Source organism: Mesoplodon bidens (genome assembly GCF_964165515.1).
Source record: "Mesoplodon bidens genome assembly, chromosome: 12".
Lineage (NCBI taxonomy): Eukaryota > Metazoa > Chordata > Mammalia > Artiodactyla > Ziphiidae > Mesoplodon > Mesoplodon bidens.
The window spans coordinates 70,882,438-70,954,526 of NC_138168.1; positions in this window are offsets into that span (position 1 = coordinate 70,882,438).

Genomic DNA, 72,089 nt, shown 5'->3' on the forward strand with positions numbered 1-72,089 from the left:
TCTGTTGCACTATTTTGGCTAAAGCAGACACAAGCCCTGTCAGACTCAAGGGAATGTAAAGTAGATCTCACCTCTTAGAGGAGGACTGTCAAAGAATGTTTAGTCACTTTTATAAACTTCCACAATCAACCCCCTTGCAACAAATTACACTTGACCCTTCAACAATGGGGGGTTAGGAGTGCTGACTCTCCATGCAGTCAAAAATACACATATCATTTATATGTGGTGCTTCGGTACCCACAGATCCTCGGTATCTAGTTCCAGATCTGCAGATTCAACCCACCTTGCATTGTGTGGTACTGTAGTATTTACAGTTGAAAAAAAAATCCATGTTTAAGTGGACCTGTGCAGTTCAAAAACCTGTGTAGTTCAAGGGTCAACTGTATTTTGATTTCTTCCAAATGTAAAATACACTCACCCCTTTTTAAAATTCCCCCAAATTCTCATCTTATTTAGGCTTCAGGCTCAGGCTGAAGGTCCTGAATATTGTCAGTTCATCAGGTCTATGTGCAGATGAGGCTCATACAGTGCAGTTTAGGGTGCAAATCTTTATCTAAAAATTTATGCACAAAAGAGACAAGTTGTCTGCCCCAAAACCCCAGTATACTATGGCAGGACAGGAAAAGGATGACTGAAGGTGAGTAACCTATTCAAATGTGGGAAGGAAAGGAAGCACAGAGCAGTCAGTACTCCATAGCAATTTTGAAATTAGGCACTTGCAGCCCGTTCCTTAGTTAGGGATCATTCCTGTTCTCTAGGACTGATTCCTTAGGGCTCTTTGTTCGGCTCTTCCACCTCTTGGTTATCCTATTTTAGTCATCTTTCCATTTCTATATAGTTGCCTATAGTTCCATGGAATTTTGGGATTTAAAGGCCTATATTAATTTTGTATGATCTCTATCCCTTTTAGCCCAAACAGGTAGAGTTCCTTTAAAATCCTTCTGACTTTCTAATAATTTATAATCCATTCTATTAGACAGAAACCACATGAACTAACTTCTTTAAGATGAGCTCTTGTCTATTTTGGACTCACTAAAGTTGCTGAGTGGCAAGTTCTTAATATTCTCAGGAGCTCTTTTTTTTCAATGGGTGCTAAATAGGCATGCCATTTATATTATTTGTAGTCCTTTTTTCTAACTAGCATAAAGTTTGAGATACTTAGATTTTTCTGTGGTTCTTACAGTTTCATCCTATATTTTATATTTTACTCAAATCCGTCTCTTAATTTGACATTCTTTTGCTGACTGGAGGAGCTGGGGATTTATATTCTTTCTTAATGTTGTTTAAAAACCGAATAGTTATTTTTAAGCTTGTTATTCTACCTGCATCTTATCATTTGAAACTAAAGGAATCCATTAGCACTGTCAACATTTTGTCTGGAAATCTCCTTAAACAAATTCATATGTTTATTACTATATTTTCTATTTTCCACATGAATGCAGGCAAGAGTTTTGCTAAACTTTCTGCCATGACATAACAGAAGCCTCCTTTCCTCCAGCTTTTAATAGCATTTTCTTCATTTTAAGCCCTTATTAACACTTTCTTCCAGGCTTTAACTATCGATCACCTCTTGATGTGTTCAGCTCCTGTGCATATTTAGTCCCCAAAATAATTCCATATATTTTAGGTACCAAATTCTATTCAGTAACTATTCCTGAATAATTATACAAAAACTTAGTTGCATAAACCACTATTTTTTAAAATCTATTTACTTATTTACCTACTTACTTATTTAGGCCATGCTGCACAGCATGTGGGATCTTAGTTCCCCAACCAGGGATCAAACCTGTGTCCCCTGCATTGGAAGCATGGAGTCTTAACCACTGGACAACCAGGGAAGTCCCAAAACCACTATTTAATACACAGGCTCATAGATTCTGTTGGCCAGGAATTGTCTCAGATAGAGAAGGGACATCTTGTTGATGCTACAGTTGTCTGAAGACTTGGATGAGTGACTCAAGGGCTAGACACTATAATAATCTGGAGGCATCTTCATGTACATGTCTAGTTCCTATGTAGGGATGACTCAAAAATTTGTCTCAGGTGGGACTGAAAATGGAGTTCTTACATATAGCCACTCCATGTGGCCTGGCCTTCTGACAGCATGGTGGACTCAGAGAAGGCAGACTTCTTAAATGATGACCCAATGCTCCAAAATGAGTATTCCAGAAGATAAGACAGAAGCCACACAGCATCAATTCTGCTGACTCTGTTGGATAAAGTAATCACAATCCCACCAAGATTCAAAGAGAGGGACATAGTCCCCACCTTCAATAAGAAGGGCATCCAGCTATTGTAGGTTTTTTTAGCTCTACACCATATAAAAAAGGCCCTTATCTCCTTTACATGACAGAAAAAAGCTGGAAACAAAGGCCAAGACTTACTCTTAAAAGTATATATGCTACAGAGGGTAAATTCTCAAGTTAGGCAGATCAGTTCTGCCAAGTCAGGACCCTGAAAGGGAAAGAATGGAACCCTAAGATGTGGGCTGAAGACCCAAGTGTAAAGGCTTGATTCACCCAAAAATATTGAATAATTCAAATCTGAATTCTCTGAGCCTACAGAAGTGGTCCACTCCACCCTCTTAAAGAACAGTGCTCATTACTTCTCACCTACAAGACAATGCATGCCCAACCTCCCAGGATCTACCCCACCTTCCTCCATGGTCATGATGCCAATAACTATTACAAAGTCAAAATGTAACCTGGCCAGAGAAATTCTGAGTTTTTTAAGGAAATAAAGACACTATTCACAGAAGAAACTATAGAAACTAGTCATAGTGGGACCAGCAGAAGATGGGAAATTAAATATGGAGCTAGATTCTAGGAGTGCTGAATCAAGGGAAACCAAATATAAAGCTAGAGGAGGAAACATTTATTGACATGGGAGAAATTGCCCAGGTTACATCAATTAACAACCTGACAAAGATGTTGGGAGACACACCCAACATTCTTCTAGGACAGTTCTTAGAAAAATAAAGAAAGCTAGAGCACATTCTATGTGAACTTAGAAATGTCAGAAATGTTGTGGCAGAGAGTAGAAGGAGAGATCAAAAGGCTGAGGGAAATGGTCATGATAACTGTGGATATGTTATGTAAATCCAGAAAATACAACGGATGAATTTGCTTCATAGGTAACCCCTGGTATACACTCTTTTTAAAATTAATAATGAATACACTGATGAGAAGGGCACCAACATGATGGAGAATTTCAGCAACACTCCTCTTCTATAGGTTAAGGACTGATACAAGGCAATTACAGAACTTGACTCTTTGATACCAATAAATATGACAGGATCCTAAAATAAGACAGGGTTGGGGAGAGGTAGAAGAGGGCCTTTTTTCATTAGGTACAAAATATTACTATATTTCTCACAGCTTTGGAGGCTGAGAGGCTGAGACCAGGATGCAAGCATGGTTAGTTGAGGGTCCTCTTCCAAGTTACAGATGTCTCATTGTATCCTCACCTGTATTCCACATGGTAGAGGGTGACAGGAGCTCTGTGGAGTCACTTTTATAAGGGGACTAATCTCATTCATGAAGGCTCCACACCCTCATGACCTAATCACCTCTCAAAGGCCCCACCTACTAATGCCATCACCTTTGGGGTTAGGATTTCAACGTATGAATTTGGGGGGAATACACACGTTCAGACCAAAGTAAAAGTCTTGAGTAGATGATATGCAGTTACCGATCTTCCAAATGAATTGGGATCAAAATGAGCTGGTCTTCACTTGAAACAGACAAGAGTATACATTAGAGTCCTGCACCAGAGACATGTTAAATTTTCCACCCCCTGTCATAATATAGTCCTCAGAGGTCTGGACATCCTGCAGAATATAACTGTACTGAACTCTATCAACAAATACGTATGCAAAGGACTGCTTGGGCAAGAAGTGAAAGATACATTGGAGGCACTGGTAGAACATATGCACTCCAGAGTGTGGGAAACAAACCCCCAAAACATACAGGAACCTATAAGTATTCAATAAGTATTAAGGTGGCCAATTACCTGAGTCACACTCGGATATTTTCTCCACTGTAATGAAGAAATTATTTAATCTTGTACCTCCAACCATAAATAGAAAACACACCTAATAAGATTCTTCAGACAGGATATTTCACACTTATGAATATTGCTCTGATGCACATACCAGGTGACATCAATGGCTGTCAGTGTCGACTGTGCAGAAAGATAGAAAAGGACATAACAGCCAGTTCAGTCTATGCTGTTGAGTAGCTCTGATGCTTGGACCATATGATCTGGCAAGCCTAATGTTGTTAGATATATAGCTAGGAATAAAATATGCTTTGTGGAGTTCCCAGTAAGGCCCAATGGAAGAATAACAAGGCAGACCTCCAGTTCCTGAGCAAGACTGACATGTGCAGTGGAGAATTTTGAGAAGCACAGATGGCATGTATATACATGATATACCCTTAAGTTTATGTTCATTATGATATTACAAGAAATTATCAGTCCCTATTGGAATTTGATAGTGATGGAACTCATTACTCTGAAAATATAGGAAAAAAGTAAAGAATTTATCTTGACTTTTCTAATCAAATTTGATTCCAAAAAAGTCAAATCGATAAGGAAGTTTTATTTTTAACATAAGTAGTCTAGCTAATAAATGGAGAAGGAATAATCAAGATAGAAATATGCCATTTGGCAGTACCTAATAAAATAATGAAAACAAAGGATATAGGGGAAAAGTACAAATGAATGCTAAAACCATTACACAAAACGTTGATGGAGAAATTTATGATGATGATATCTGTTTAACAACCTACTAAAAGTAGGACAAATTTTATGATTCATGTGATTTGATAGAGATCTGATAAGAAACACACAGCATCACCTAGAAAACATCATTGACTCCCAAAGTTAAACAAGATCCTGAATCAAATCAAACATCTAGTTTATAGCAAACACAGGGTTGGAAGAATAAGTTTAATACACCATGCCAAAGCAACCAGGCATATACAGAATCTGGGATATTCTACAGTATAAATGACATGGTTTCTAAAATTATGTGTACATGTCAGTATACAAATATACACACAGCCTTCTCCAGAATACAAAAGAGACAGACTTTGAAATAATAACAAATGCAGTATAGCAATGTAGAATTTGTATGATGTGTGCTATGTAAGCAACTGTAAAATTCATACTTGAGACAGGACATTTTTAATATGGACTAGATATTTGATAATTACTATCTACTTATTTTGGTATGATAATGGTAAGTTTTTGTCTAGAAATAGTCATTATCATTAGGATATATATATATGAAGGATTATGAATGATATGACTTGACTTGTTTTGACATACTTCCAACAAAAAAGGTGCATCTGAAAGATAAAGTTTGAAGAAGGTGAAGAACTGCTAAATCTGTGAGAATGGCACATGGGCCTTCAGTATACTTTCCTATTTCTCGTGTACATATCTAACACTTTCTCAAATAAAGAAAAATAAAGCTTTTGTTGATTTGAAAGACCAATATATAAAGAAAAAATGAATTTATAAATAAAAAACTTTAAGTATGTAATAGGCATATCTTCCCTAACATTTACAGGAAATTAAAAATTAACAATAGGAATCTATGACATGAATATCAAACTCACAGATAAATGGAGAAACACACAGATATATTTGCTTTAAAAATGTGTATTTTCTTATAGTGTGTCTTCTACAGGCAAAGAATCTGCATGGTCAAGTGTAAAATCCTCTAATGTGGACCAGTCAAAGACTTAGTTTTGAAACTGCATGAGCCTTCACATCTTCTATCTTCTACAACCCTAGTTCAATGTTTCCTTTCACTTTAAAGTTTGGGTTCTCACTGAAATTAACTAGATAGTGTATCTGCCTTGTTATCCACTCTCCTAACTCCCACCAGTGAGTTTTCACATCCTCATGTCTGCTTATCTACCATCAGCAAATCCTGTAAATAAGTGTCAGCAGAAACTGCAGGAGTGAGTTCTCAACATCCCTGCTGATTAGACAGAAATCAGCCTGACTCTTAAATGGCCTTTATCGAAATGAGAAAGGTCATGCAAAACACATTTTGCTTGAAAGTCTTGAGTCAGAAACTGGAAATGTAGGTCACATGCTGGAAAATGTGTAAAGTGGTTTCCAATAGATGTGTAGATTTAAATTGTGTTGACTCTAAATCTGACAAACTACTGAATGGTATTTAAAAAAATTCTGTTCACCTCCTGAATGGCCCTGGTGGTAGAGCTCCTGATCGCCAAAGGCTAACAGTATACCTTCACACAGACATCCTTTTCAGCCTTTGAACTGGGCACACAGGAGATCAACTATCCAAGTTCCCCTCTCTGCTTCTCTTCAGTCAATGAATTTACGCAGATCTGAGCCCAGCACTCCTTCAAGATGTCTTCAGCTGTACTGTGCCTGTCAGTCTTTTGCCTACTCAAATGCATTCCCTTTTACCAAGAAAATGAGTTGTAATATATACACTACAGGTTTGAGCCTATGACCTGCCCCCTTATCATTTCAATGCCTCTTTCACCTCAATATATCTCATAATAGAAAAATGCACGCATCTAGACAAATACATAAATAGAGCAGTACTGATCATTTTGTTTAGGGTGTGGTAATTATTTTAATACATGACTGTTTTGTAGTCTTTGGGTTAACGTGGCTGCCTTAAATTCTGGTGCAAAGTGTGGTTTGAATGAAGTGGATCTTTTCATGGCTACAGAGTGCTCAATAAAAAGAAAAATTTATGTAGGGGCTTCAGTTAATGAAAACAGATCTACAAAATGTTCATAGTAAATTAATTTGTGAGGAGCAGCAGTTCTTTATCTTATTCTAGTCTTTAAATTTCAATAACTTGAGACAAGAAGGCAAGAGCGAGAAAGCACATGACAACATTACCTTCTGAATGATACTGTGTGCTCCCATGTGTTCAAGTATCTTCATTTCTCTTTGTAATGCCAAGCTGATTCTCCTTAAGAGAATCCCAGCTTGGAACCATATAATTAAATCAGAAAAGAACAACTGCAAGTTAACAACAAATACTGTGTGATAATACAGACAGCAAAATGGTAAAGTTAAATGTATAATCCTTCAGAATTCCTATGGATTAAATAGCAAATAGGTAGACATGGGTGGTGTGTGGAATTATATAAATAAGGATATAATTGTAGTGACATAAGAACAATAACTGGAGAGAAAAGTGCTAAAATGCCCCAGTAATTTAGTAATATATGAGGGAGAATTTGTCTGAGCTATTAAGTGCCAATACCAGTAAATTCCAAGGACAGTGAATCTTCAATTAATTTTCCTCATAAAGCCTTTGAAGGGCCTCCGGGCTTATTCAGATCATTATAATTGCTTTACAGGCCCTAAACAAGAACCCTATTTGCCGTTAATTAAAGAGAAAGTTTGCAGCTGGGAGCCTATAATGACTACATTCCCTTAAATATTCAGAGGAATTATTTTTTTCCTTCAAATTAGTAAATGTCTCAAAATTTTAAACATTAAAGAAAACATGGTACAGATATTTGACCATTTTTCTTCAAACAAGTCAACAAAATCCACTATTTAATTCAAAATGCCATGTTTTTTGCTTTTGTTTGCTTTCACTCAGCAGGGTGGCCTGGAGTAAGTCATAAATGATTACAGCAGATGAGTTTTTTAAGGACAACTGTTATAATTTTTCAAAAAGTTGGCATCCAAGCTTCCACAAAATAATATTGAATGGATCTCCCCTCACATCCCTTCTCTTTACCACAGTGACTCTATATGCTTCCTCCTTTCATCTCTGAAGTGAAGCTCCTTTGCCAAGGGCTCAAGGCCTCTTTATAAGAACAAAAGTTCTTATTCTGATGTGCCTCCTTCTGTTTTTTTTTTTTTTTTGAGATATTATCAATTTCATTTTAGTTTGAAAACACTTCTTTCTACTGAATACCTCCATTCTTCCTAAAAATATTCTTAGGTCTCACCTCCAAAAAGTACCCTTCCTTTATCTTTACAAAGCCATTGATCTATTCATCCTACTCTCATCCTTCCTCTGTCAAAGCCACAGACCAAGAGCACTAGACTTGTCTCCTCTAACTCAATACTTTGTTATACTTATCCCTCAACCTTTTGAAATCTGGCTCATATAAACCCTCCTAGTTCATCTCCCTTCATATAAATGATAGCTGGGATTATCCTACTGAGGTATTCATAAACATTTCTCTTGGGCTTACATTAAATAAAAATGGTAAATTGTGTTAGAGCATTAAATTTATGTAAAGGTGTTTTTCTGCAGAAAAGTTATTTTAATTAAGCAGTTGTAGTGGGTTTAATAAATAATCCCCTAAAATCCATGTCTACCTTATTTGGGATTTATGGCTTTTTAGATATAATTAGGTTAAGATGAGACACGACTAGATTAGGGTAGATTGTAAATATACCAAGACCTAATAACCAGGGAGACACAGATAAAAAGGCAATGTGAAGATGGAAACAGATTGGAGTGACACATCTATAAGCCAAGGACTGCCAGCAACAACCAGAAGCTGGGAGAAAGGCATGGGATGGTTTCTCTCCCAGAGCCTTCAGAAGGAACCATTCCTGCCAACACCTTGATTTCCAACTGCTTACCACCAGACATGTGAGAGAATATATTTCTGTTAAGTCACCCAGTTTGTGGTAATTTGTTATGGATATCCTAGGAAACAAATACAGTAGGTAAAAATATTATTTTCACATAAAATAAAATATATATTTCCAAATAAAAAAATGTGAAATATTTTTACAAAATTAATAATAGAATAAGATGGAGTATATCATAATATCACCACTTTTTACCCCTACCTCCATGCCCAAATAGCTTTGTTTTCCTTTGTTATTGGGGTATTTTGGTAGGAAGATTGAGAAATACTATTCTTTGAAAATAGTATTTCAGAGAAATACTATTCTTTGAAAATTCATTGTTAAATGTTACATTCAAAATCCTCTTGGTCTTTGATATTCTCAAAATTTTAGCAACATTTAAACCATAGACCAATATATTTTAAAAATAAACGAAACTTTCCTTTTTTGTCTTCTGACATGGAACCACCAACCTTCACTTTCCTACCTTCCCACCCTGTCTGCACATTGGGCTCTTAATTTCCCTCTAACCACTCCAAACATGGCATTACTTTCTCAGTTCTTCTTGGTTTCCTTTTACTATGCACAGTCTATCATCTATTATTACTTTGAGTTAATCCAAAATATAAATTTCAAATCACTTCTTCAGCCTGTATTTCCAACAGCCTATCAGACCTTTTCAGCTATATGTTACATCAACTTCTTGTCTATTAAATTTGTCATCATGTCCCACACTGAACTCATTATCCAAACTTTCTTATATTTCTGACAACTTAGGTATTGAACTTCTTATGGTCATGGCATGAGAATTCTAAAGTAAACCAAGCCCAACCCTTTGTTACTCTTCTCAGTCCTTCTCTCCCTCATATAACAGATAAAACAAATATAACATTTATTGATTGCTTTTTTCTTTTCATGGTAGAAACTTAGCTAGGTGCTATTTGATTAGTCATGGTCCCAGCAAGAAACACAGGGTACACTCAAAAAGATAAATTAAAATGAATAAAACAGAGGGACATAGCAGGGTTAAAGAATCAACAAGGAGCATCTGGACATAGGAATATGCAGCTGGCTCTTATCACTCCAAGACCTGAGGGGGTAAGGGAAAAGGGTGTTATCAGAAGCTGGAAAGGAGAATGTGTAATGAAATTGTGAGAGAGGGGTTATAAAACAGGAATGTCACCTTTTATAAAAGGTTCTGCAGGAGGAAACTCAAAGGAAGAAATACCTCAGCTTTACTTTCCTCACCTCCACTTCAATTCTTATCTCTTACCTCCTGTTGGCTGAACTCAACCAAGAACAAAAATGCAAAGGGACTTGAAGCATCCCAAAGAAGTCAACTCCTTGGTGCACAGAATCAGATGGAAGAAGGTAGAGAATCAATCTTAGGACAATACATTTTATTGTTGAATACCTCTAACATATTTTTAAAAATATGTTCATAGTTTTTACTGTCTTGAAGTAGATGTATCATACACTCTACTCCTTTTCTAATCTACCCCTTTTCCTTTCCACTGTAATCAGTCTTGAATAGCTCCTGTCTAGGTTTTCTCTGTCATCTTTTTTGTTTTCTTGGTTTGCTGCTTCTCTCTATTTCAGTCCATTTTTAGATGGTGGTTAGTTTAATAATTGTAAATAATAGCAATGACAAAATCTTTCCCTCAATCAAATATACGGAGGGTTTCAACTCCAGCTGTAAAGAACTTGGTAGTCATCACTCTTATCCCTGTGACAAGAAAAAGCTGAAGAAATGGAAAAAAAAATAACTTGCTTGGACCCATTGCTGAACTAAATTTGCAGTGCACACTACCACCATCTATCTGGACAGACATGTATTAGTTATAAGTAGTTTTGGTGGCATTCACATACTTAAATTTCTCCAAAATATTCATTTTGATATTTAAAGTAGACAATTCCTTACATACTTACATCCATAATAAACTCAGTAATAAATGTAGTGCCCCATCTTCTTTGCTAATGTTTCATATGGAATTAGAATGGAAGACAGTTTCTAAAATCCTATTACTTTGAACTAAATCCAAATATTTCTTTAAGGTCAAGATTTACTATGAGATAATTATTGTTTTGAAAGAAAAGGCTACTTAATTTACAATGTGATTTTAGCAGCTGATATTTAAGATAATAGACTTGTACTATAAATATCAAGAGGCTACAAAAATAGAGTGCTGAAGTAAATGACAAAGTCTCCATTAAGTGGCCACATTAAAGTCTTAAATATTATCACTGGTATGTCTTAGCAATATAAATGGAGATCAATTTTAATTTGATATGGTTATTTATATTTAAGGTTATACACATACATTTTCTGTTGTGTCACAAATATCAAGGGAGAAGCACCATGTCCAATTAAAAATCATAATTATGATCGGAAGGCATGATAACATCTCATTAATTATATCTTTTAGGCCAAGCCAAGAATCTGTTAAATACTGACTATATAAATACAGATTTTAGATGATGCAAGAGAAATGTAAAAAAAGTAATTTAGAAAAATAAGCTATTAGAAAGACAGCTCACTTGGAGAAAAATAAGATAGTTAATGAACACATAATGACAATGATTGTTTTGTAATGTAAAATGAAAGGTATTCCTGTATTTTATGCATTTGTAAAACTTGTAACATAGAAGACAGTGTTAAAAGATATTTTAAATACTTAAGTCTACAAGACTTGGTTATAAATTGAAAACTGGGTCAAGGAAGAAGAAGAAGTCAGAGCTGATTCTCAAGTTTCAGACTTGGGCAACTAGAAAGATGCTGTTGTTTTCATCTGAGATGGGGAATACTAAAAGAGCAATGAGTGAAGGGAGGGGTGTTTAGGAGATTGATCTTGAACACGATAACTGTGAGATGTCTGTAAAACACCCACGTGGGGATGTCAACAAGATAGTTCATTTACATAAGGAATGCAGGCAAGTCCTGAGATCTGGTAATTAAAGATGAGAAAGTTCCAGAGTGGTACTTCTAATTTCATTGAGAAGAAAAGAATTTGCCTTTGGTATGTAAGACATAGGATGAAGGAGAAATTGGAGGGGAGAAAAGCGCTGAAGTATTTTGAAGCTTACACTCTTCCAAAGAGTGAGAAATAAAGTTTTTGAGGAAACAAAAATATCAACAGATTTGAGACTTTGAAGTTGGAGATCACGAATTTATAGTCATCTAGATCTGCCACTTAGCAAGTTTCATCCATGTTTGGCAGTTCAAAGGCAAGAGCCCAGGAAACAGAGATTAGGGTTCTTGCCAGTGGGTGCATAAAGGGAAAATAAAACATTAATAAGAGTGTTATTGATATCTTGAATAATCAAATACAAGCTGTATAAAGAAGGGAGTGAATACATGTGAAGGGTAACAACAAAACAGATGCATCATTAGGAGGATAGTTCTTCTAAATTGAAGAACAGCCCTGGTGCAGTGGTTGAAAAGGGGATTGGAAGAAGAGGAGATTGTGGTAAGAGATTTATATACTTGAATTAGTAATTTTGGAAACAAACAAGAGGGAATCAGGAAATTCTCCAGGGAAGGAGAGATCTGCTATGTGCATAGGAATGTGAAGTGCTGTTTTGATTGAAAAGGATAAGAACCTTAGAATGGTGGGAGGGAAAGTTGGGTAAGTAGAATCAGCAGAGTTTATTTTTGATCCAAGAGACAAAAAGGCATTTTAGTTTCTTAAGCATACATATGGCTCAAACTCTTTTTAAAATATAGGCTTGTAAAAACAAAGTTAAAAATCTAACAGTATTACAATTTACCTTGCTACTCACAATTGAAGACAAGAATGCATGTAGTCATTCAAAATAAATGGCACAATATAAGGATAAATAATGTCTAACATCAAAAGAATGAAAAAATTAGAATCACTTCCCATACATGTTTATTTGAAGTAAAATAGGACTGTAAATGTTAAAAATTGTCAAATTGTTGACATAGCAATTCAAAAAGAATAGTTGTAAGAATTAACCTGAATACCTATGATATAATGCAAATATGTTAGCTTTATGAAAGTTTTACTTCTCCCTCCTTGGTAAACTCATACTTCAGATCCATATATAAGTTTAACAAACTCAGAAAAGAAAAAATAAATAAAGTCTTCTCAGGTACATGGAGGATTTTCAGCAAGGGGAGAACAAGATTATAGAAATTTGGGCTAAATGAATGTGAGTCTAAAAGTTAAAAGAAATAAAACGCAAAGGAAATGAAACTAAATAATTGGGATGAAAAGATGTCATGAATTGTAAATGAGATTTGCTCTGAGAGGCTGACTCACACATGCAAAACTTTCTGTGAAAACTTGGAGTAAAATAGACCATAATTTTACTCAGGAAGAAAAAGTCTTATTTTTTTCTAATGCCATTTAGATAATTATGAAAAGGACAGAGTAATTACCACATACTTGTTTGAATGGTAAGACTTTGATACTAGAACAAAAATTTGGTTTAGGAAGCAATCAGGAATTTTCACTTTTCCCTCTTTTATAGTAAAGGTAAAGACAATGGACTAAGGAGAATATCAGATAGAAAGAAGTTGATTTATAAACTACATCTATATAGAGAAGTAAGCTCTCATTTTCATCAAATAAAAATATTTCATTCCTAGCAGTTTTATTATTTATTCTAGAAAAGAAGAGATATCAAATTTAACAGATTCTCCAGACACCAGAAAGAATCCTAATCACAGAAAGTAGAAACAATCTTCTCTCTTCACCCCAATGTCATTCCCCCAATACTGTATAGAAACACCTATTCATGCCTATGTTGACCATATACACACAGGTAAATGTACATGCACAGACTCATAAGAGACAAGACCAGAAAAGCAACTAGGGAAAATAATGACTCCTAATTTAAAGTGTAGGTTAAATGCCAACCTTGCTATTAGATGAATATGCTATGACTAATGAAATCCTTGGCTAGGTGACCTGCCACCTCTTCAAATATTAGCCCTCAAGTATATATAATGTGCACACATTCATTTACCACCATTTACCCATCACCTTATTTAGAAAACACTTTCTTTCCTAATGAAATTTCAACTATATCCCAATTGGTGTGTGTACACATGCATCAGGGGATTGTGTGTTTGCTATCAGATTAATACACTGTCTTTCTACTCTCTTGAACGACTGTTATTGAGATTTATAAAAAAATGTATATGGATAGAGACATTGGCGAACTTCCAAATAAGAAACAAAATGAGCTAGATATACTGCAGTTCTTGATGTTCCTGAAGGAGCTAACATTTTATAAAATAATTTTTAAATAAACACTTTAAAAAAAGTCCTATCAGAAATATGTCTGGGGAGCTGGGGGAAGATGGCAGAAGAGTAAGACACGTACATCTCCTTCCTCCACACAGATACATCAGAAATTCAACTACACGTGGAACAACTCCTACACAACACCTACTGAATGATGGGAGAAGACCTCAGACCCACCAAAAGGCAAGAAACTCCCCACGTACCTGGGTAGGGTAAAAGAAAAAAGAATAGAGACAAAAGGATAGGGATGGGACCTGCACCAGTGGGAGGGAGCCATGAAGGAGGAAAGGTTTCCACACACTAGGAGCCCCTTCGCAGGCGGAGACTGTGGGTGGCGGAGGGGGAAAGTTTCAGAGCCGCGTAGGAGAGCGCAGCCACAGGGGTGAGGAGGGCAAAGCGGAGAGATTCCTGCACAGAGGATAGGTGCTGACCGGCACTCACCAGCCTCAGAGGCTTGTCTGCATGGCCACCGGGGTGGGCGGGGCTGGGAGCTGAGGCTCGGGTTTCGGGTTTCAGTCGGAGCGCAGGGAGAGGACTGGGGCTGGCGGCGGGAAGAGAGCCTGAAGGGGTTAGTGCACCACGGCTGGCCGGGAGGGAGTCCGGGAAAAAGTCTGGAGCTGCCTAAGAGGCAAGAGACCTTTTCTTCCCTCTTTGTTTCCTGGTGCAAAAGGAGAGGGGATTAAGAGTGCTGCTTAAAGGAGCTCCAGAGACGGGCGCGAGCCGTGGCCAAAAGCGCGGACCCCAGAGACGGGCGTGGGACACTGGGGCTGCTGCTGCCACCGCCAAGAGGCCTGTGTGTGAGCGCAGGTCACTGTCCACGCCACCTTTCTGGGGAGACTGTGCAGCCCGCCATTGCCAGGGTCCCGGGATCCAGGGACAGATTCCCCGGGAGAGCGCATGGTGCACCTCGGGCTTGTGCAACATCACGCCGGCCTCTGCCACTGCAGGCACGCCCCGCACTCCATACCCCTCCCTCCCCCAGGCCTGAGTGAGCCAGAGCCCCCGAAGCAGCTGCTCCTTTAAACCCATCATATCTGAGCGAAGAACAGATGCCCTCTGGTGACCTACACACAGAGGTGGGGCCAAATCCAAAGCTGAGACCTGGAAGCTGTGAGAATAGAGAATGAAAGGGAAATATCTCCCAGCAGCTGCAGAAGCAGCAGATTAAGGCTCCACAATCAACTTGATGTACCCTGAATCTGTGGAATACATGAATAGACAACAAATCATCCCAAATTGAGGAGGTGGACTTTGAGAACAAGATCTATGATATTTTCCCCTTTTCCTCTTTTTACAATGAATTATCCCAAATTGAGGAGGTGGAGTTGGAGAGCAAGATTTATGAGTTTTTTCCCCTTGTTCTCTTTTTGTGATAGTGTATTTGTATGCTTCTGAGTGAGATTCTGTCTATATAGCTTTGCTTCCACCACTTGTCGCAAGGTTCTATCCGTCCGTTTTTTTTGTTTGTTTGTTTTGTTTTGTTTTTAATTTTTTAAATAATGTTTTATTTTAATAATGCTATTACATTTTATCATACTTTATTCAATTTTACATTATCTTCTCTCTTTCTCTTTTTCCTACCTTCCCTCCTTACTCCCTCCCTCCCTCTCCCCTCTCTTCTCTTTCATTCTTTCTTTCTTTCTTCCTTCCTTCCTTCTTTCCTTCCTTCCTTTCTTCCACTAATTCTTTCTTTCTAATTTTTCTCGCTTTTATTATGAGCTAGGTGGATGAAATGCTCTTGGTGCTACAGCCAGGAGTCAGTGCTGTGCCTCTGAGGTGGGAGAGCCAACTTCAGGACACTGGTCCACAAGAGACCTCCTAGCTCCACATAATATCAAATGACAAAAATCTCCCATAGACCTCCATCTCAACACCAGCACCCAGCTTCACTCAACGACCAGCAAGCTACAGTGCTGGACACTCTATGCCAAGCAACTAGCAAGACAGGAACACAACCCCACCCATTAGCAGAGAGGCTGCCTAAAAACATAATAAGGCCACAGACACCCCAAAACACACCACCAGACGTGGACCTGTCCACCAGAAAGACAAGATCGAGCCTCATCCACCAGAACACAGGCACTAGTCCCCTCCACCAGGAAGCCTATACAACCCACTGAAACAACCTTAGCCACTGGAGACAGACACCAAAAACAACAGGAACTACGAACCTGCAGCCTGCAAAAAGGAGACCCCAAACACAGTAAGATAAGCAAAATGAGAAGACACAAAAACACACAGCATGTGAAGGAGCAAGCTAAAAACCCACCAGACATAACAAATGAAGAGGAAATAGGCAGTCTACCTGAAAAAGAATTCAGAATAATGATAGTAAAGATGATCCAAAATCTTGCAAATAGAATAGACAAAATGCAAGAAACAGTTAACAAGGACCTAGAAGAAGTAAAGATAAATAAAGCAACAATTAAAAACACAATAAATGAAATGAAAAATACTCTAGATGGGATCAATAGCAGAACAACTGAGGCAGAAGAATGGATAAGTGATGTGGAAGACAAAATAGTGGAAATAACTGCTGCAAAGCAGAATAAAGAAAAAAATGAAAAGAACTGAGGACAGTCTCAGAGACCTCTGGGACAATATTAAATGCACCAACATTCGAATTATAGGGGTTGCAGAAGAAGAAGAGAAAAAGAGGGGGACTGAGAAAATATTTGAAGAGATTATAGTTGAAAACTTCCTTAATATGGGAAAGGAAATAGTTAATCAAGTCCAGGAGGCACAGAGAGTCCGATACAGAATAAATCCAAGGAGAAATACACCGAGACACATATTAATCAAACTGTCAAAAATTAAACACAAAGAAAACATATTAAAAGCAGCAAGGGAAAAATAACAAATAACACACAAGGGAATCCCCATCAGGTTAACAGCTGATTTCTCAGCCGAAACTCTACAAACCAGAAGGGAGTGGCAGGACATATTTAAAGTGATGAAGGAGCAAAGCCTTCAACCAAGATTACTCTACCCAGCAAGGATCTCATTCAGATTTGATGGAGAAATTAAAAACTTCACAGACAAGCAAAAGCTGAGAGAGTTCAGCACCACCAAACCAGCTTTACAACAAATACTAGAGGAACTTCTCTAGGCAAGAAACACAATAGAAGGAAAATAGCTACAATAACGAACCCAAAACAATTAAGGAAATGAGAATAGGAACATACATATCGATAATTACCTTAAATGTGAATGGACTAAATGCTCCTACCAAAAGACACAGAGTGGCTGAATGGATACAAAAACAAGACCCATATAAATGCTGTCTACAAGAGACCAACTTCAGACCTAGAGACACACACAGATTCAAAGTAAGGGGATGGAAAAAGATATTCCATGCAAATTGAAATCAAAGGAAAGCTGGAGTAGCAATTCTTATATCAGACAAAATAGACTTTAAAATAATGACTATTAGAAGAGACAAAAAAGGACACTACATAATGATCAAGGGATTGATCCAAGAAGAAGATATAACAATTGTAAATACTTATGCACCCAATATAGGAGCACCTCAATACATAAGGCAAATACTAACAGCCATAAAAGGGGAAATCGACAGTAACACACTCATATTAGGGGACTTCAAAACCCCACTTTCACCAATGGACAGATCATCCAAAATGAAAATAAATAAGGAAACACAAGCTTTAAATGATACTTTCAACAAGATGGAATTAATTGATATTTATAGGACATTCCATCCAAAGACAACAGAATACACATTTTTTTCAAGTGCTCATGGAATATTCTCCAGGATAGATCATATCCTGGGCCACAAATCAAGCCTTGGTAAATTTAAGAAAATTGAAATTGTATCAAGTATCTTTTCCGACCACAATGCTATGAGACTAGACATCAATTACAGGAAAAGATCTGTAAAAAAATACAACCACATGGAGGCTAAACAATACACTACTGAATAACGAAGTGATCACTGAAGAAATCAAAGAGGAAATAAAAAAATACCTAGAAACAAATGACAATGGAGCTATGATGACCCAAAACCTATGGGAGGCAGCAAAAGCAGTTCTAAGGGGGAAGTTTATAGCAATATAAACCCATCTTAAGAAACAGGAAACATCTCGAGTAAACAACCTGACCCTGTACCTAAAGCAATTAAAGAAAGAAGAACAAAAATCCCCCAAAGTTAGCAGAAGGAAAGAAATCATAAAGATCACATCAGAAATAAATGAAAAAGAAATGAAGGAAACGATAGCAAAGATCAATAAAACTAAAAGCTGGTTCTTTGAGAAGATAAACAAAATTGATAAACCATTAGCCAGTCTCATCAAGAAAAAAAGGGAGAAGACTCAAATCAATAGAATCAGAAATGAAAAAGGAGAAGTAACAACTGACACTGCAGAAATACAAAAGATCATGAGAGATTACTACAAGCAACTCTATGCCAATAAAATGGACAACCTGGAAGAAATGGACACATTCTTAGAAATGCACAACCTGCCAAGACTGAATCAGGAAGAAATAGAAAATATCAACAGACCAATCACAAGCACTGAAATTGAAACTGTGATTAAAAATCTTCCAACAGGGGCTTCCCTGGTGGCGCAGTGGTTGAGAGTCCGCCTGCCGATGCAGGGGACACGGGTTCGTGCCCCGGTCTGGGAAGATCCCACATGCCGCAGAGCGGCTGGGCCCGTGAGCCATGGCTGCTGGGCCTGCGCGTCCGGAGCCTGTGCTCTGCAGGGGGAGAGGCCACAACAGTGAGAGGCCCGCCTACCGCAAAAAAAAAAAAAAAAAAAAAAAAAAAAAAAAAAAATCTTCCAACAAACAAAAGCCCAGAACCATATGGCTTCACAGGCCAATTCTATCAAACATTTAGAGAAAAGCTAACACCTATCCTTCTCAAACTCTTCCAAAATATAGCAGAGGGAGGAAGACTCCCAAACTCATTCTACGAGGCCACCATCACCTTGATACCAAAACCAGACAAGGATGTCACAAAGAAAGAAAACTACAGGCCAATATCAGTGACAAACATAGATTCAAAAATCCTCATCAAAATACTAGCAAACAGAATCCAACAGCACATTAAAAGGATCACACACCATGATCAAGTGGGGTTTATTCCAGGAATGCAAGAATTGTTCAATATACACAAATCAATCAATGTGACACACCATATTAACAAATTGAAGGAGAAAAACCATATGATAATCTCAATAGATGCAGAGAAAGCTTTCGACAAAATTCAACACCCATTTATGATAAAAACCCTGCAGAAAGTAGGCATAGACGGAACTCTCCTCAACATAAAAAATGCCATATATGACAAACTCACAGCCAACATCATCCTCAATGGTGAAAAACTAAAACCATTTCCACTAATATCAGGAACAAGACAAGGTTGCCCACTCTCACCACTCTTATTCAACATAGTTTTGGAAGTTTTAGCAACAGCAATCAGAGAAGAAAAGGAAATAAAAGGAATCCAAATTGGAAAAGAAGTAAAGCTGTCACTGTTTGCAGATGACATGATACAATACATAGAGAATCCAAAAGATGCTACCAGAAAACTACTAGAGCTAATCAATAAATTTGGTAAAGTAGCAGGATACAAAATTAATGTACAGAAATCTCTGGCATTCCTGTACACTAATGATGAAATATCTGAAAGTGAAATCAAGAAAACACTCCCATTTACCACCGCAAAGAAAGAATAAAATATCTAGAAATAAATCTACCTAAGGAGACAAAAGACCTGTATGCAGAAAATTATAAGACACTGATGAAAGAAATTAAAGATGATACAAATAGATGGAGAGATGTACCATGTTCTTGGATTGGAAGAATCAATATTGTGAAAATAACTATACTACCCAAAGCAATCTACAGATTCAATGCAATCCCTATCAAACTACCACTGGCATTTTTCACACAACTAGAACAGAATATTTCTCAATTTGTTTGGAAAAACAAAAGACCCCGCATAGCCAAAGCAATCTTGAGAACGAAAAATGGAGCTGGAGTAATCAGGCTCCCTGACTTCAGACTATACTACAAAGCTACAGTAATCAAGGCACTGTGGTACTGACACAAAAACAGAAAGATAGATCAATAGAACAGGATAGAAAGCCCAGAGATATACCCACGCAGATATGGTCAACCTATCTTTGATAAAGGAGGCAGGAATGTACAGTGGAGAAAGGACAGCCTCTTCAATAAGTGGTGCTGGGAAAACTGGACAGGGACATGTAAAAGTATGAGATTCGATCACTCCCTAACACCATACACAAAAATAAGCTCAAAATGGATTAAAGACTTAAATGTAAGGCCAGCAACTATCAACCTCTTAGAGGAAAACATAGGCAGAACACTCTATGACATAAATCACAGCATGATCCTTTTGGACCTACCTCCTAGAAAAATGGAAATAAAAACCAAAATAAACAAGCGGGACCTAATGAAACTTCAAAGCTTTTGCACAGCAAAGGAAACCATAAACAAGACCAAAAGACAACCCTCAGAATGGGAGAAAATATTTGCAAATGAAGCAACTGACAAAGGATTAAGCTCCAAAATTTATAAGCAGCTCATGCAGCTCAACAGCAGAAAAACAAACAACCCATTCCAAAAATGGGCAGAAGACCTAAATAGACATTTCTCCAAAGAAGATATACAGACTGCCAACAAACACATGAAAGAATGCTCAACATCATTAATCATTAGAGAAATGCAAATCAAAACTACAATGAGATATCATCTCACACCAGTCAGAATGGCCATCATCAAAAATCTAGAAACAATAAATGCTGGAGAGGGTGTGGAGAAAAGGGAACACTGTTGCACTGCTGGTGGGAATGTGAATTGGTACAGCCTCTATGGAGAACAGTATGGAGGTTCCTTAAAAATCTACAATAGAACTACCATATGACCCAGCAATCCCAGTACTAGGCTTATACCCTGAGAAAACCATAATTCAAAAAGAGACATGTACCAAAATGTTCATTGCAGCTCTATTCACAATAGCCCAGAGATGGAAACAACCTAAGTGTCCATCATCGGATGAATGGATAAAGAAGATGTGGCACATATATACAATGGAATATTACTCAGCCATAAAAAGAAACGAAATTGAGCTATTTGTAATGAGGTGGATAGACCTAGAGTCTGTCATACAGAGTGAAGTAAGTCAGAAAGAGAAAGACAAATACCGTATGCTAACACATATATATGGAATTTAAGAAAAAAAATGTCATGAATTACCTAGGTGTTAAACAGGAATAAAGACACAGACCTACTTGAGAATGGACTTGAGGATATGGGGAGGGGGAAGGGTAAGCTGTGACAAAGCGAGAGAGAGTCTTGGACCTATATAAATTACCAAACGTAAGGTAGATAGATAGTGGGAAGCAGCCTCATAGCGCAGGGAGATCAGCTCGGTGCTTTGTGACCAACTGGAGGGGTGGGATAGGTAGGGTCGGAGGGAGGGAGGGAGATGTAAGAGGGAAGGGATATGGAAACAGATGTATATGTATGACTGATTCACTTTGTTATAAAGCAGAAACTAATAAAAAAGAAAATAAAAGTCCTATCAAATTGAATTGTTGGTTTCTACTCATATTTACTTAAATCCTCAGAATGTCTACCTTCTTTTCATTGTCTTTGGGTGTGTTAAGAACACAGAATTTAAAGCTTCCTGCTAAAATCAAAGCCTTTTATTAAAGGCATCTGTATTTGTTCTGTGTTTTCATCTGGATGGTCTTTATAAAGTCCATGCCAAGTGGTTTTCTTGTGTTTTCTTGATTTACTTACTATTAATGATCTTTTTGAAACAGCTCTAATCATTAGAAAACAAAATATCACTTTTACCAAGGCCTTTTAGTAATATCCATTATTCAGTGCCAGGCTCATCTTTTAGAGCCATACGGAATAGATCCAGCCCCTCATCTGTGAAACACACATATTTCTTCTTATGTGAGTAATAATGAAGCACATCAGTGACAATAAGGAAACTTTTGAGCTTCTATTTATAAAGCAAAGTATCTCACACATTAAAAGTTCTCACTCCAGTTGTCTTAGGGAGTCTTTAGAATATGTTTCCTTGTATGAGTCTTATGTGTGGATACCCCTGATCTCCATCTTATATTGTCCACCATCCTCTTCTAGATGTTTTCATCTTCCAACTGTAGTTTGCCATGTCCATCAGTGTTACTTCTCTGGAAGAATGACTTCCTTTTGCATTCCAAACCAGCAAAATTTCAAAATAATAGCAGTAGTAGTAGCAGTAGTTGCAGTAGTAGTAAATTTGCATTCTTTCAAATCGTTTCTGGCCTTTCAAATAATGCTTCTCATTGATATGGGATGTCATTTGGGATTATTTTGTCAAAACTTCAACAATCCCCTGTATATTCTATCAGTAAAAGGTACAATTATTACAACTCTCTTCCTAGGAGCAACAAATATTTGTCTATTGTTCCTAGGGCTGGCTAGGATTCACCATGTTATCACATCTGGTTCATAACACACATTATTTCAATCCTACTCCACAGGCAATCATACTTCTTTCTTCCTCATCATCTGAGACACACGCATACCATGTAATAAAAATTGCTGAGTATAAATCAACCAATTCTAATATAATATCAGGTTCAACTAGACAAATCTGAATTATTATTAAGTACAACCAAGATTAGATATGCTACAGAATATTCTGTCTTTTACTGTCTAAATATGCTTGTTATTTCATATGTCCCTTACAATTCCACTAAAATTTTCTGGACATTATGCTTTATTATTTTGTTTTTTTGATAACACTGTTAGGATGTGATTGATGCCTCCAAAATAAACACAAAGTGAGTTCTAGCTCATTGTGAATATATCACAAAATAATGTGGCATACTAGATAAGAGGAGGAGCTCTGGTTTCCAGTCCTCTGGGATAAATTCTAACTTAACAAATTGGAATAGCCTTTATTTTTTCGTATTTGGCACAAGTATAAATTTAGGCCCCTGACCCATGACTTGCCCTACAGTTCTACCCTCAAAACAGGAGAGGCCCAAAGGGCATGGGTGTGGACATCCCAGCCCATTCATCCAAGCTCTATTTCCTCAGCCCCATCTCCTAAAGCAGCCAGCCTTTAGCTATCCTCAACCACCATCCAGGTCCATGGGTGTACACACTGGAAGCATAGTCCACCTTCTAGAATGTGGATCAGCAAAAAGCCCACATAAGGTGAAGCAGCATGATAAAATCATGTAGAAAGGGAATTCTAAATTCCACAGTACCAGGTGCATGGTCTAGAAAGGGCAAAAAGCAGATTCACACATTCCGTTGCCCGGACACCTTACTCATTGTTCCATGGAGCCTGATGTGCCAGAGAATGGAAGGGGACCTTTAAAATCCTAGCCTTAAAGTAAAAGCCTACTGTGTAAACTGGGTGACTTGCCCACTGCAAGCCAAAAATTGTCAAGGGCATAGTGTAGATGGATATAACAATCTCTTATTAAAAGTTATCTATTGGGGCTTCTCTGGTGGCGCAGTGGTTGAGAGTCCGCCTACCGATGCAGGGGACATGGGTTCATGACCCGGTCCGGGAAGATCCCACATGCCGCGGAGTGGCTGGGCCCATGAGCCATGGCCGTTGAGCCTGCGCATCCAGAGACTGTGCTCCGCAATGGGAGAGGCTGAAACAGTGGGAGGCCCACGTACCGCAAAAAAAAAAAAAAAGTTATCTATTGTTATTTTTATTCAAATTTTTGACTACTACCACCACATTAGCCTGTTTTACAGACCTTGTGAAAGAAAAATGGAACAATATTTTTTATTAGATTGTTTTAACTTTTTCTTCCTAATTTCCATTATTCTTACTATTTTTTTTCCTCCAAGATCAATGGAGTGATATTTCTCTCACTATACCACCATGATGCTAAACTTAGGTTTTACATTAAAATGGGGCAACTAGAAATGTTTAAGAAAAGGAAGTGTTTAAGGGCACACTTCCTCAAACCTCACCCTTTTGTTAATACCACCTCTACTTCCAAAATGAGTCAAGGCCCTCATCTTTCCTCCCCATATAGAACTTTAAATTCCTGAATGCTAGAAAAGAAAACCAAAATACTGGGTGTCCTGGAGCCACCATATATAAAATCACCAATGTCAGATGGGTCATACTCACTATTCAGCAGCACTTTTTTTTTTTTTTTTTTTACATTTAGAGTCAAATCCCTATGCTGTATCTACAGTACCAACTCCGCAATTTCCATAACCTTCCTTCCAAGGCCATGCCCAGCACCACTCTCTATTCTCTAATACCCCTTCACACAGGTGCTTACCCACTACTTTCCCAGTCCTGTGTCTTAAAACTGATTTGAATCTATCTAATGTTTTTCTTCATCCCAAATCACTTTCACATCCCTTAGCACAATAACTCTGTCAATGTTCTAGAATCTGTGCTATTCGGCCTCCCCCAATATACCTTTATCCTTAAATCCTCACACTGTCATCTTCTTCCTTCCCATTAAGCCTTTTCTTCTTTCATGAACAAAAAGTTCCCTTGATCTTCTAGCTATAATTCTACTTACTTCTTTTAAATCCAAGTATCTTGAAATTTAAACTGTGGACACTTCCTCCATATCTATTCTTCTTATTACTTCTTAACCTGGTCTTATCTGCCTCTGTTCCTTCTGCTCAACTAAAGCATTCTTGATCACATAAGAGAATTTATCATTGTCTAATAATTCTTCTATTTCATTATTTTATTGACCTCTTTATAGCATTTTACATGTTCTTATATTTTCAACTCTTCTTTGGATTTCTGTGTCACGACTTGATCCTAGCCTTTTTCTTACCCTTATCATTTCTTCTTTATATCCCTCTCACCATCTGTACCTTAAGTACTGTAACTTCAATGATTTATCCCATTTTCTCTCAAAAAGTGTCTTCTTAAGTCATTTTCTAAACCCTATGGCTTCCAAAATGTATACCGTTAGCATTTATCAATTTCAAAATCCCAATATTCAACTGCTTTTTGACTGTGTTAGCCCAAAAGTAAGAAATGTACCTCAAACATTGCATGTCAAAAACTAAATCACTGCTATTCCCACTAAACTGTGTCTCTTCTAATAGTATTATAGACAATACATCAACCACTCAGAATTCACTAGTAAATACAAATCTATTTCTTCTTGAGTTTGGCTAAGCAGATACTTCTTGGATATAACAGCAAAACATAATACAAAAATAATGAACCTCTAAATTGGAATTCATAAAAAAATGAGAATTGTTTTCTAAAGACACTCTTAGGGGAGAGAAAAAAAATACCCACAAATTGGATTAAAATATTTGTCAATCATATATATGCTTATGGTAGACTCATAACCAGAATATATAATGAATATTCAAAACAAAAATGTAGGCGAGTAAATAAACCTAAATAACATATGGCCAAAGAACCTGAATGAACACTGAAAATATCTGGATCAGTAGTTGTTTTATAGATTCGTTATGATTTTCTTAAACACTCATGCCATACTGGATGAAAGCTAATTTTACCTCTTTCCAATCCTTATGACTTTTACTTTTTTATTGCCTTACTGCAATGGCTAGAATCATCAGTAAAATTTTAAATAGAAGTGGTGCAATTCTAATTCTTTACCTTAGTCTTCTGGCAGAAGAGCATATTACTTTATTTTTATTTTTTTAAATAAATTTATTTATTTATTTTTGGCTGCATTGGGTCTTTGTTGCTGTGCGGGCTTTCTCTAATTGCGGCGAGTGGGGGCTACCCTTCATTGCGGTGCACAGGCTTCTCATTGTGGTGGCTTTTCTTGTGGCAGAGTACTGACACTAGGCCCATGGGCTTCAGTAGTTCTGGCTCACGGGCTCTAGAGTGCAGGCTCAGTAGTTGTGGCACACAGGCTTAGTTGCTCCAGGGCATGTGGGATCTTCCTGGACAAGGTCTCAGACCCCGTGTACCCTGCATTGGTAGGCGGATTCTTAACCACTGTGCCACCAGGGAAGCCCTGAGCATATTACTTTAACCTCTGTAGTTTGTGAGCAATTTGTGAGGTGATATTTTTACACATTTTTATCAAATTTTCAATCACTCTTTACACTCCAATGAAGATTTTCTAACGCTGATTTTTCTCATTATTTATTAATTGGCATTCTACTGTAAATAAAAAAAACTTTGTTTATATTAGTATGGGCTCATGGACTTTATTTTACAATAAATACAAGTGGTATACTTTGGTACAGAGGCAAATTCTGATTTGTCTACTCTTGTGTACTTTTTTGAGCATCCATCTCACGTCGTCTTTGTATCTCTATTTCTATCTCTATTTTGTTCTCTCTACATATAAAAATATATATGCATATACATACATTTTATACTTTATAAATATATATATATATATGTATTATATGTAAAATCTACTTTAAGTATAATAAGCATTCACAATACCTAATTATTTAAAACTCTTTCATCATTAGATTCATATTTGTTTCTGGTATGTTGGCCCTGAAATATCATGTATTATTTTTAGATCCTTAGATATGACACCATTTCATAAATTTTACACATACACATTTATAATTTTCTTAAATACTTACTTGGCATAATTTTGCAAAATCAACCCATAGAATTGCCTAATAATTCTTTCAATAGGGAGTAGATTGTCAAGTATTATAAATCTTATGAACTATGAATTTTCATTTTGAAATTTCAAGCAAAATAAGTTATGTGACACAAATTTTAATCTTTTTAAAGAACTTGAACAGGTTAGCTAAGTGTACCAATATCTCAAATTGTTTCAGGAAAAAAATTTATGTCCTTCCAAATTACTGGACCAAATAAAACAAACAAACAAAAAAAAACTCTGCCATTATTCCTATCTAGTTCACATAGCAAAATTCTAAGTGAACATTTATCTAAATTATAATTTTATCTTTTATATTCATTTATGACTAGGGAATAACTTTCCACATACAAAACTGCCTATAACAAAATTGGCATGAATTGTTGGCTGCTGCTTTCAATCCAGAATGGTTACGATTTTCCAACAGAATATTATAAAATGAAAATTAGTTTACAATATAAATTCAACACAAAGAGACCTGAAAAGTGCTTTTTTCCCTTTGGAAATCTAACAGTTCAAGTTAGTAAGATGAAGTTAAATATATTTACCTGTGGCATTTTTTTCCTTCTAAATGCTGAAATTCTAATAAATATGTTGTGTCAGAAATCATCTAAAGCTTGTTACTAGTCAAGAGTTACAAGACAGATGCCTAACACAGTTAACTGAAAATGAAATTGGTTTACAATCTAGTCTCCTTTGTTTAGTTATATTTAGTTTATATGCTTGCTACTTTTTTGTTTAATAAGAAGACTTTCTAGTCCTAAAAATTGTGAAAAAAATAATTAAAATTTTTTGAAATGTGTATCTATTTTACCATGATGAATTTTATTTGCAAATATTTTTTATCATAGTTAATGATTGTTGTCATATTTAGGACAATATGTTAGCATTACAGAAATGCATTTACCATGAAATTACATTTCATAAAGTCCTTGAGTTCCACACCTTGAGTTTGATTTGTCATCTTCCCTAATTCTAAGTATTCAGTGGTTTATGTGGTATTTATGTTTCTTTAATTTGAAATTTAATAAAATAGACACTAAAATAGGAAGAGAAAATGTAACCTGTATTTTCTTTGAAAGCAGAAAATAATGTATTCCACTGAACAGCTGGGCAACTTTCATGCTTTATGCAAATTAGTTCAAAAGTAACAAAAGTAGAGAAAATGTAAGTAGATGACTATCTCAAAGTGCAAATGAATGCAAATTTTCTACACATTAAAAAATGTGTGCATACACTTATTTTAAAACCCCATTACACAATCTTTAACAGAAAATAAGATTTCATATTTTTGCTGCATAACTATAGGAGATCCAACTATGATAAAATACTTTCACCTGGAAACAGAATGAAATGAACTAGATCATTTTGGACATACAAAGTAAAGAGCAATATGGGATCATAACAGAAACAATATTCAGATTTAAGAATTCCACATGCTATTTTAATATCACAGAAAACATAAATAGCTTTTTTTTTCCATTTTAATATCTGATCCTTTTTCCACCAAGCATCTCTCACTCCAAAAGGAAATAATCTTAAGGAGTTCCATTAATCACTATAACTTTTCTATGTGAAATAATTGTTTTAAATTCCTTATATCCTTCATTATGTCTTATATATCATCTTTTTCTTATCCTATAAATCTGAAAACAATGCAGTGATGATGTATTTCAAATGACCTTTAAATTGAGGTCTCCAATTGATATTCAACAATAATATTCTAAATTACCCACATTTTAAAATTATGTAATACATACGTATCACAACTAGACAAATTGCATACACTAGCCTATATCACTGGAATCTCTATATTCGTTTTTTATTGGTTTAGATCTTAAAGTTTCCTATATTGAGTTTTCTTGGGGTAAATTTTCATAAAAAGATAGAATACTGCTTTGAAAACATGTAAAGAAAATTTTAATTTAGGCTCAATGTATAGCATTTCTACCATCACATATTGAAATTCATGGTAAATAATGTAGAATCAGATAAGCAAAGCAGAGAGTAGGTAAAAATCAATTTTGTATACATTTGATGTTCCAACAATAGACACTACCATCTCATGTATCCATTTTTAAGTCTTACTTAATTTGAAATAAACACTGTTATTAAAAGAAAACACAGTGAGGAAACAGTCTTGCTTTTTCCAATCATTCTTTGTTACTCCTAGTGTAAATTTCACTTTTATTATCAAATATGAAATACTTGAGTCCAGTAGTTATACTTTTATTGCTCAACTATTTCAAATACACTTAAAATGTATTTAGGAAGTAGGATATATAAACACATACCAACAAAATAACTTGATTATGTACACACCAAAACATCAAATCACATCATCATGGAATAGTCATATCTTCATATTCCTCATCTATGGTAACTTGATAAAAGATATCTGTTTGATTCATACACAAGTAAAATGGTAGCTCATCAACTAAATATACATTTTCCAGATAAAATCATTTTGTCTGCGACGCTTTTCCTAGGCCAAGTTTGCCAGTCCATCCTTTGCTTCTAAGTATTTTAATCCTTCTACTTTGTGTTGTAGTTTGTCTGTGTTACTTGACAGTGACCTCTTCCAGCACTGGGGGCAGAGACAAGTTACTGGAGACCAGATCATGTATAATTTACCTTTATAAATTAAATATTCCCTGTCGAAATGAGCTTTCCAAAACACAAATTTAATTATCTCATCCTTCTGCTTCAAATACACTCAGTGATTTCCCATGTATCTACAGAGAGTTTAATATAAATACCTTCACTATCTGGCTTTAACCTGGTCCCCACACCTCTGCCCTAATAACTGTTAACTTTAGCTCTATAGAACTAGCATTAGCACATCAAACTCTCATGGCTCTTTCACACTTTGACACAGATGTCTGAGAGCTAATCTTCAAAAGGCCTTCAAACTTCATCTGATACAAGAGGATCTTCCCTACACAAAGTCCAGTCAATACAGTAGAAACACAAGGACATCTTCACACCTACCTTTTAATCTTCCTTCTTTCCTCACAGGTAACTGCTGTCTAGAGTTTGATATTTTATGTATTTTATATACTTTAAAAACATATTTAAACTTATGGGAACTATTTTTGTATTTTTCTTATTAAACCTTACGTGTTAAATATAAGGCAAATATCGCTCATCAATTCATTTTTGTATTTAAATTTTCTTAAATGTGTATTTTGTAGTATAAAAGTTTTTTTCCTTTCTAAATCTGAATTGTAGAAATCCTTACTTTACTGCTACTAAGAATAGCCTAAATTAGACAGGCCCTGTCTATCTCACAGTTTTATTTAGTGGTTTGCTATATAGTTTTCTACAACCTTAATAGTTTATTTTTTACATTCACAGTTTTAGTCTCTTGAAGTTTTGTTGTGAAGGAATTTCTACATCACTTTTAATACATATATAATTTATGCAACCCATTTATAAATAATTTATCCTTCCCTCTATAGGTATGAAATGTAAACCTTTCTCATAAATTACATACTCAAATTACATTTATCTTTTTCTGCACATACAATTTCTTTTGAAAATTTACTATAGCATAAAATATGGTTACTTCCTGGCTGTTGTTTCTCCTCCTAAGAGAGCAGAAGAGTTGCAGATGGGCTAGAATTGTCATCTAGCAAATGGAGAGGTAGCCTCCACTGATACGTTTTGAAGAAGTGATAGAAGAAAGAGAAATTTCTGTATGATCATTTTTCAAAAGTTGTGAGCTTAATGTACTGGTTCCTTGAAAGTGTACTAAAATCTTTTATCTCTTTGAAAAAGATTATCAAATCAGACACATACACAAATGGAACAGAATCATGTGCCCAGAAATTAACTCATGCATATACAGTCAAGGTCAACTAATATTTGACAAGGGAGCCAAGAATACTCAATGGAGAACAGGTAGTTTATTCAATAAATGGTCTGGGAAAACTGAATACTCACATGCAAAAGAATGAAACTAGACCCTTATCTTACACAACTCAAAAAAACTAAATTGAAATGGATTAAATGTAAGTTTTAAATCTACAGTTTATTGTTGAAACAAACTGAGTGTGTTGATATAGATTACCTATTGTTATATGTATGTATATAAGAAATATCTGGGGAAAAAAGACAAAGATAAAGAACTTGAGGATATAAATTGTCATTAAACAAGCTTTGGAACCCTTAGGAAAAAAGAATATGTTTCTCGTGTTTTTTCATTTAAAAATTTTTCTTGGCTACTAATGACTTGTTCCATAAGAACTTTAGAAACAATGTGTCAAGTTTTGTTAAAATATTTTATAATTTTTACTAAGATTGCATAAATTAACTTGGTAACAATTGCTATTTTTATAATACTAGGTTTCCTCTTAAGGAACATGATATGCTTCTTAAGATTTTTAAAGTAAGGCAAGCGTGCTAAGCTTCAATGAAAAGATTGATAAATTTGATTACTAAAAATAAACAATACAGAAATGAAATCTACTTCTTTCTCAATAAGAACCATATAATTGGATAGATATAGATAAATGCATATATGGAAATATCTATAAATTTTGAATATAATTTATATTTATATGCATATATAGTTTTGTTTCAAGGTTATAGTGGTCTTATATAAAATATGAGAAATACTCTCTATTCTCCAGAAGATTTTGTACAAGACTGTAATGAGTTATCCTTTGAAAGCTTGTTGGTAATTCTCCCAAAAAGCCATCCAGGGCTGATGTCTTCTTTATACTAAGATTTTAACTACTACTTTGAATTCTTAAATAGATATGCAATCATTTAGGATTTACACTTCTTCTTGAGACAGTTTCAACATTTTTTCTACTAGGATTAGTCCTCTGTGTCCAAGTATTTAACTCAATGACCAAATATTACTTTTAAAGTTTGTAGTTGCAGTCAAATTTTCACTTATATTTGTTCTTTTCTCGTGTGTTTTTTGGCCAATCTTGCAGAGTTTGTTTTGTAAGTTTTTTCAAACTTGTATTTGGCTTTATTTCATTCTAGTTTTGTTTTCTCTGTCATTAATACCTGCTGTAATTTTTATTATATTCTTCTTTCTACCTTCATTTTGTTTATTTCATTTTATTGCTATTTTGCAGTGTTTTTCTAACTCTTTAAAATGTTCATCAAGCTGTTGATTTCTATTTTCAATAGTTTATAGATTTAGATTGCACTTGAAACTTTTGCTTTTACTGTGTTGCCAATTTTTGATGTGTATGATTTATCATTCTGTTCTAATACTTTTACATTCCTATTATGATTTCTCCCTTGACCCATGAGTATTTAGATTTTTTAATTGCCAAAAATATGTCCTTTTACAATTTGGTTGTTTAAAAAAACTCAGATTGTTATCAGATAATTTGTTCTATGTGATATCTATTATTTGATATTTGTATAACTATGTAATTTGGCATGCAATTGATTTTTGTGAATATTTCTTAAATGAATGGGAATAATGTTGGATGTAGACATCTATGCATGGTCCCTAAGCATAGCTTGAAAAGTCTGTTGTCAAGGCTTTTATAGTTTTGCTGGTGTTTTATCTCCCAGGTTGGTCAATAACTGAGAAAGATGTTTATTTCTCACAGTTCTACAAATTTTTCCTCCTACTTTTTATGGGGACATATCCCATCATATAAATCATTTCTCAAGTCTTTCTTGATGGATGTTTGGGATACTTCTAATAATTTGTAATTGCATTCAAAGGTGTAATAAGCTTGGACATTTATCATTTTTAATTCTAATGAGTAAATCTATGATAGCTTTTGAGAAGTGCAGTTGCTGTCAAAGGCTATGTTCAGTTTTAATTACGCAAGGTATTAGAAAGTCTTGCTGAGACAATTTAGGTAATTTAGGTTTTCATACAATTAAATCATATTGAAATATTAAAAATTATTAAAGTAACACTAAATCCAATGTAATATAAACTCTGAAAGACACATTTTATGATTTTTTGCTGTCTATCATTAGAACCTAATAAAGTACATGGTATATAATAACTACCTAAACAATATTTTTGAATTAATACATGCTACAATGTACATTCGGTATTTTGGCTACTTTGCTCTCATTTTCCTTTCTATGACTAACAATGCCATGCTGATTTTGTATTGAATAAATCACCCATTCTTCAATCTCAGTCAATAGGCTTAGGATTGCTTCCAAACCCAGTTCCTGAGTGATAATGAAAACTTGTCATTTCAGGGCTTCCCTGGTGGTGCAGTGATTAAGAATCTGCCTGCTAATGCTGGGGATGCAGGTTCGAGCCCTGGTCCAGGAAGATCCCATATGTCGCAGAGCAACTAAGCCTGTGTGCTATAACTATGGAGCCTGTGCTCTAGAGCCTGAGAGCCACAGCTACTGAAGCCTGCAGGCCTAGAGCCCGTGCTCCATAACAAGAGAAGCCTCCTCAATGAGAAGCCCGCACCGCAATGAAGAGTAACCCCTGCTCGCCGCAACTAGAGAAAGCCTGTGCGTAACAACGAAGATCCAATGCAGCCAAAAATAAATAAATAAATAAAATTTAAAAATTAAAAAAAAAGAGAAAACTTGTCATTACAATGGGCTCAGTGGTTAATTCAGTGATAGGTATTTGACCCAATCTCATCCAGTGAGAGATGGTGAGACTTTCTTGGACAAATTTCTTGGCAAATTTAATAGGATTTAAACATGGGATGAAGAAAGCCTTACGTTGCTACTGTCACTTTGGCACTGCAAGGAAAGAACCTCCCTAGGAATGAAATTCACAGAAGATATGTGTAGCTGAGAGACTGAGAAACAACAGGCACTAAAGACATATTAATCCTATGAACCTGAAATGCTTAAAATCAACTCAATTTCAGTATTTTTCAATAATGTGTGCTGAATGATACTTTTCTTAAGCCAGTTTGTGTTGAATTTCCTGTCATTTTCAATTAAAACCCCTTTAACTGATTCATGCATTCTTTAATGTAATATTTATCTCTATTTGGTCCTAGTTAAATACTCCTATACATCACTAATACATTTTCTTTTCTTTTGTTTGTAATAAATAATGCATGGTTTATCAGGGTATAAGCCTTCTTGAAGTAATTTTATCTTGATTAATTCTTTCTACTTCCTTAGAATAATTTATGTACAGTGTTTAGGTTTTTTAATTTAAATTATTTTTATACAGCAGGTTCTTATTAGTTATCTATTTTATACATATTAATGTATATATGTCAATCCCAATCTCCCAATTCATCCCACCAACAACCACCATACAGTGTTTAGTTTCTTGATACGAATATTTAGTTCAAAAAAGTAAATGAATAGATTAATTTGAAATTTGAATGCTACCTGAGAAACTTTCAAATCTATCCCATTAATTTTGATAAAAAGTTATAAAATAGCCTTTATTTCCTTAAAAACCCTTTTTATTCATTAATGATTTGGGAATATGTGCAATAAAATATTTGCATATATTTTATTACACAGAGGCCAATGTATATAGCCAATATAGATTTTGTTTTTAATATATTAATTTTCTTTGTATGTGATAAAGTTACTATTTTGTATGTGATAAAGTTTGCTATTGTTTCATGCCCAGTTAAAAAAGACAATATTTACTTAAAAGTCATAACATTTGTGTTTTCAAACTAAGTATAATTTTCATTACATTACATTAATATCAGAGAAATCCACCATTGTGCTTAATATTCCATATACTTTTACTATAGCAAATATAAGTTTATTAGAAAAAAGTTTTATTGTATCAATGATAAACTAAATTTTCCTGAGCTTTAAATTTCTCAACTCTAAGTTCTCCTTGAATACTGGTTTTCATAAACCTTACTGGTTTACATAAACCTTACATCAGTGGTTTATAATTAAATATAAATCAGATTAAAATTTCATAAAGTAACAGTTTCCAGAAAATACATAAAGTAACAGTTTCCAGAAAATACATGGAGCATATTATTGGTTTCTTTTACAAAGTTTGATGTGTAAACAACGTTTTAAAGAATGAATTTCTTTCTAATTAAAATTTTTAACTATTTCCCACTTCAATTTTGTTTAGCTGATATAGAAAAGTTATCACTTAAATCCTATACTTTAAAGTAGGATTACTATTTATCTGTCCATAAATCATTTCCAAGATATTTTTTCCATTGCGAAAATTACTGAAAAGTTTTACATATTGAAATTTATGTGTCAAATATGGCAATCACACAAGTATTGCATGACCATAATTTTGAAGACTGCCCCATTCATTGTGGCTTATGTAGTCAATACCAGTCATATTAGTCAATACCATAAGGTGAGAGATCAACAGTGACAAAGGCAAAGAAAATGGAGCAAATAATATGACTTGAGTGTATGCACAAAGATAGTATTGATAAAGGAAAATGAGATTTTTCCCAACAATTACAGTAGACAACGTAACAGTCATAATTGAATGGACACCACACTGTAAATGAAAAAGCAGCTATGGGCTATTTCAGTTTTGATTCTATAAAGAATGAGTAGTAATGTTCCCAGGAGTTAATGGGGCATTCACTGACTCATGAAAGTTTAGTGAGTAGAAATGAACCGCTCATTTAGCATCCAAACCACTCTGAAGTGGTACTTGTGGATTAATAAAGCCATTCATCCCTGGGGCTCAAATAAGATTTAATATTGACTTTAGTATACACTATCAAAAGCCATCCAGATGAATCATGGCCTGATACTTTTTATAAGAAGGAAAACTTGAGAAATCTTAATAGAAGGAGCTGGCAAAGCAAACAACTGAATTGTATCTGACATATTTGAAGATATTAAATAATTTATCCTATTCTTACACATTTGAAGAAGTATAACCATGTATCTGGACTATTTGCCTGGGGAGGTGAGGTTATTGAAATTCAATCGATCTTGCACTTTTTTGTGAAATAGATATGCATTCTGTCTTCCTTCTTTCATCATGCATTTTTAAAATATATAAATATATGGTTATAAATATGCTTATAGAAAGTGATTTAATAAGAAGAAAATAAGACAAAAGTTTTTTTTTTTTTTTTTTTTTTTTTTTTTTTTTTTTTGTGGTCTGTGGGCCTCTCACTGTTGTGGCCTCTCCCGTTGCGGAGCACAGGCTCCGGATGTGCAGGCTCAGCGGCCATGGCTCACGGGCCCAGCCACTCCGCGGCATATGGGATCCTCCCGGACCGGGGCACGAACCCGTATCCCCTGCATCGGCAGGCGGACTCTCAACCACTGCACCACCAGGGAGGCCCGAGAAAAAGTTTTAAAAACACATGAATTCCATCTAGTGGTAACCATAAAGTTTTGCTTCATTTTCTTGGCATGTATAAACACATATTTTATGATCATGTTCCTTACATATTCTGTAAGTCATGAATCCAACCCACTGCATTAATCTTCCTTGGATGTGCTTTTATTAAGAGGAAATTAATCACCACATTGCAAAATCTCATAATTTTCAAAGATATGAGCTTTTCAAGAAATGATAAAGAATTGGTTTTTACATGGCTAACAACTAGGTAAATTGAGCCTCAATTACTAAATGAACTTTCCTAAATCATCAGTCATTCTGCTTATCAAGTGTTTCAGCTTTAAAATACAAGTCACCCAGAAGAGATTTTTATTTTGCCATAGATGAGAATAGTACCTTGTGTGCACACACGTGTGTATATGTATTTATACCTCAGTCCTGGTATTTTTTTCATCAGTATTTCCTCACTAAGAAAAATGATCAAAGTCCAGAGTTAATTTCTCCCAGCAGCTGAATTGGTATGGCTTGTTCTGAAAAGAGGCCCACTCACTCTTCTTGTAAGGCTTTCAGGTTCACTGCACAATTCCAGGCCTCAATCTGCATAAGAATGCTACCTTGGCTACAGGCCTGAAATATTAGTGGAATAAAGCTCTGACATCAGCTGCTCTCCCTACTCAGAGTGTAATTATGTGTTAGAAAAACCGTGCCTCCTGCTGGGGGCTGGCTCCTCAAAGTCCATGTACAATGCTTCACCAGCCAAGGACAGTCTTTGAATGTTTTTGCTGCTCACCGCTCCACCAAAACCTACATATCCCAGGATTCCATTTATCAAATAGCTCTATCCTGGCTAGAGTTTGCTTCAATTTTTTCCTCTGCTTCTCTATAACTCAATTGTCACCCAAACCACAAACCTTAGAAACACAGTTCAGAACTCCTGACTTTTCTTAGCCATCTCCAATAATTCTAGTTAAAAAATGTCTAATTTCGTCCTTTGTCTCCCTCATTTCTTTAATCACAAATAGTAGATGATAATGATCATCTAGTTCCTATACACAAAGTGGTTGAAAACACAGGACTATCCTTATAATATATTTTATTTCATACACAACTGAAGTGAGTTTTTCCCTGTCTTACACAGTTGATCTGAAGGAAAATCTTTGATAGTTACTGAGGGAGTTGAAGAAAAGAAATAACTAACATTACAATATATTTGGAGAGACGAAATGAAAATATAAGCAAGCAACACAATACCATGTCACAACAGTATATAGATATGATACTCTCTGCTGCAGAGAAAATGCAGATAAACATGGACTGGAGAAGTCAGAAAAACTTTAGGATAACATAGGACTTTTCTGAGCTATGAGAGGTGACTAAAGTCAGGTTCCTGGTACACTATAAAACGTCAAGTGAAGATGACAGTATGAATATATGTAGTCATATACAGAGACAAGGCCACTAAGAGAACTTCAAAACAAGGCCATTACAGTATAAAATTGGGACTGATGAGTTTCTCAATAAGAACATGATTTCAGTAAGTAAAATTTCAGGAGTATAGAGAAATACGTGGATTCTAGGAGATCAGATGTGTGTGGGTCTCTACGGAAATTATCCCATTTTTAGATGATGTAGGTCTGGATGAAGTGATAGAATGTGGAGATGAAAGAGCTAAAGCTAACTTTATGGTTTACAGTACTGTCATTGGGATAATATGATATTAAAAACAAAATAGAGACATTTGGATTAGCTTAGTTTTTGAGGAAAGGCACTAGGGAAAAATGCAGTTATTTGCTTAAATAAGTTTTCTATTTTTAGGCCACAAAAGGGAAAAAATACAGAACTATCTAACTAATCAACAGAAGGTAGACCAGTATGAAGTAAAAACATTCATCCAAGATTTGTCTTGGGTCCATTTCAGTAAAAATCATTGTTACATTTACTCCAAATTCTCATTTTAAAACAATAACAGCTGCTAGGGCTTCCCTGGTGGCGCAGGGGTTGAGAGTCTGCCTGCCGATGCAGGGGACACAGGTTCGTGCCCCAGTCCGGGAAGATCCCACATGCCGCCGAGCAGCTGGGCCCGTGGGCCATGGCTGCTGAGCCTGCACGTCCGGAGCCTGTGCTCCACAATGGGAGAGGCCATAACAGTGAGAGGCCCGCGTACCGCAAAAAAAAAAAAAAAAAAAAAATTGAAAAACAATAACAGCTGCTAAAATTGAGTGCTTACTATGGGCCAGACACTATGGTAGACATAGTATATTTGATTTATCATGGTAAGCCAATAAAGTAGGGCCATAATTTATTACAATGTAACAAATGAGAAAATGGAAATAAAGGGAAGTTTACAAACATTTTAAAGGTCATAGAATTTGGAAGACACAGAGCTAGAGTGTAAGTGTGCAACACTCTATTTTACTGCCTCCTTCTCAAATATAAGCCCCTATGTATAAATTTTACATTCAAATCAGCCCATTAATGTGGACGTTAATGACTGTAAAAATATCATTTACTTTTTGAATCAAGATGGACAAAATGAGAGTTCACCCGTATTATATGTCTATTTTCTATTTTTAATTAAATCCTTCTGGCCCAAATTTCAAGATGATCTTAAAAAAATTGAGGCTGACACATTAGTGTTATTTATTATTAGGCCCAGAACATAGGATGACTTATAAAGTTTAGTTGATATTATCTGCAATTTCACTGATTTTTCTGTGAAGAAATCCATTTGACCAGAATAATGTGGCATAGTTTTTTATCTACAATGACTAATGGAATTTGTTTGACTTCTATTAAACTAGATTTACAAGTGAGAATATTCAAACTTAGAAATTTGGCAAATAGGCTGCAAACGTGGAATATTCGTCATAATATGTACAAATATAAATGACAAAGTAGCTAGCAAAGCATTTGTTACTATATTTCAAATTGTCCTAAGCCAGAACGCAGATTAGTAATAATTTTACTCTAAGATTTCATTTAACCAAGTGTTTGAGAGAGGGGAAGAGATAAATTATAAGCTTAAGGCATAATGATTCTCCTTTATGGATATAATTAATTTTTTTTTCTCTTTGGTACTCTTTCATACTTGGCTATGGTCCTACATTAAATCATGTATTTCTAAATAATCTCCTTCAACTGAAGTTTCTTCCACACATCCCCCAAAATAAATGTTTCCCAATTCTTTCTTTGAACATCCTTTTCATTTTCTCTATGTTACTTTGAAAATATCACTGACGATGATTTAAGCCTCAATTCCAAATTTACTTTTTGTGCTCCAGACCCCACTTTTCTATTTCAAGCCATTCTTTATCTACATCTCTTCAAAATCTGTTTCCAAACTATCCTCTCTGCCTCCTTCCCCCTCCCTTACTTTCAATAATTTCAGCATCCTCATTGTTGCCATGCTATTATCAGTGGACCAATTTCATATACCTATATCAAGTTGTGCAAATTCAGGCTCCACAAGTTTTACTGCATTTCTAAATTCACCATTTTTGCTTATCTATTACTCACCTTGCTCCCAGAATATTGAAATGGCCCCCAACTGATTTTCCAGTCTCTTCCTTCATATTGCTTCAAAATTCATAAACCAAACCATAGCTCTCATCTTTATTTCTTAATTTAGCCTACTTCCACTAAAAAATTAACAAAGAGTTCTAAATTTCTCTCAAAATAGAACTCACTTAATCAAGAATTCAAGCTCTCACATAACCAGATTTCTATACACCATTCCAATCTTAGTCTTCATCATACCTTTCATACATATTATATTTACTCAAACTGGAATCCTATTTCTTCCAAATAGGTCGTTCTTCATATGCTTTTTCTTCTTGTGCTATTCTCAAAGTCAGAAATGTCTTAACCTATGTGTGGGAATTTCCAGATGGTACCAATCTTTTAGCTCTTGAGATCCAGCTCATATTATACCATCAGTAGAAAGCAGTTTTCCCGGCTTCCTAAACTGAAAAGTAACTACTTCCCTCCAACACATTTTCATTTATATTCTAACACTAGGAATGTTTAGCCTTATACTGTTGTTTTTATTAATTACTGTAAAACAATTTATGCCCAAAACCAGTGGCTTAAAGCAATAATATTTATCATCTCATGGTTTCTGTGTGGCAGGAATTCAGGAGTGTTTAGTTGCCTTGCTCTGGCTCAGTTTTGTCATGAGGCTGTAATCAAGATGGCATCTTGGGCTATCATCATCTGAAGTCGTGAATGAGGCTGAAAGATTCAGTTCCAAATTATGCACTCACATGTTGTGAGGAGGCCACAGTTCCTTGCCATGTAAGATTCCACATAATGATACTAAAATCTCATAACATGACATGTCCTCATGACAGGGTCCTTGATAGCAAGTGACCCAAGAGGAAGAGGAGAAAGAAGGAGGCATCCACAAGGTCTCTCATGTTCTATCTCATGTACTGTCACTTCTGGCTTATTATTTAGAAATGACTCACTAAGTCCAACCCACCCTTAAGAATTAGGCTCCTTATATTGATTGGAATAACAAAGAATTCATGGACATATATTTAGATTACCAGACTTATCTTTAATGTGTATTTTTCTACACTATTTACTTAAAAGCAAGCACCCTGCTTGTTTTTTTGTATCCCCCAGGAAAGCTCTGTGCTATGTACGTTCTTTTATATCTATTTGTGCTCATGCACTTGATTTGATTAATATTTACATATTTTGTGCTCAGAACTCTAAAAAAGACCACGTAAGTAGTTTTAGCACAAATAAAATATTTGAAAGTTTATTTAGCTTTTCCTTAGAATACTCAATATTCTAATGTGAGTCTACTGAATGCAAGAGCTTGTAATCTTGTAATCAGTAGCATATTAGCTAAGAGTTGTATCTTAGCTAGATTAAAAAACACATATTGTATCACTTCTGTTTCTAGACTACGGAGACTGGCAGCATAGAAGAGCTGGAAGTGAAGATATGTCACTTCTAGACTTTCATTTTCAATAGACAGCCTAGGTTATTTCTGGTGATTGTTTTTCTCTTGGTGTTTTATATAATAGTGTTTTTGTTAAATCTTTTTAAATGCCTCTTTTGAATGACAAACTTACAGTTCAAGAGATTTAAAAGTAGATGCTGCACGCCATGCCTTTTAAACAGTTTTCAATTGACAAATCATTGAGATAAAAACATATGTTTAAACAACTATTCTTATACTTTCCAAAGAGTTAATTTTGGATTTATCACTTTAATATAAAACAAATATATTTTTATTAATAAATGTATTACTTTTCCTATATAAGAAATGATATTTTGAATAATTAACAGATCATATTTAAATGTTTGAATATAGAGTAAGTTTTACACATTCTTATATTAAAGTTCACACTTTGAAACACAAGAACCTAATCTTTTTAAACAAATGGCTATAAAAACCCTATTCTTGCAGACAACTTTGAATTCTTTTAATTATTAAAACTATCTACTTAAGATAAAATTCTGTTTACCAAAACAAAAGCTTTCATCTTTTCAATATAAACTCTGAGTATTAGGTAATAATGTGTAACTTCTAAACTCCAATTCAGAAATTCTTAAAGATACAATCAGAGAATACTCAAAACATTTACCCAATGCCTTATGTTATAAGCTGAGTATATCGTACACTCTAGGTTATGTGGTCATCTAAAAGTGACAGTCATAAAGCTGTTTAAATTTTAATTATCTGCAAGGAGTCTGGCTCAAACATCCCTATATATTTCCCTTCATTTTGGCGTTTTGGATACAGCAAAATTCATAGTAAAATGAACCCAAATGTACAATAAGACATTTTCCTCCATTTCTGAAGTTATAAAGGAATCAGACAAAACCACAGTAAACCATAAGAAAATGAAAGATCCAGAAGTAAGCCCATCAATAAGCAGATGTTTCTCTGGCAGAGGTATAAACCTGGGAGGAATAGCACAATGGGGTCACTGGATAAATAAATCCAGGAACCTGAATCTGCCTGAGAAAATACATTAGGTCATAGACAACAGATAAATGTAGCATAAATAAAGGGAGTTTGTGTTTTAGTAGTCTGAAATTTTGCCTGATTAAGGAAAGTGGTAAAATAGAAAGTCCAACAGTATTTCCTAACTTTTTTATCCTGGTCTTTATTTCTCACTTTCTTATATTTTTAACCAAAGGAAAGATACTAAAAGCCTCAGTTTGCAACATTCATGGGTGATAAAGCTGAACCATAATATTTTTTATCCCATTTTTCCCCCTCAAATCAAAATATTTAAAAATTTCTTTTCTACCTAGCATTAAAAAAAAACCCTACTGTGAATGATTTTTAAAAGGTGAAAAAAATAGAAAAAACATATTATGTTTCTCATTTTTAAAGATAATTTTCCATCTTTTATATTTTATATATATAAAACATAAGTTTAAAGTATACAATGTGAAGATTTGATATACATAGATATTGCAAAATGATTACCTCATTTATTTTTATACTGATATTAGAACCTACAGTAGGTAAGATATTTGCTTTTGTTTTGAAGTATTTATTTGGGACTTTTTCATACAATGCTAATCTAGGAATTATTCATAGAATTATGCTTTGTGTCAGGAAAAAACTGTCTCCCTGAAGTTATAGAACAATTTCCCTTTTATGCCATGTAATGTGTGTATTTTCCAGAAGGAAGAAAAAAACTGACTCAGCCCACTCATGTCTAAACATTGCTGCCATGCATGCATGCAAAAGGCAGTCTGCAGCGGGCTGTGCAACTTGGTCACGAGAATTTGCTCTGCCTCCTGAAAATCTCTCACAACTCTAAGTCCATGCACATTTGCGGAGCTATGTGGAGAATATGAATGAATATTAATGTTACTTTTCTAAAATGAACCTTCACTTGTAAATCTATTTGATGAAATATATTGAATGCCTGTATATAAAAAATAGATATTTCTCTGTAGAATAAGGAATCACTGGGGCAACCTGCCCACCATGTGTGTGTCTATAGTTTGACAATGGAGTCATTTTTATAGCAAGCACAATGATGCTACACTTACATAGTAAAAATACAGTGGACAAAGGGGTCATGTTGTAGTAAACTAAGGAATAGATACTATTTTTTACAATCTAAGTAATAATAGAAACTTCTGAGAAAAATGCAGGACAAGCTGTTTAAATACAAGATTATATCCCATAGCAAAAGTATTTTTATAGTAAATAATTAAGTTTATTTTCTAACAATTTTATTTGTAGGATAAGAAAATGGATGAATATTTTCTCCAAAAGTGATTAATTTTCTAGTTATTTCATTTTTTTTCTATTTATTTACTAGTTGATCTTTAAATTTCAAGGCTATGGAGTATTCATTTTCCTTCAAATAAATGTAACAATTAGTATTTTATATCTTTGAAATAGCAAGTTTATTGCCAATAAAAATAAAGACAACAACAATCCATAGAAAACAGAAGTATGAAAAGACAGGAAATTTGATAAGGCTGATCTGGGAAATTCCAATCATCATTAGAATAGTGCTCCAAATACTCCCGTATCAGATTACTATGTGGTTATTATTGAAAGAAATAAATATCTTTAAGGGAAAACAAAATGAAATAATAATCCTCAGTATTTTGTTGTGAGGGACAACAATTTTGTCAAGTATATTGCTTTTTCACCACATCTAAGTGGTAGGGTTCATTTTAAATGGCTATTTTTATCATTCTTTTATTATGAATTTTATAATTCAAACTTTTTCAGGCCAACAAAAGCAAAACATTCTCATAAAGGATACCATTCCTCTTGTTCTTTCCTTTTATTATCCTGTCTTGTTGGAACTTAACAAAATTGATCCAAATGCTACAAACCCCTTTGTCAATTTCTCTATTTCTTTGCTATGTCTCCAGATTTCTTCTAAGGCCACATATAAGGCCGAATTAGTCTCTGTAAATAATGAAATTAAGAAAATTGGAAAGCATCTTAAAATGCATGTCACTAGAATCCTACATGATGATGTCTTTTTAAAGCACATGTGATACTTGGTTATAGTTTACACATCTATTGCTAGTTTCAAATCATTTTCTAAATGTAGCTAATTCCATCATTAAGTTTTTCCTACGTTGGTCTAAAATCTGATGTTTTATAACTTCGTCCATTTATAAATATCTATCACTCTTTTCCTTACTTCTTTCAGGAGTCAATCATTCCTCTAATTCTTGGAAGTCCTAGGAAATTTTGGTTCTAATAAAGACATTTCATTTCTATTACTTCATGTATTCCTCCCTAGTAATACATTCTATTTAGTCAGTGGGGGGAAAAGAAAAAGAAAAAGATGACATAAAGACCTGAGGCTTCAGGCCAAAATTTTTCTTTTTATAAGGCACAGACCCATTGAATCAAGGACTACCCTACTCCAGGATGACGTCATCTTAATTATATTTGCAAAGACCTTTTTTTTTTTTTTTTTTAAACAGAGCCACATTCTGAGGTAATGGGGGTTTGGTCTTCAACATGAATTTGTGGGGGGTCCAAATCAACCCATAACACATTCTACTGGCTCATTTCTTCCTTAAAATGTGCGGCTGTTAACACTTCTCAGTATACCCATTAAACTTCCATTTTCCTATATTGTTCCTGAATCAAATTCTATCATTTCAAATCCCCATTTTAAAAAAAGTCCTAAGGCTGTTGTTCTCCTCCTCTTCCCCCTTTTTCTGCTATGGCTTTATTTTTTTTTTCAATTTTTATTTTAATTGATTTTAAAAAATACATTCATTAGGTTTTGGAGGGGCAGAATTTTGTCAATTGTCTTTAGAGCTACCATTTTTGCCCCCAATGCCCAATTTTAATAATGCCATTTTAAAATTCTTCAAATGTTTTGTTAATGGTCACTAGTGGAAAGGAATAGAAATTTCTGAAGTGAAATCAATACATTTGTCCCTTGGTATCTGCAGGTTATTGATTCCAGGACCCTAGGGAATACCAAATCCACAGATGCTCAAAGCCCTTCCATAAAATGTACTTGCATATAACCTAGGTACATCCTCCCATATGCTTTAAATCATCCTTAGATTACTTATAATACTTAGTACAAAGTAAATGCTATGTAAATAGTTGTAGATACAACATAAATACTGTGCAAATAGTTGCCAATGCATGTCAAATTCAACTTTGGCTTTTTGGAACTTTCTGGAATTTTTCAAATTTTTTGATCCATGGCTGCCTATGGGAAGCCCACAGATATGGAGGGCTGACATAATTGCTTGCTAAACAATTAGCTTCCTCAGTTTTAAGAGATTTTGAATCAAATTTGTTGGCTTGTTCTCTAAGTGGACATAGTATGCTTGATAAACATAGTGTTAAAAAATGTCCAGAAATATTTTTAATCTCTGAAAATATTTGAGCAATGTTGGAGAAGCTAATTAAAATGTTACTGTTTCCTGAATAGAATTCATCTTCCAAGAAAATGGAAGATAATGGAGATAGATTTCACTTCATTTTTTTTTTTTTACTTTTCATGTTTTACAACTTACCATGAATTTAATTATTTGTTTTGTAGACTTTTTCTAACATCCTACAAGGAACAGTTTATGTTTTGAGTTATTCAGTGTATGATATTTTTAAGATATGAGTTAAATGATATAGATACAATGTGAGTGAGTGTGTGTTTTGAGAGGTGAGTGCTGGTATGTCCAAGTTTGCATTTCTTTTATAAAGCAGACCAAAGATAAAAAGCTGGTGGTGAGCTCAAATTATGTGAAAAGGTACTGAATAGTATGACACTTTATAAATGCACTATACTGTAATTATGATTGCTTAGCTTTATTTGGTTAGGAGTACCTCATCTATGAATACTGTCAGTTTTCATGTAAATGTCATTTTCATAACAATTTAAAAAATGACTTTGATGGTTTGTGTGTTTGCATGTACACACATACACACATGAATGCCCTTGAGTAACTTTTGAATGGCCCCTAAACCTCTGTCCTCAATTTATTTTAATATCCCTTTAGAAGTTTGTCAAATTCTTAGTAAGATTTATTTTTCAGAAACCCGTAGTGACATTATTTAGTCTCTAAGATACACTGAAGTTTGACTCTTGAAATGATTTTAGGTTTTATCCTGGGACTGCAGTCAGACTTTCTTTCTCCAGCTCTCTGCTTCCCCTCTATTAACCTCTCCCAATAATCAGCAAACACATAGCAAAACTTCAATAACTTCCTGTTGGCTTTTGTCTTGTGCTCTGTAATCGTGAGGCTTAAAAATGTTTTAATCAATATTGAGATTTGTTTGAAATGTTACCCATGCTTTATTATTATTGAAGAAGTTAATCACAGTCCCTCCACTAGCACCCTGGATCTAAATGTATGTGAAGAAATGGAGCGAGACTGAAGACAGCCACTGAAGGAGATCCAGCTCATTAAAATTAAATATCATTAGGGACAAGAACTGACGTGAAGTAAAAAAGTGATGGATTTACTCAGCTTACGTAATCACAATACTTTCTTTTGAATATTAAATATCTTAGAATGGGTTTTATACCAGTGTTAACATATAGGAACTTAATTTTTAAAACAATATTCTGGTATTTATAAATAGTGCTACAGTACTTTAAACAAGTAAGCTAAAATAGTATCATATGCTTTTTGACATGCATTTGACTTTCCTTTTATTTGCCCACTTCCCCTTGTTTCTGTTCAAAGAGGACATTTTCCATTATCAGGTAAATAGTAAAGATCAGAATATGTCATGAAACCTATATACCAAAAGAAATATTAGGATGATACAATACTTATGTGTACCTCGGGAATTACACTTTAAAAAAACACTCAGTGGTATTAGTCAACAGGGTAATTGAGAGCAACTCTCCCAGTAAGAAGAACTAGAAAAGTTACACAAAATATTAAATTCTGCATAAAAGCATCAAAGAGATATTACGGAAGTTAAATTAGAATTAATGAATGCCTATTTGTTAAAAAAAAGTGAAAAATCTCAAGAAATTGAAGATAATCACAACTCTAAAAGTCGACCTGTATCCAGAGTACATCACGGAGTCCTACAAATCAATTAATAGAACATAATCAAATTTAAAAGGGCCACCGACTTAACAAGACACTTCAAAAATGGCAAAAGTTGTTCAACCTCCTTAGTCTCAAAGTAATACAAATTAACACTAAAGATTGATACCGATACAGTCAACAAACATGGCTACAACTCAAGTCTGAATACTAAATGTTGCTAAGGATATGAAAAACCTGATATGGATAATCTGGTACTTTCATAGACTGCTAGAGTATAAATTGATACTGTCACTTTGGAAAGCTGTTTGGCATTTTCTACTAAATTTGAATGAATGCATACTTCATGACCCAGAAACTTCATATATATTATGCATGTACATGTGCAGCAAGAGATATGCATATTTTGTGAAGAAGCTTCTTCTGCATAAAACATAAAACAAGGTAAAAATCTATCCACATTGGAATAATTGCAAATTGATAAACAAATTTCAGTATATTCACAATACAGAATACTCTAAAGACTAAAATAATCATATCCAGGTATTTTTAATACTATGTATAACTCATAAGCAATGTTGAGGGAAAGATGTTAGATACAGAAGAATATATACAATATAATAGCACTTACATAAAGATTTAAAACCTGCTAAAGTTAATCTATGGTGCTAGTAATAAGGATTGCCCCTAAGGAGGAGTAGGTAGGAATAATTCTGTGGGTCATAAGCATTTCTGGTATGCTAGTAAAATTATTTTTCTTGACTCAGGTAGTAGATATATGGATGGACTGACTTTGTGATATTGTTTTTGCTGTACATTTATGATGTATGTACTTTTCTATACCTATGTTACTTAAATTAAAAAAATTTACATTTTACCACAATGTTGTCTCAGAAAATTTTTTACTTTTCTAATAATTTTTCATTTAACTCCTAAGAGTCAACTAAAGAAATTTCCATTAAATTTTAAGATTTATAAAAATATTTCAAAGGAATATTTGTAAATTTAAAGCTAGTGGGTTTAAATATGATAAATTGAATACAACTTTGGATAACTGGAAAATTTCTTGTTATTTTTATTCTCATAACAGTACTTCCTTACCTCATTGAGAAACTAAGATAGAGATAGCACATTATGATAAAGCCATGAATTGACATATGCTTGGTGTTACTTAACTTCATGAACATTCATTAGAAAATTAGCACCAAGACCAAATTAGTTAACTAAGCCAACTGTTTTAATATATATACATTTTTAGTAAAAGTGTCAACCCACTAAATGCAGGTACATATAACACTGCATATAAACATTCATAAACTATACCAAGTCTTGATTTATTCAGATTTAACATACAATGATGAAACTGTGACCCCAAAGTGTGCAAAGTTAAAGCCTTCAACTGCAGTTGAGAGGGCAGGAACAGTACACCTGGGGATGGGGGTGAGTCAAGAATGATGGGTAACCTGGAGGACCAGTTTTAACTAATTTTTTGCCTAATGTATATATTGATATTTTAGTCTTCATTTAATTTTGTTTCTTTTAATATTTTTATTACTTTTCTCATTAACCTGTTTATTTTATCAATACCTTGAAAAATATCGGTTGTTAAAATAAGTTTCACTGTTTTGCTGCAATATCACTAGAGGTATATGTACATTCTTATGGATTTGCAAATGTTTTGAATGATGACAAGGAAACTGCTTGATTGATGGACTGGGAAATAGATACTTGTAAAATTAGTAATTAATTTGCCATCTCCTCTCTAGATATTTCTTCAGTACTGATTCCACATGAGACTCACAGATATAATAATGGGACAGATGATTTTATGAGGAAGGAAATTTAATCCAACATGAACCTATTTGTGGTTTTACTAATTTTCAGCAGTAAAGATCTTTTGTTTATTTGCATTTTGTTTCTGTAACTTGAAGACCTACAGGACCTAACACACTGTAGAAATCACTTAGGAAAATATCCCCATAAAAACATAAAAACAAAAAAACAAGTCATTTTTATTTTGCTGTGCAAAAGCTTTTAAGTTTCATTAAGTCCCATTTGTTTTTTGTTTGTTTGTTTGTTTGTTTTGTTTTCATTTTCATTACTCTAGGAGGTGGGTCAAAAAAGATCTTACTGTGGTTTATGTCAAAGAGTGTTTTTCCTATGTTTTCCTCTAAGAGTTTTATAGTGCCTGGCCTTACATTTAGGTCTTTAATGCATCTGGAGTTTATTTTTGTGTATGGTGTTAGGGAGTGTTCTAATTTCATTCTTTTACATGTAGCTGTCCAGTTTTTCCATAACCACTTATTGAAGAGTCTGTCTTTTCTCCATTGTATGTTCTTGACTCTTTTGTTGTAAGTTAGGTGACCATATGTGCGTGGGTTTATCTCTGGGCTTTCTATCCTGTACCACTGATCTATATTTCTGTAATTGTGCCAGCAGCATACTGTCTTGATGACTGTAGCTTTGTAGTGTAGTTTGAAGTTGGGGAGCCTGATTCCTCCAGCTCCATTTTAGAACAGCTCCCAAGGATTTGAAATGTAAGAGATATATCCAAGTAAGGCCGTCAAGAGAGCTAGTGCTTTTTGTTTCATTGTTTTTTGATTAGGGAGAGATAAGTTTGTTCATTTTCACTTTATTTTTTTAGGACTTAATAAAAATAATATTATTGTTAAATTAAATATCTCACTAATGGGAGGTTCAGTTATGTCTCCAGTAGAAATTATGATTTGGCAAAGTTACATAATTCAGGGATTGAATGTAAATCAGCTGAGATGGAATAGTAATATTTGTATGTTTCATAAAATCACTAGTAAGATCTCTCTTGAGTGTAACTCAGGAAATGCTAACATTAGCTGCAGAAATTTGATTTGGTTTCTGATTAGGTTTTTAAACATTTTATTTTATAATACAACTACATAATATGCTGTTTTCTTTCATTGCTTCACAAATTAGATTAGAAAAAATGTATAAAGTATATATGATTCTAAATATTTTAAAGAAAATTATTGGTTAAATGATACAATGTGAAATTCCTAAGAATTAATGTATAACCAAATATAAATCAATATATTAGTTGTTAATTTAGCCAAATATACTTGAATACTATTAATTATAAATAGGTATATACTAACGACCCCCAATGTTGGCATCACTGCACAAAGTACAATAGATGATAAAAGTAGGAGAAAGTCATTGCCTTCAACATGTTTATAAATAAGTTAGATTGGATTATAAACACATGTAAGGACACAACTTGTTAAAGTTTAAATGTGGTATATCCATAAAGCAACTGAAACAGTGTCATAGATTTAAAAATAATTGGACATTATGAACTATAAAATGGGAAATGGAACTCATATATATTGACTGCATCCTCTTTGGTATGATTATTCAAAATGGAAGATGAGGTAAAGTACACAGCAAGATGGGGAGAATGCATTATAGGAAGCCTGCATGGAAGAATCATGAGCAGAGTCTTGAAGTTTAAAAAGGATGTTAGTAAATAGCACCCAAGTGAAAGGAGGTAGAAAAATTTACGCTGGGCTCAAAAAATAAATGTGCTTAAGTTGAATGGTTTACTTAAGGAAAGTGTAGGAGGTAATGTAATGTGGGAAAAAACCCTGGAATATTGTCTGGCAGTCCTTCTGAGGGAGATACTAGAGCATAATGGTGGTTTTGGGGCTCTGGTACCAGGCTTCTGGGTTCCACATCTCAGTCCTGTCATTTATGTCAGTTACTACATCTCCTAAAACAATGAGCTACTACTTAATAAAAAGTTACTGCATACCAGGCACAATTCAAGGCATACTGCATATACTAATTGACTTAGCTCTGACAAAAACCTTATTAAATAGGTGTAATTATCATCCACTCTATTACAAATAAAGAAACTGGGGCATAAGGAAATTAAGGCACTAAAATGTATGTCATTAAACACTATGTACACTGTCTGTCTAGACTTCTATTTCCTTCAAAATGAAATGCAGATATTAATAGCCTGAGTTTCCCTGAATTTCTGTGATAAATACATAATAATCGCTCACAAATGTTAACTGTTATATTAAATAATTACTAGATGACTCCTCAAAAGTAGTTTGGGTTTTTTTTTGGCTGTTGAATGCTAGGATAGGGAGTGTAGGTACTATCCTTCAGTCAATGCAGATACACTGAATAATATTTTTTAAACATAATTTGGAGTTTTGGGAGACTCCCATATCTGGAGAGACAGAAAGTTATCAAAACAGAAGGTTACTGTACTTTCCCAGCAACAGGATACTCAGGGCTAACAAGAATGCTACCAGGAAAAATAATAGTTGATGTAAAATATGGGTCTAACTGGCATGAAGGATGAGAAGATATGGGGAAAGAAGAGCAATCCTCTTGGCACAAGTCATATAAAAACAGCCTTAGTACATACAAATCAAGCAGTGGTAGAAGTATTGTTTTGCGATGGAGAGTAGAGTACAGTTTTACTTTAGAAAAGACAGTTTAAAATGCACACGTTTGGGCTTCCCTGGTGGCGCAGTGGTTGAGAGTCCGCCTGCCGATGCAGGGGACACGGGTTCGTGCCCCGGACTGGGATGATCTCACATGCCACGGGGCGGCCGGGCCCGTGAGCCATGGCCGCTGAGCCTGCGCGTCCGGAGCCTGTGCTCCGCAACGGGAGAGGCCACAACAGTGAGAGGCCCGCGTACCGCAGAAAAAAAATAAAATAAATAAAATAAAATAAAATAATAAAATAAAATGCACACGTTTGCTAGGAAATATATGGTAAATAATTTGAGTCAGGTATTTATGGAGGAGGGGATGGTGGAGATAAAAAGGAAGTTATTCACATGGGTATTAAGATGTATTAAGGGTATTAAGTGTTAATTAAGATGAACACTTTTAAATAATGTATAATTCAGGTGTACTTCTGGGTCAAGCACTATCCAATGACCTTGAATGAATTTTGCTGTTAAATCTTCACAACCCTACAAAGTAGATTGTTTTTAGCCCTGTTTTATAGGTAAATAATTTAGATATAAAGTTTAAAAGACTTGCACAAGATATCAGGTACCTAATTAAGTGACTAGGTGGGAATTGATAACCGAAAAATGGACTTATAATGTCCAATCATTTATAATAAAATCATTACCAGTAACATTTTATAATTAGAAAATAGACTATCTTCTGGGAGCAAAAAAATATAATTCTCTGTAAACTATATTACATACTAACAAATTGGACAATGTAGATGAATAAATTCCTAAAAACACATGACCTACAAAGACTGACTCATGATGAAATAGAAAATCTAGTACTCTAGACTGGTAATTAATAAAGCAATTTTGGGATGTTTTTGATTACAGATTTGAACAAAAGTCTAGTACCAGACAGTTTCACTGGTGAATTCTACCAAGCATCCAAAGAATACCGATCCTTCTCAAATGCTTCCAAAAAAATAGAAGATGAGGGAACTCTTCTAAATCCATTTTATGAATCCAACATTATCCCGATATTAAAATCAGACACAGATGTCACAAGAAAAGAAAATTACAGGCCAATATCCCTGATGAATATAAATTCAAAAATCCAGCAAAATATTAGCAAACTGAAATCAATTCATAAAAAGGATCACAGACTATGGTCAAGGGGAATTTATTTCAGGAATGCAAGGATGGACCAACATCCACAAGTCAGTCAATGTGATACACCACATTAACAAAATGAAGGTAAAAAATCATATGATTATCTCAATAGATGTAGAAAAAATTACAAATTTCAACATCCATTGGTGATTAAAATCTCAAAGTGGGTAAAAAGGGAACACACCTCAACGCAATAAAGGCTGTATATGACAAGCTCACAGCTAACTTCATACTCATAGAGAAGCTGAAAGCTTTTCTTCTAATATCAGGAATAAAATAAGGATGGCCATTCTCAATTTTATTCAACATAGTATTGGAAGTCCTATCTAAGTAATTAGGCAAGAAAAATAAAAAGGCACCCAAATTGGAAAGGAAGTAAAACTGTCACTATTTGCAGATGACATGATATATGTAGAGAAACACTAAAATCCTTAAAGATCCCTTAAAAACAAAGTTAGAACTAATAAATTCAGTAAAGTTGAAGGATACAACATCAACGAACAAAAATCTGTTGCATTTCTATACACTAATCATGAACTATAAGAAAATACAAGAAAAACTACAAGAAAATATTCAAAAAGCCAAAATAAGAAGAAACAGGTTTTCACAGATGGGAAAACTAGATTACAAGTAGAAAGACTATAGAATTAAACACAGTCATATGAATAATTACATTATATGTAAATAGACTAAAGACTCCAATTAAAAGACAGTGGTAAGACATGATAATAAAGTAATATACAACTATATGCTGCCTACAAGAAATATAGTTTAAATGCTAAACACAAAGATGTAAACATTAAGCATGGGGAAGCCACTGTAGCTGTATAATTTTCTGACAAAATAGACTTTGAGACTAGGACTATTACCAGAGAGAAATGGAGACATTTTATAATGATGAAAAGGACAATTCACCAGTAAGACATAACAATATTTTCACACTTGATGACAGCGTGTCAAACCACATGAAGCAAAAACTGGCATAAATAAAAGGGACTTAGAAAAATCTATATATATAGCTGGGTATTTTAACAACCCTTACTTTGTAAATGATAGAAGTAGACAAAATTTATTAAGGATAAAGATGATTTGAAAATCAGCAACATACAAATTCATTTTAAGTTCACATGGAAAATGATCAAGATAGATCATATGCTGGACCATAAAATATATAAAAATATACTTCAAGGATAATATTACACATTCTCTGACCAATGTGGAATTTAATTAGAATATCCAGATACTTGGAAAGTCAATAACTGATTATTACATAACTAATGGATCAAAGAATATCACAAGAGGAATTAGAAAATAATTTGAAGGGAATGAAAATGAAATTTAAACAATTTGTGGGTTGCTGCTAAAGTGGTGCACATATGGAAATTTATAGCTTAAATTCTCATATTAGGAAAAAAAGGCTTATTAATGAATGTTACCTCCTCAAGAATAGGAAATGAGAAAATTAAGCCCGAAGTAAACAGAAGGAGGGAAATAAAAGCCAAAATAAATTAAAACAAAACAGAATAAACAAGGGATAAAGTCAGAGTTAAAAGTTGTTTTTATGAAAGGGTTATGTAAATTGAGAAATCCTTAGAAGACTGTTGTAGAGAAAAAGAGAAAGTTCAAAATACAATATTAGGAGTAAGAGGAAATATTAATGCAAATTTTATAGACCTTAAAAGGATTAAAGGGACTGTTATGAACAACTTTATGCCAATAAATTTAATAACTTGGATTAAATGGACAGATTATTTAGAAAACACAACTTGCCAAAACTGACTGAAGAAAAGGTAGAAAATCCAAATAACTCTTTATCTTTAAAAGTAAATTCTTAACTAAGAAGATTTGGGGTGTATATATATGCAATGGAATATTATTCAGCCATAAAAAAGAATGAAATAATAACCATTTGAGCAACGTGGATCGATGTAGGATATAGCATACTAAATGAAGTAAGTCAGACAAAGAAAAATATATGATATCACTTATGTAGAATCTAAAAAATAAAAATGAGGGCTGCTGAAGGGGGCATGGAGAAGAGGGAGGTATTCCTATCAGTTCTGGCTGTTTGTTTGGGAAGTGGATCTGCTGCTGCCGGAGCAGTCCAGAGGGAGCTGCGGATCATTTAAAAAAAATAAGAAAAAATTTTAAAAAATAAAAATGAATCTATATACAAGACAGAAACAGATTCCTAGACATAGAAAACAAACTTATGGTTACCAAAGGGGAAAGGGAGGAAGGGATAAATTAGGAATATGGAATTAACAGATACAAACTACTATACATAAAATAGGTAAGTAATAAGGCTTTACTGTATAGCATATGGAACTATACTCAATAGCTTGTAATAACCTATAATGGAAAGCAATCATATATATATATATATATATATATATATATATATATATAACTGAATCACTTTCCTGTACACCTGAAACTAACAAATTATAAATCAACTATATTTCAATAAAAAAGAAGAACTTTCCCACAAAGATAACTTCAAATCACATTGTTACACCACTGAATTCTACAAAAAATATAAGAAATGATACTTTCTATAATGAAATTATATTTATAATATAAATATTATATATTTACCTGCTATTACACACTAGCAAGGTGAAAATGAGAGATACAGAAACATTAACCCCAAATGCTGGTGTTGGCAAGAATGTGGAGCATCCTGAACTCTCATTAATCTCTGATGAGAAGGTAAAATTGTGCAACCACCTGGGCAAACAATTTGGCTTTTTCATTTTTATTAAAGTTAAATGTATACTTCATTATGAGGCAATTCTGCTTTTAGCTATTTAATCAAGAGAACTAGAAACATACATTCAGAGAAAGATATTTAGAATAATGAAAGGCTTTATTTATGATAAATAAAAACAAAAACTCTGGTCCAGCAACAGGAAAGTGAATAAACATAGTGTATTCCTACTGTACGCTATTAGGAAGCAACAAAAGGGAAAAAACTACTGATATATGCAATGACATGCATGGAAATTAAAGAGAACTTATGTTGAGTGACACAAGCCCAAGTTGTGTGTACATAAGATGCTATTCCATTTATATGAAGTTAACAGAGAGAACTAATCCACCATGGATAAAAAACCAATCAGGACAGTGGTTGCCAATGCAGTGTTGGGAATAATAGTAAAGGGAAATGTAAGCAAAGTGTCTGGGGTGATGTGAATATTCTAGCACGATTGGAGTGTGGGGTTCCATGACGTTACATGCATATCAAGATTCACTGAATTTGGGACTTAAGGTCGTATTTCACTGTGTGTAATGGAGGGCAGGAAGTAATGGAGCTTAACTCTCTAGTATAGTAATACAGTGGTTTCAAATTCTAGTCATATGGACAGATAACATTTTAAAGCAGTGGCATTAAAATAGATTGCCAATTTTCGTTCTGCCAATAATAGACACGTTAAAATATACTCACGTGCAAGTTCTGAGAAATCTTTGCTCTTTCTAGGAAAGTTTTTGAAAGGTTATTTTAACATTTAAAAATGTATGATGGAAATAGCTCTGTCACATATTTTAGAGAGTAACATTCTTTAAGTATTATCTGCAAATACTGTATGTTCTGCTACTATTTTATATAACAGTTTGTTTCATCCCTATCTTGTCTATAGATACATTTTATAATGAAAATATGTGCTATTGCCAATAATCTCAACATGCCAGATTTAGAACCTACAGGGATGAGACATGACATGCCTCTTCAATTCTGATTTCTGAAGGAAACCGATCATAGTACAGATTAGAAAAAAAATATTTAGATATCTGGGATTAAATAGAACACAGAAGTGATTTCCAAGCACTATGTCCTGATACTTCTCCCTTATCAATAAGGGTATAAAGAAGTTCTATTTCTTGACTTCATTCTCTTTTGAAAGCCCAGTGGGATGTGAGCAATGTGCCCCTCCAAGTTCTGTAGGAAATAACAGGACCAATTTTATTAAGTGAGAGAAATTAATTCCAAGTTGGGCCTTCTTCAGGGTTCATCTCAGTTCAGGTAGTTTATATGGCTATGTCCCACTAACACAGGGCAAAGTTGGGGGAGTAGCAGTTGTGTCAACTGACAATGTAGTTAAGGGCATTTTCTATCAAAGTGGACATTAGGCAAGACATCCATCTTCTCATCTGGCCTTCAGACAGTAACACAAGACACACAGGCCACTGCTACGTTCTCCTCACCATGACTGCTGCCAGAGCTTCTTTAGGTTCACTTGCTCTCTCTGTTACATCTATATTTTATCCCTGATATTCCTCTTCCCATTATACCAGACCCTACATAAGGGAGTTTGTCCTATTCCAAAACACTCAATATACCTCCTTTGAATTAGCATGCATTCGCCTCATTTTTAGATTTTATTTTCTTTTTGAAATTCAAAGGCCAAAACTAATTTCTTTAATTATGAGTTTTGTATGTCACTCTTTGTGCCAGTGAGCATGAAATATCCTATCTTACGGGGATGAGAAAAGAACCATGTGTACAGTAAATCAGTGTGGATACAGCAAAAATCCCCAAACAAATATTAATAAGTTGAAACACTATCACAATATACATCCTATCAAATAAAGTCTGAACTAATCAGAGAAGATAAATGCCTTCATGATGGGACTCCCTTATACTTCTCCAACCACATCTACTCCCCAAGTCCTCAACTCCAACCTCACTGATCTTTTTCAGTCCTTAAATACTCCAAGTGATTTCTGTTTTCAGAGCCTTTATATTATACATCATTCCTCTACCAGGAATGCTTTCCGCTTCTCAAGCATACTAACAAATCTCACATCCTTCTTGATACTGAAAAGAAATAACTGAACTAATCTACACCACTTTTGACTGTTAATCCCTTTATCTTTTTCTTTCAACCATGAAAATATTCACAAAGAAGTTTCATTTAAACAAAAAAACACCTTTTCTGTGAATTTAATAGTGAATTTGAAAGAATTTTAAGGTCATGATAGCAATTTGTTTTTGTCAAGAAAGGGTTCCCATTTAAAATAAAGTTTGGATGTCTGTCTCTTAGGTTACTGGGCATTTAAGGGTCTTCCGAAGGACTTCAAAGAAACAGGTTACCTCTTCCTTCAACTAAATACAAAAAAAGTCTGCTGAAACTTCCATGGAACCAATCAATCTTCAATACCTGCCAATACAGTTTCCTTTACTTTTTTGGGGGGAAGTCTTTTCACACTGCATTCCAGACCCAAGATGTCTGTGCTCTGGCTTCTCGCCATGATCTGCCTTCTCCTCTTGAAGGAGAAGGCCTAACTGGAGGTCTAACCAGAGATGTGTCTCTTGGGACTTGGGATGAATCTTTTCTCAAGCCATCTCTAAAACTGTGTTCATAAAAGGTGTTTTTCGTGGAAATTTACTCATATTATGGTTTCTGTATATCCTCGAAGTAGACATGTGTTCACAATATTAAAATATTGGGTGTTGATTTGATGCCATCACTTGATTTCAAGGGAAATCATACCTCTATATCAAAAGCATTGTTATCAGGTTAATTTTTCAATTAAAAATATAAACTCATTGCTACATTTGCAAAATGCAAATAATAGATACAGTGAATTGCCCATGATAAACTGCATTAAAGAACATAAATTTTATTGGAACGAATTTTCTATGAAAGTATTCTGGTTTTTGTTAAGAATGTAGAGCAAGTTTCAGATCTTTTCTGTGATTAAGAGTTTGATAATCTTTGAAGCAAGAGGCTGAGAAACAATTTTTGATTTATAGTGAAATAAATAGTGCAGTAACAGACATTTTTCAAGGTTAGAAATTCTCTTCTCAATGACATGGCTCCATAAAGACAGAGCCTTTATAAATTATTGGGATAAATTCATTCAGAGTTCAGGTTTATTTCACTGAGGCCAACATACTGGATATAATCCTTAGGAAAACAATAGCAATCTGGCCTGTTTTATGAATAGATGGGAAAGAGGGTCAGGAGCAATTTACCAATTCACTCAGCAGTAAAGATAATTACTGTTTTTAATGATAATGTACTACAGGCCAATCTAATTGGTTCATGCCTCATTTTTAAACTGTTCTAGCTTAATAAGTGCAAGAACATTATATATACTTTGCTTGGCCTAAAAGCACATGATATTGAAAATTGACCTTTAAGTGATTCCCAGTGTAGTTCTGTACTATTTGTTTTGGATTATTGGAAGTCTTGAGTATTTTTAGCTAAAATGTGTACTTGTGTTATACATTTTCATAGGTCCTCATTTCCTCTATGTTGTGCCCATTAGGACACAGAATACATTGAGAAAGCATGGTCCTGAAAAGCACACAGCAGAAAAGTAAAAAGAGAGGACTGTTTAAATTATGTGAATTAGAGAAACAGGGTCAGAAGGAACTCGAAATATTTTCAGTTGGATCTCTTTCTGTATAACAAATGAATTACATTTATTTTTTCCTCAGTCATTTCAAATGAGTGCTGTGTGGCATAAACTGTTGTATTTATGATTCTAAAAGTATCATGCTTGAAACATGTTTATTCTCAATTTAAAACAGGTAATCTTTTCAGTTTCTTAATCGTCCCTGCTGAACAAATGATTTCATTTTAAAGCAATAATTTTGTCCTGTTATCTCTTTAATACTCGAGGGCCAGAGGGTATTGAGAGCAATGCTAAGATCCTCCGTTTCTTCTACCACCAACTTAATTGCCGAACTGAACTCATTTCCCCAGCTGTTGGGCAGATTGTCAGATAACACCTTACATCTCAGCCCCCTTCATAAAGAATGTCCTCAGCTGAAGGAAGTTGGTTCACCCAAGGTTATGCCGCCTTCCTGATGCAGTACACATCCAATGACTGATCAATATGCATGATATTGGATAAGCAGACTATTTGCCTCAATTCAGGCCAATTGTGCAGGGCCATCTTAGCTCCAGGACTCCCTGTGTGACAGAGTTTTGCTGCTGTTTTGCAGTGACTCTGGTAGCCCACATTTCCCTTCCCAACTCACTTGCAGACAGTTGTTGACAGCTATAACACTCCCAAATTAACTTCCTGCATGCACATCTCCTCCATGTAAGTATCTCAGAAGCTGCTTCCCAGATAACCTAACCTGTGAAGCTACTTTATTTTTAACCTGTTTTCTAGATCATATTTCTAGTTTTGTTTTTTTTAATTTTTATTTTGTTGGTTGAGTGTCCTTAACTAAACTGTTGTTTTCAATACATATTTGTTATCCAACAATTTCTTATAACAGTGGTTTGGACAAAGATCATGAACGAATTGTCATAACCATTTATGTCAACAGCTGACAAATATTTCAGTAAAATCCAAAACATTAAAATTTTATAGATTTGAATTTGTATGCATCTTTTTTCATTTACTTCAATCATACCACCTAAGAATACTTTGGAAAATATCACTTTTAACTATATTCCCAAGTAACTATGATCCACAATTTATCTGCAGCCAGAACTTCATTTTTCCAAGAAAAAAACTGAGGCTCCAAGTGAAGAAATTAATTTGTGAAGAGCAAAGGATAGAATGAAGCTCTTACTAAAATTTGAGCTTTGGATATATAATCTTAGTGATTCTTCTAATGGCAATATATCATTATCATGATGTTTGTGCTAACTCACATACGGGAAAACATTTGTTTCCTTAACTTTAATAATCTTACAGTAACTGCCCTCCCCCCAAAAAAGAATCTTAACACTTGTCTTAGTTTCAGCCTGTGAATTTTACTTAGAGAAATACTTCTCCTTCATTAAGCCGGTGTAATTTAGGTAAAATTGTCTCCACCTGCTCCACAGGTAGAACCTATGGCAACAGCTCCCTGTAGCTCGTTTGAGTACTCCATTCGTCAGCCTCAGTGAGAGTGTAGGGATGGACATGTGATTCAAGCCAACAAAAACCAATCTGAATATTGCTTCCGTGACTGGGAAGAGGTATGCTCTTTCTTTTCTATTAACTTCAGGACATTCAAGACTGATTGGCTCCAAGCTACCTTGCCGCAAAAGTGAAAAGTATTCTGAGAATGGAGCCAACTCATAAAATAGAGAAAATAGCTGAGCAAAGATTTAGAAAAAAAAAATTTGTTATGATATAATTATCTAAATCCCTGTTTCCATCCAAGCTTGAAACTAAAATAATCTCTGGACTATTCTATACTTTTTTGTCCTTTCTTGAAATGGTATGGGTTTCTTCATTTATCTTTTCAGGATAATAATATCCCATCACAGACATTTCCTGAAAATTATCTGAAATAATGAATTTTTTATTAGTTGAACATTTATCATCTCTAACATGTATACTAAATATAGATTTTCAGGATTGTTGTGCTTGAAATAGATGGTATAGTAAGAACTCAGGGAATCATATGTATTATATAAATCTGTCTCTCGCATACAAGTTGGTGATAGTTTTGAGTCCTTGTTTCTGCTTCTGTCTGAGTTTGGAATATAGGGGTGGAGGACAGGGTTGAGGCATTAAGAATGAACAACCCTTAGGTTGAGAACAGTGAAAAAGGAGGAAAAAACCCCCAAAGTGTTAATACTATTTTGTTTTTCTCCCAATTTACCTACCAAATTCAGCAGAACTTGGTTTATTAGGCTTTTTATAACATGGCTCACAACTACATTTTCCCAACACTGTGAATTTTGTCATAGTTTTCTGGAATGTTATTTGAAATTCCATTGCTGATCAAGAGTAAAAACTGCTGACACTTCTGGTTCTGCATGTAAGAAACTCAGAAGCCACCACTCAGTCCTACTAACAAGTAAAAGGCTTGAGAAGATGAAAAAAAGCAAAAACTCTTAAGAGAGCCTTAAGAGAGGTTAGGTCACAGGGCTAACAGAGGTTCCCAAGAATGGAGAGACCAACAGACAAATACAAAGAATAAAAACTTAACTGAACAGAGATTCAGAAGCATGAAACCTCCATGAGAACTGCTGCCGGATAGGAAAACAAGAACTATAAGTGATGAATTGCTGAGGCTAGGCATAGATAAATCTAAGAGTTATAAAATTCCAGGGGCACCCAGTCATAGGGCAGGACTCACAGTTTTGTGAGACTTACATCCAGGAGCTCAACCAGGTCCTCGCAGTGAATATCAGAGAAAAATCCTCTCCTGCTTCCCACAGGAGCTGAGGAAGAGGAACCATTTTGAAATGCACTCTGGCGTTCTGTCCTTCTTAAGAAGCCTTGTCTTCAGGAGAAACTAATTAAGCAGAGCCTAATCTGCTGGTGTAGTATCGGAATTTAACTCACCTGGGGGAAGGAAATACCCAACTCCAGCCAAATCTAGTCTTCTACCTGGATGAAGGGAAATACTCAAATATCGCCCTAGCCATCCTCTTTCACTTAATGGAGGGGAAAACAAACACACAGGCAAAATCAGTTATGAAGTTAACAGTCCAGAGGCATAGGCCTACTAAACACAGAGACCTAATTACAGGACTATGGAACATCCCCTCCCCCAAACCTCATCTTCACATAACAAAGCCTTTTAGGGCAGCTCCTTTTACCCGGTATATCATGTCAAGGAAAAATTAGGAAGCATACCAAAAGACGAAAAACAATTAGAAGAGACAGAGTAAACATCAGAACCAGACATTGCAGGGATGTTGGAATGATCAGACTGAGAATTAAAAACGGCTAAAATTAACATGCTAATGGCTCTAACTGACAAAATAGACGGCATGTAAGAACTGATGGGCAATGTCAGGAGAGAGATGGAAATCCTAAGATAGAACCAAAAAGAAATGCTAGAGATAAAAATAACACTGTAACAGAAATGCAGAGTGCCTTTTATGGGCTCGGTACTAGATTAGACACAGCTGAGGAAATAATCTCTTAGCTTGAGAATATCTCAATAGAAGCCTCTAAAACTGAAAAGCAAAGAGAACAGAGATTAAAAAAATGGAACAAGATATCCAAGAACTGTGGAACAACTACAAAATGTGTAACACATGTACAATTGGAATACCAAAAGGAGAATAAAAAGAAAAAGAACAGAAGACCTTTTAAAACAATGACTGAGATTTCCCCAAATCAATGTCAGACATCACAGCACAGATCCAGAAATTCTAGAAAACACCAAGCTGGATAAATACCAAAAACCTACACCTAGGCATATCATTTACAAATTACAGAAAACCAAACATAAGAAATCCTGAAAGAGGAAAAGGGAAAAAAATATCTTACCTATAAGGGGGCAATTACATCTGACTTCAGTAACCATGCAAGCAGGAAGAGAGTGGAGTGACAATTTTAAAGTGTTGAGAGAAAAAAACTCATCAAGCTATAATTTTGTACACTGAAAAATTCTCCTGCAAAAGTGAAGGAGAAATAAAGACTTTCTCAAACAAACAAAAATTGAGAGAATTTGTTGCTAGTAGACCTGCCTTGCAAGACATATTAAAAGAAATTCTTTAGAGAAAGGGAAAAAATATATATGTCAGAAACTCAGATCTACATAAAGAAAGGAAGAGCGTCAAAGATGCTACCAGAAGGATTAAGTGAAGATAAAATAAAAACTTTTATTTTTCTTATTATTTATTTTCTTGAGGTATAGTTAACATATAACATTGTATTAGTTTCAGGTGTACAGTGTAATGATTCAACATTTGTGATATTGTGAAATGATCACCACCATAAGTCTAGTTAGTAGCCATCACCACACACAGTTAAAAATTATTTTTTTCTTGTGATGAGAACTTTTAAGATCTACTCTCTTAGCAACTTACAAATATGAAATGCAGTATTACTAACTAGAGTCACCATGCTGTACATTGCATCCCCATGACTTATTTTATAACTGAAATTTTGTACCTTTTGACACCCTTCACCCATTTTACCCACACCCCCACTCTCTACCTTTGGTAGTCGCCAGTCTGTTCTCTGTAACTATGAGCTCACTTGTTTTTGTTTGTTTTGTTTTGTTTGTTTTAGATTCCACATATAAGTGAGATCATATGCTATTTGTCTTTCTCTGACTGACTTATTTCACCTAACACAATGCTCTGAAGGGCCATCCATGTTGTCAAATATGGCAATATTTCCTTTTAATGGCTGAGTGTGCATGTGTGTATGTGTCTGTATACATACACAGCACATTTTCTTTATCCATTCACCTGTCAGTGGACACGTAAGTTGTTTCCATTAATAATGCTGCAATGAGTATGGGGCACATATACTTTTCATACTTTCATAAAAGTTTTTTTTTCCCATTTGGAAAAATACCCAGAAATTGAATTGCTATATCATATGGTAGTTCTATTTTTACTTTTTAAAGGAATCTCCATAATGTTTTCCATAGTGGCTGCACCAATTTACATACCCACCAACAGTGCATAAGCTTTCCCTTTATTCCACATCCTTGCCAACACTTGTTACCTTGTCTTTTTGATAATAGTCATTCTTACAGGTCTGAGGTGATATCTCATTGTGGTTTTGATTTACACTTCTCTGATAATTAGTGATGTTGAACATCTTTTCATTTACCTTTTGGCTATCTGTATGTATTCTTTGGAAAAAAAGTCCTGTTCAGATCCTCTGCCCATTTTTGTAATTAGATTTTTTTTTTTTTGCTATTGAATTGTATGAAATCATTATATATTTTGGATATTAGCTCTTTGTCAGATATATAATTGCAAATATTTTCTCCCATTCTGGAAGTTGCCTTTTCATTCTGTTGATGATTTCCTTTGCTGTACAGAAACATTTTAGTTTAATGTATTCCCAATTGTTTATTTTTGCCTTTTCTTACTCTTAACTGATCTAAGAGGGAATAGTGTGTTCAAAATAATAATAGTAACAATGTAATCAATTATATGTGCTAATGTATATATTATATATATGCTATGTATGCTTATGTATGCTTATATGTAAGTGAAATGTATAATAGTGATGATAAAAGAGATGGGAGAGAGGAATGAGGAGTATTTTGTTATTATAAGGTACTAAACAACCTGTGCAGTGTTATAGTGTTATTTGAAAGTGAAATTTGATTAGTTGCAGATGTATATTGCAAACTCTAAAAAAAGTAAAAAAGTATAAAATATGTTAAGTAATGAGAAAACATGGAATCATAAAATGCTCAATTAAAATCATAAAAGGCAGGAAAAGGGGGAAGACAAAAATAGGAACAAGAGCAACAAATATGACAGATATTAACTGTATTAATAATCACTTTGAATGTCAATGGTCTAAGTGCTCTAATTAAACAACAGAGACTGACAGAGTGGATCAAGAAACAGTCCCCAACTATATGTTGTCTACAAGAAACCCACTTTAAATATAAAGACACAGATTAAAAGTAAATTGATGGGAAAAAAAATTACCATGCTAGCACTAAGCAAAAGTAACCAGTGATAACTATATTAATTTCAGGAAGAGCAGCCCTCAAAGTAAGAAAAGTTTATCAGTGACAAGGAAGAGCATTACATAATAATAAAAGGGTAAATTCTACAAGAAGATAAAATAAGCCTTCATATCTATGCACCTAACAACAGAGACCCAAATGATGTGAGACAAAATCAAAGAGAACTGCAAGGAGGAAAAGATGCATCCACTATTGTAGTCGGAGACTTCAACATCCCTCACTCAGAAATGGACACAACCAGCAGACAGAACATCAGTAAGGTCATAGTTGAACTCAGCATCATCCATCAATAACACAGCCCTCACCAAAAAAATGTACAGGTGGAAAAATAACATATGAAATGATGCTCCATACCACATGTTATCAAGGAAATTAAAATTAAACAAGATACTGCAACACATCTATTAGAATGGCCTAAATCTGGAGTTCTAGCAACAGTAAATGCTGGCAAAGATGTACAGCAATTGAAGCTCTCATCCTTTGCTGGTGGGAATTCAAAATGATACCATCACTTTGAAAGACAGTTTGGTGGTTTCTCATAAAACTAAACATGCATTTACCATACAATCCAGCAAATGTATTCCCTAGTATTTACCCCCCAAATTGAAAACATGTCTGCAAAAAATCCTGCACATGTTTGTTTATAACAGTTTTATTTATAATTGCCAAAACTTGGAAGCAACCAAGATGTCCTTTTAGTAATGGAATGGATAAATAAACTGATGTGTATTTATAAAATTTATAGAAATATTACTCAGCACTAAAATGAAATGAGCTATCAAGCCATGAAAAGGTATGGAGGAACCTTAAATGCATCTTAGTAAGGGAAATAGCCAATCTGAAAGGGCTACATGTTATACAATTCCAAATATATAACAATCTGGAAAAGGCAAAACTATTGAGGATCAGTTTTTGGAGTAACAATATCAGGTGATTTCTGGAGGTGGGTGGAAGAAGAAGCAGAGCACAGAGCAATTTTAAGGCAGGGAAAATAATCATAAATATATTATAATAATGGATACATGTTATTATATGTTTGTCTAAGCCTGCAGAATATAAAACACCATGAATGAACCTTAATGTAAACTATGAACTTTGGGTGATTATGATTTATCAATGTAAGGTCATTAATTGCAACAAATGTAATGAACAGAATCACAACTCTGACGAGTGATGTTGATAATAGGAAGGCTGTGCATTTGTGGGGACAAGAGTTAAATGAGAAATATCTGTACCTTCCTCTCAATTTTGCTGTGAACCTGAAACTACTCTGACAAAAGCTAAATATTTTTTAAAGTGTTGATTAGCATAAGTCATCTTCTCTGAAGTATCATATGCCAAAAACAATGGACATATTACTACGTTTTGAGGAAAATAACCCAAGTCTTCCACATATCAAATTGTAGATCATAAAATGTATCATTGATGTAAACTCTTGAACAAAAAATCTTAAAAATAATATCTAGCTTTGAAAGGTGAATCAAAATGGTCTAATTAATGGAATGATAGTTGATTATTTTTAGCACCAAGCCTGATTAAATATAATATGATCTGAATAATTGAGGTAAAGATATAGGGTAATTTTTAAAAGTGAAAGAAAGATATTTTTTCAAAGATTAAAAAAAGTGTGAAAGCCAACCATATGCTATTTATCAGCGTTACACTTGAAAATGCCACAGAAATAATGACAATAAAAGAATATTAAAATATTATGTACATTCAAAAATATAGATGGCTTTACAAGATTTATAGTCTACAAGACAAATAATAATTAAAATATTTTATTCAAAACATGCACAAAAATATCATGGTTTATCTTTCTATATCACATCAAAGTACAGCCATCACAAACCTATGTAAAAAGGGCCAAATAAGGTATCAGCACAATATACAAAGCATTACAAATTTAAAAATAAGGAGCATTTAAAAAGAAAACAAAAGTAGCAGGAAACTTGAACCTATCTCTTTAAGTTGTTCTCAGATCAAGTACTGAAATCATGCTTGACACCTGATGCATTAAAAAAACCTCAGTAAACAATTAAATTAATGAAACAAATAAAGCAACAAATAGGTTAAATAATCAATATTAAATTATGCATAAAACAGAATAAAAATCATATAGTTAATAAGGTTTATCTTATTAAACAGTTTAACCTGAAAATAATGACTATAATTACTTTTTACAGTGCCTACATGTTCAGTGTAGGTTAAAAAATTTAACCTACAGGTTTCTTCAGGTTAAAAAATTATAATGCATAGTCATTGTACAATTTTTTGACAATATGTAAATGTAAATAAGGAGAAAATTTTATTTAAAAATATGTCAGTATATAGATTTTTATATCTACTAAACATCCAGAATTTCCACATTCAATGTTAGTCATAATCTATATCTTGTCATATGTGATTCCAGTTTGTTTTTAAGATGAGTGGAAACATTTTGAATTATCACTCAGTTACTTATGAAAAGTATTTAGTGTCTCATAAAATATTGAAAGTAAGGGTATTACTATTGAGTTATTATTATAACACTGGATTGAATAAGAGCCAATGAGAATAACAACAAAAACAACAAAAAGAAACCAAATGAGAATGGAGCAAAACTAGTGTAGAAATAGAAAATTTGATAGCTCACGCTTCCATAGTCAACTCTACAAGTTATAGAAATATAACTCTCCCGGTAGAAATTTGCAACACTATCCCCTACATTGTAATGATTCTCAAACCAGTGTTATTTCTGAGTCTAATATGAGACTGCAAGTTCCTAAGAGTTTACCATCACTGTTTTTAACACCCCCCTCCACCATGCCCTAGTAACGGGCATGGAAAAACTGAGAGGCAGGAGAGCAATATTGAACTCCCATAGTCATGCAGATGACTATCAAAGTGATGTAAATGAGAGCCTGTAATTTCCGTTATCTTCAAAGATTTTTTGGAGGCTGGCTATGGTTCCTCAAATGGCAACATTAAAGATTAAATTATTTGGCTTTAAAGCTTTCAGTCTTCAGAATTCCCAGAATAGTCATATTCAGTCATTTAGCATCATTTCGGTAATTACTTTATTGAATTATTTTCTTACATGACAGCTGATTACAAGTGACTAGGACTATGGCTTATAAAACCAAAAATGGGGAAAGAGCCATTACATGGATAAAGTTAGGCCTGACTGGGACAATGCAATGAGAGTTTAGGACAATCAACGGTTCACATAAGTCTACTGAAAATCTTAAGTAAGGAAAATCCAAGAGGAAGAAAATGTGGGCAGAGTAGATGTTGGTGAGTGTTAACTTTGTCACCTAAATGTCCCAAGTCCTTCAGCTTTCTGAGTTCACTTTTCTTGTCAATATTCAAGAAAATATAATTAAAATCCTTATTCATGAGATTGCAAGAAAGCTGATGCTTTTCCAGTATATCTAAGAAGCTTCAAAATTATTTATATTTTCCTAACTAAAGGAAAATTTCATGTCACTTCTTGCTCCTAATTATCACTAAATGCTTTTTCTTTGATAAACCATAACCAGTTTATAGTTGTAATTCATTTCTGTTGATAATTCCTCTGGTCACTTTGTCCCAAAACTTGGATAAAAACTTCTATCTTCATGTTCCAAGGAAGTAGTGATAGATGTTCTAAAGTGTTTGACAAACTTTACTATAGACCTGGTAAATTTACCTAGCCTGTAAACTAGAAGAATTGCATGCAGAAAAAGAAAAAGAAAAAAAAAAAAACATAAACATATCAGACGTCACTTCAGTGACAGTGGCAAAGAGGAGCTATATGAGAATTACATAAGATATTTAAGATTCTCAATCCAGAGCTATATCTTTTTCACTGTGGATCCCTACCTAAATTTAGTGATCTTCACATAATAGGCACATGTTGCTAATAAACAAATAAACGTCATTGCTCTTCAATACGATAAATCATGTCCTTTTAACTGGAATTATTCTCCAGTCATCTTCCACCTTGGTACCTGTGTCTCCTTAAGTCTGCCTCCTCTTTTCCATCTTACCTCTATGAGTTCCCAGGCCCAACCACATTCTGTTGTTCTTCATTCCTTCTGCATTTCCATGTTTTCATCTAGTATAATTTTCTTTCTGCCTAAAGACCTCATCTGTACTTAGTTCAGTCTCTGGTCTACTAGAGATGAATTCTCTTGTGTTTGTTGGTATGGAAGTGTATTTATTTTGCCATTGCTTGTGAAAGCTATTTTTTTTTGGAGGGGGTGTAGAGAATTGAAGATTTCGCTGATATCATATTATCTTTTCAAATATTTTCCCACATTCTGTCTCTCCTCCCGCTCTGAAACTCCAGTGACGTCTTTATGCCTCTTTCATCTTTTCCACGTCTAATACATTCTTTCTTTCTCTTTTTTTTTTACCTTTTTGCTCTCCACACTTCCGTCTATATATATATTATAATGACCTCTGTTTCAGTTTATTAACACTGTTTTCTGCTGAGTCCTACCTGCTATTAAACCCACTTATTACCTTTATCATTTTATATATTTATTGATTATTTTTTACTTGTGAGACCCTAGCTTCTGAAATCGGTAATCCCTCCATAAACATAAACTCTCATTGCAAAAGTAAATTTTATAGTGGTGGTAGTGTATTCATGCAGATTTTTATGAAGATTTCTTATAACAAAACTTACTGGAACTCTACTTAAATTCTAAATTGACCGAGTATTTTATAAGCAATATCAATAGAGGTCCAACTCTTCTTCCATATTTCTGCTGCTCTTATTTATTCTCAAGGTAGCTGCAAATTTTCTGTTACTGAATATGATAATTCCAGTTTCATCCCTGCATGCCGGCCTCCACTGAATCTGTGTAATTATCGGACTCTTCCTTTGCCTCTGACCTTGCCTTATATCTAGATTCTTGCTTCCTGACCTTTGCTTTGCACTCTCCAGCTTATTTCTCTGACATTATTCCTGCCACTCCATGTATTCCCCCTCATTCACTTCAAGATCGCTTACATAAAGCAGATGGAAGTTTCTCTGTCTTCTGAACAAGGATGGCTATGTTCATGAAAGAAATGTTCACAATCAATGTGCCAAGTTGACTTTCTGATTGCTTAGAATATTCTCTATAATCTTTTCTCCTAAAACATTCCAGAATGATCCAAGAAAACACCCTGCATTTTCTTCCATGAACCTTGATAATGGATTCAGCATCACTGTCTATCAAGAGCACATTGGACTGATTGAAACATCTTATTCTTCAAGAGTGAGTTGGGGAAGAAAAGAGTTTTCTATAATAAGGAATTCTTAGTAATCATTACAATAAAATACATATATGAAATCTATTCTATACTCCACACTCATTTTCCCCTTCTATTAACATCTTATTGTAGTATGTCATATTTCTTACAAATAATGAACCAATACTGATACATTATTATGAACTAATGCTCATATTTTATTGAAGTTTCCTTCATATTCATCTAATGTCCTTTTTCTGTTTCATGATCTAATCCATTACATTTAGTTACCTCATCTCCCTAGGCTTCTCTTGACTGTTTCTCAGACTTTCCTTGTTTTTGATGACCTGGACATATTTGACTAGTTCTGGTTAGGTGTTTTGTACAATATCCCTCAGTTGATTTGGGGATAGCCAAAATGTTCCTTCAGTTTTTAAGTAAAAATAAAAGACACATTGTTCATTTTCAACAAGAACTTTACTGAACAACATATTCACACTTTTGTTCCACTACCTTCTGCCACTTATCATGAAGCTTCATAACTCCATCTTCCCCAAAAGTTTTATCTTTTTGAGCAAAGAACAGTTCCAGGTGCCATTTACAGTCTTCCAGGGCACTGAAATTTTTTCCACTAAGAGAATTTTGTAAAGACCAAAATAAGTGGAACTCCAAAGGTACAATGTCTGGTGAATATGGGGCATGAATCAGAACTTCCCAGCCAAGCTGTAACAGTTTTTGCCTGGTCATCAAAGAAACATGCGGTCTTGCATTATCCTGATGGAGGATTATGCATTTTCTGTTGACTAATTCTGGATGCTTTTTGTCGAGTGCTGCCTTCAGCTGGTCTAACCCAGAGCAGCACTTGTTGGAATTAATCGTTTGTTTTTTCTGGAAGGAACTCATAATAGGACTCCCTTCCAATTCCACCATATACATAACATTACCTTCTTTGGATGAAGACCAGACTTTGGTGTGGTTGGTGGTGGTTCATTTTGCTTGCTCCATGATCTCTTCTGTTCCAAATTATTGTACAGTATCCACTTTTCATCACCCATCACAATTTCTTTTAAAAACGGAACATTTTCATTATGTTTCAGTAGAGAATCACATGCGGAAATAGGGTCAAGAAGGTTTTGTTTTTTTTGCTTAATTTATGTGGAACCCAAATACTAAAGTGATTCACATAAACAAGCTGGTGCAAATGAATTTCAACACTCTATTTGGATATTTTGAGTATGTTGGCTATCTCCTGTGTGGTATAACATTGATTGTTCTCAATGTCTCACTTTGATTGCTATCAACTTCAACTTGTCTACCCGACTGTGGAGCATCATCCAGTGAGAAATCTCCAGCATGAAACTTCACAAACCATTTTTGACATGTTCAATCAGTAACAGCACTTTCTCCATACACTGCACAAATCTTTTCTTGCATTTTAGTTCTGTTTTTACCTTTCTTGAAATAATAAAGCATAATATGTGGAAAATGTTTTTCATCTTCCAGCTTCAATATTAAAATGGCTACACAAAAATTCACCAATTTTGATGTCATTTTTTTAATGAATGCTGATATGACAACTGTCACATACAGTCTAACAAAATTGTTTTGAATGAAATTAAAGACAGCTAAATACTACTAGAGCCATATTATGGACAACAACCAAAGAAACTTCTGGCCAACACAATATTTTCCTGTTGGATTTATCATGATTAAGCTGGGATTAATTGTTTTAAGAGAGATATTGCAGTTTTTCATCTCTAAAATATCTCTATTTAACAGATTTTGTTTTCTGGTGAAATTCAGCATCTTGTAGTCTGCTTTCTTGGCCATGTTAATAAAATCCACTTTAGAATCCATGGATGATATTGTTATCATCTAAAGAATTCACCCTCTCTTCTAGAAGATGTATAGACTGGAGGTAGATAACCTTAATCCAATCAGGCCCTGGGCTGACCTGCATTTGACTGATGCCTTTATAATGTCCAGTGTACCTTTGGTTCACCATGCATTTGGAATATTCCTTAAAATATCTCAGTTGAAATTCTGGGGTGATTATAAAAGCCTCATCTCTTTGACAATTTCTGAACTACATTTTTTTTTCTTTTTTGCTCTGCAAGGCTGTGGAACAGTTGGCTCTGCCCTCCAGCAGCTTTCTGTCTAGTTTTTTATTGTCCCACCATTTGC